This window comes from Dunckerocampus dactyliophorus, chromosome 3 (assembly GCF_027744805.1).
Source record: "Dunckerocampus dactyliophorus isolate RoL2022-P2 chromosome 3, RoL_Ddac_1.1, whole genome shotgun sequence".
NCBI lineage: Eukaryota > Metazoa > Chordata > Actinopteri > Syngnathiformes > Syngnathidae > Dunckerocampus > Dunckerocampus dactyliophorus.
In genome coordinates this window covers 37,850,642-37,922,730 of record NC_072821.1, presented here as the reverse complement: position 1 = coordinate 37,922,730, position 72,089 = coordinate 37,850,642, and the positions used below count along the sequence as shown (strand labels likewise).

The 72,089-nt window shown below is 40.3% G+C and overlaps 4 protein-coding genes across 10 annotated transcripts in view; 1 reads left to right on the top strand and 3 right to left on the bottom strand.

Annotated features, from left to right (window-relative positions):
- slc7a6 (solute carrier family 7 member 6) overlaps positions 1–942 on the bottom strand; it is a 25,248-nt gene extending 24,306 nt beyond the window's left edge. For 2 of the 3 annotated variants that reach the window (XM_054770561.1, XM_054770563.1), the window contains exon 1: positions 848–942. The gene's annotated coding sequence lies outside the window, so the exon portion shown is untranslated. The remainder of the gene's footprint in view (positions 1–847) is intronic. The other variant, XM_054770564.1, reaches the window with a different exon arrangement.
- Positions 943–2,664: 1,722 nt separating this feature from the next.
- On the bottom strand, positions 2,665–27,528 carry adgrg1 (adhesion G protein-coupled receptor G1). Of its 2 annotated transcripts, XM_054770548.1 has the most exons (16): positions 27,418–27,528; positions 27,157–27,288; positions 17,228–17,303; positions 16,900–17,159; positions 13,377–13,563; positions 13,257–13,302; positions 12,926–13,037; positions 10,870–10,992; positions 10,688–10,804; positions 10,545–10,587; positions 9,346–9,452; positions 8,382–8,497; positions 8,032–8,291; positions 7,860–7,959; positions 6,246–6,520; positions 2,665–5,106 (listed from the first exon to the last, which is right to left on the bottom strand). In XM_054770548.1, the coding sequence occupies exons 3-16, from the start codon at positions 17,292–17,294 to the stop codon at positions 4,955–4,957; spliced, it is 1,965 nt and encodes a 654-aa protein (XP_054626523.1). In that variant the 5' UTR covers positions 17,295–17,303; positions 27,157–27,288; positions 27,418–27,528; the 3' UTR covers positions 2,665–4,954. The 2 variants fall into 2 exon arrangements, with proteins under 2 accessions (XP_054626523.1, XP_054626522.1); XM_054770547.1 differs by having other exon boundaries at positions 27,157–27,522.
- Positions 27,529–39,046: 11,518 nt separating this feature from the next.
- Positions 39,047–45,378, bottom strand: syap1 (synapse associated protein 1). 2 transcript variants are annotated; one of them, XM_054770566.1, is made up of 9 exons: positions 45,059–45,378; positions 42,865–42,983; positions 42,698–42,764; positions 42,560–42,630; positions 42,202–42,341; positions 41,961–42,112; positions 41,837–41,886; positions 40,263–40,410; positions 39,047–40,179 (listed from the first exon to the last, which is right to left on the bottom strand). In XM_054770566.1, exons 1-9 carry the CDS (start codon positions 45,249–45,251, stop codon positions 40,049–40,051), a joined length of 1,071 nt encoding a protein of 356 aa, XP_054626541.1. In that variant the 5' UTR covers positions 45,252–45,378; the 3' UTR covers positions 39,047–40,048. The 2 variants fall into 2 exon arrangements, with proteins under 2 accessions (XP_054626541.1, XP_054626540.1); XM_054770565.1 differs by having other exon boundaries at positions 42,560–42,633; positions 45,059–45,375.
- Positions 45,379–45,705: 327 nt separating this feature from the next.
- phospho2 (phosphatase, orphan 2) lies at positions 45,706–50,819 on the top strand. Of its 3 annotated transcripts, none has more exons than XM_054770568.1 (4): positions 45,706–45,890; positions 46,272–46,349; positions 46,556–46,650; positions 47,459–50,819. In XM_054770568.1, coding segments are annotated over exons 1-4 (729 nt in total). In that variant the 5' UTR covers positions 45,706–45,888; the 3' UTR covers positions 48,013–50,819. The 3 variants fall into 3 exon arrangements, with proteins under 3 accessions (XP_054626543.1, XP_054626545.1, XP_054626544.1); XM_054770570.1 differs by lacking the exon at positions 45,706–45,890 and adding an exon at positions 45,928–46,179; XM_054770569.1 differs by lacking the exon at positions 45,706–45,890 and having other exon boundaries at positions 45,928–46,349.
- Positions 50,820–72,089: the final 21,270 nt, after the last annotated feature.

Genomic DNA, 72,089 nt, shown 5'->3' with positions numbered 1-72,089 from the left:
GGTCTGCGACTGCCAAGATACATTTGTTTTGGAACGTTTTACACATTTTCTATCCATAATCATATTTAAATAATCATACTGAATGTGAGAGTGATGATGCTGCTTTAAATAAATTGCTTGGCATTCTACGCCATTTACCAACAACCATATCACTTTTTGACGTTTAAATCCAATACTTCCTGGCGTCCACATCTTGCCACACAAGAATAAAAGACGATGCCAGGAAAGCATCTGTAACAAAAGCCGGCGTCTTGCTCTCTCTCCGTTTGACGAGGAAGCGCCAAGCTACTTTCAATCACAGCTCAACTTCCGCATGACTTCCAAAATATAACCACCCAGATACCACTCACAAGTACAACTCGGTCACTTTTAATCGTTTCACAACACCGTCTAAACATTTATTTCACCAAAAAAGCACGGCTTTGTGGCAGACATGGGTTTTACTTTAACAACGTGGATGGTTGGCGTACAATAGAAAACAGATGAAGTGATGAACAGATGATTTAGCTGATACATCTTTGCTAGTCTTTATTTTGACATGAGTTGCGAGCTTTACTCAACCTTAACTTTTTAAATTAATATTAACTAAAACAGTTTGTGAGCTTGTCTAGACAGATTTAACGAAGCGCTTAAATAAGTTTGCCTTTCTTTAGGGCGCGACCCAAACAACCGTCCTGTGTCACGCCGGCTCGCCTCGGCTAGCTTGACGCAAAAGCCCTCCCCCAGCTTTGTCCCGAGGATGCCTGATTAAAAAGCCGAACAGCTGCGTGTCATTAAAAACTAACAAACGATGCCATTACGTGTTCAAAAAAATAAGACTCAACCAACAAGTGTGTCTCGGTGGTACCTGAGCTGAACTCTTCTTCCGCCCGCTGGTGAGGATGTGGCGGCCAACAGAGACACGAGCATCAGCAGCACCTGGGAACAACTGCCGCTGGTAGCTACTCAGTAACGTCATGACGTGACGTCAAGCTCATTTACGGTACACAAAACGACAAATAACACAACTGTCCTGTTCTTTTTTTAATCTCATATGTGGATCCTCTGGCAGATAGCGCCGTTTTGATTTATTTTGTAATTCATATTTAATTTAATTATTTCAGAAACTTGCTTCAATCAATTTTGCCTCTGAAAGCGCCAAGTGGGTGTGGCTAGCATACAAATTTTTAACGATAGGGCAATTATGACAGAGCCGTGCGAAATCTGCCTGGCAACAAGTGGCAAATTCTGTTGCTGTTGCGGTGCTTCACAATTGATCACCAGCTATTTCGATTAGTTGAATATAATAATTATTCGCTCAGTACAATATAACACTATACACATGAGATAATACTATTTGTGATAAAATAAGGCATAATAATGTCAAATGAAATATAGTTTTTAATGTTTTGCTCCACATGTGGACGAAACGTGAAGCATTTCCGCAGAGATAAGATCTCATAAAGTGGACCTGCTGCTTCGGTCCTGGATTCCGTATGGATTGCGTAACGTGGAAGCGCTGCCGCTGGCGCGTGAAGAAAAGGTATGCAATTAGAATCATGCCACGAGGGCCGGGGGTCACGTCTGATGGGCCCCTGAGCGGTCACTGTAATTATCATGCTGGTGGAAATGTCACAAGTGGTACAAAGGATTGTGTCATCAAGTCCAGGAGGGCGGTATCGGGTCTCTTCAGGACACCTCAAAGCCCCGCAGAGGATGTTTTGTGTTTTGTTTTGGCTGCGGTGAATGAATGTACCGGTGGCTAAAACATTTCCAAAGTGTAATTTCTGGCAAAGTGACACAAAAAAGTGACACGTTTGCACACTTCAGAAAAAAATAATGAAAATAAATGCTTGTTGCTTCTAATCATTGCGTCATCTCCAGGGCCTAAAAGGAATGATAAATAAAACTAATTGAAGAGTATTTCATTGAAATAATTTTGTTGTTTTTTCTATTAAAAAAAAAACAAAGTGGCTGTTTTAAAATATTTGGAGGTTTTTAAATGTGTGTGTGTGTGGGGGGGGAGAGACACCAACACTGTATAAATTGTAAAAAAAAAATAAAAAAAAATAAATAAAATACTATACTGTAATATATTAATAAAAATAATAATAACTCCTTGAAATGTATTTTATAAAAAAAAACATTTTATTTTAAAAATTACAGATTTTTTAAAAATAAAAAAAACTGTGTCAAAAAGAAAACAAACTGGCCTTTTAAGGGTTCAAATCCTTGAGTATTAGTTTTTATTAAAAAGTTAAAACTCCCACAGTTTAACAAATACTTCATAAGTGTATTTCAGTACGGTAATTTCAAAGATTGACTTGTTTAAAAAATAAAATGAATACTGACATATATGTATATTTTTACCGCAGTTTTTGGGTAGCTGACGTTTTTGGTCATCAGGGATAAATGAGGGAGTACATTTTAAGGGTTAAAAATCCTAGAAGGTTTGCAATCTCACGGAAATGCTAACGCTGGAAGCGAGAGAAGTAAAACACAAATGGAACACACACACACACACACACACACACACACACACACACGCACACACACACACGCACGACGCAGAGCAGAAGGGGGAAAGAAGCTGATTGGCCGTCACGGAAGGGGGGCGGGCTAACGGGAGCAGATGATGACTTACACCTCCAATGAAACACGGACAAAAGTGTGTTTTTCATCCAGATGTTTATTTACAATCAACAAGCAGAACGACAACAGAAGACACACAAGTAGTGCAAATGTCACAGTTTCTAACAATTCACATTCACTCTTACGGGGAAAGAAACAAAAACACATAATGTGACAAAGTACTACTTCCAAAGTACACCATGTTGGCCAAATGATACCAGCTAAATGTATCTTTTCTCCAAAACAGATCAGATGACTTCCAACGCCCTGCGTCGTTGCGTAACATGAAATGTGAAACGCCCTTTTGGAACAAGCTGTGCTTTCAAAATAAATGCCTTTGTTCCCTTTTTGGGACACGTGTTGTGCTCTCGTTACGGTGACCGCAATCGTCAGGGCGTCCGAATGCAACAAAAATAATTCCACCCTCATAAACGTCCCTTTCTTTATGTGCTTAGCGTATTTCCTCAAATAGTGGCCTCCGCTCTAATAAACGCCGGGCCTCCAAAATACCGCCACATATCACACGGGACACCTGAGGAGCCGACATCCGGCCTCCGCTCCAATTCAATTAATCGCCGGGTGCATCCGTCAATTACATAAATGCTGCACCTCAGATCGGTGCCGCTAGGGGGCGGTAATTAGCTCAAAACGTGGCATCTGTAAAGCTGAACTTCGTAAAAGCTGCTAAACATAATATCCCAAAAATTGTACAAAGTGTGGCGTTTGGAGGTGCCGCTTTATTATGATATGTGACACCATCACGTGTCGTGGTAGACGTCACCCCACACCGAGGTGGCATCTGTAAAGCTGAAGTTGATGAGGAGAGGGAAAAGTGCAGCGCAAACATTTCAGGAAAAGTGATGAATGCCTAGCGCTCTCTGCACTTGAGTGAAAAATCCTGCCACTAAATCAGGAAATAACGGTACTTTTTTTCTTTCAAACCGACACAGATAACTTTCTGCTTCTCAAGACCGATGTGATACCGATAACTGCTAACTTTTCCCATCTTCTTTTTAAAAATGTACATTTAAGTGTAGTTTGTGCAAAAAAAAAACATACGGGTAATCTCGCCTCATTGGAGCGTGTTTTTAAAAAATGATCGGTTATCGCTTATGACAGAGTGTTAGGGCCACATTGAAAAAAAAAAAAAAATCTGAGATTTCGAGAATAACATTGTAAATTTACGAGAAAAAAGTCGTAAAAGTCGTACACTTATGAGAATGAAGTCATAAATTTCAGAGAATAAAGTCGTACATTTCTGAAAAAAAGTCATAAATTTACTTGAAAAAAATCATAAATTTATGAGAGTAAAGACGTAAATTTATGGGGGAAAAAAGTAAATTTACAAGAATAAAGTTGTAAATTTACGAGAAAAAAATTGTGCAATTACGAGAATAAAGTCATACATTTATGGGGAAAAAAGTTGTAATATTGGCCACCCCCTTTCATAGCTGTCTCAGGCGATGCCTGTTACAACATATTAAAGTATTAAAATAATGGGAGCTTTTGAGAGTAAAGTTGTACATTTGCAACAATAAAGTCACACATTTATGAGAAAAAACCTGCAGCATTCGGAGAATAAAGTCGTGAATTTAGGAGCAAAAACTGCTAACTTTATGCTCCAGGCATTGCCTGAGACAGCTATGAAAAAGGGGGGCTTATGTGATGACCCCCGGTCTTGGGCATGTGGGCGGGTCAGTGTGCAGAAGACGGAAGTGAGCAGGGCTAGCTAGCCACATGCTAATCTAAACGCTACATGCTGTGTTTTGCTGCCACGTTCTACACAAAAGCTTCCGACACTTAAGACGTCTAATATCACCACTTTGTTCTCCTAATCTTACGACTTTTTTCCTCATAAATTTACCACTTTATTCTCCAAATCTCAGATATGAATATATTTTTCAACGTGGCCCCAATAATAATAATACAATCGGAGCTATTTTTAATGTTATCGGATTTATCGGTATGATATCATAATTCCCTCACATCGGTCCAATAATGATCGTAGTATTTATTTACATAATTCGTTTTGGACAAGTTGTCAGACAACGGATCCAAACAGCATCATAGAACACGCCCTCCCCAGACATGAACACATAGAAAATCTAAAGTGCTAAAACCGTACACAACCCAAATCCAAAGATTAGCTGAGGTCCAAACAGCAAAGAGGAAATATCAGTGCAGGGACTGTCTGCAAATAAAGCTTCATTTTGCTCTGATTAAAAAAAAAAAAGATTCCCTTGGACAACTAGAGCCAGTCTAGGTGTTGTAGATCTTGACAGACATGCAGGCTCCAGGCCCGCGTGAAGGCTTTACCTGAGTGACGCCGGTCAGGCGGGAAGGGTCAAGAACTGGAGCAAAGCGGCTCCAGGGGTTCCTGGCTGATGGTGGACGGCGACGCGGGCACGTGGCGAACCTTGGCGGGCGACTCTTTCATCCTCACCTGGTGTTTGCGCATCCAGTCCAGCACGCAGAACCGCAGCATCAGCAGGAAGCCTGACCACATGATACGCAGCACAGCCATGTGACGCTAAAGTGCTAACACTGAATGCCTATTATTTGCATTTCACTTCGTTTAGACATTTCTTGTTTACGAACTTGTAAATACGTTTTTTAAGATGATTCGAGCCCTCTAGATATGAAATAACACCCCTATAATCACCTTTATACTCCTGTTACACAGCATAGCAGACATGACGAGAAAATAAGACATAAATAAGACTTGTGTGTTGCTATAAGTGTGGTCCAAGGCCAAGGGAGCCTAGCGCGGGGTTGGACAGGAAGTGATGTCGAGGGTTCAGAGTTGAGTTTTAGCTAGGCGTGGGGTACAGCCGCATCAGTAGCCCGTGTTAGGGATTATTGTACCTGTTGTGAGTCTGGTGTTTGCGCGTCTCAGTCAATATTACAGTAGCTTTACTGACACCTAGTGGCCAGTGTAGAGTACTACATATCATCATAACGTCTTGAATGCCTTATATTATATTACAGCCATTTTCATGCTTGACAATGCTTCATTTAGGCAAAAAATACATAACAGTTTAGGCAAAAACAGGTGATGACACAACAGAACACTAATGGATGGCACTTTTAGGGCAGTTTTAAGCCATAAAAACGGCCACAAGGTGGCAGACGTGCATTTAAGAAGAGCTTGGCTTGTGAATTTGAATGGAAAAAAACATACATGACAGCAAGGAGCAAGTGGAAGAACGTGGAGGACTGTAGCGTGCACGCATTGTAGGGACATTTTAACGCATGCGCACGCGTGCACACACGTGCACACACATGCGCACACACAGTTCAGTCCCAAATGTGAAAATTGTAAATAGTTCCCTCTGGCATAATGAGGGACCTTTAAATTGAAGAATGCTACATTTTCAGAGCCCTGTCGGGCCACCATGCAGCAGAGCACGTAAGAGAAGTACGTAGCGTGTAGTAGTAGCAGTAGTAGTAGTGGTAGTAGTAGTAGTAGTAGTAGTAGTCGTAGTACAGTAGCAGTCGCCACTTCCACATGGACACAATGGACACAACAAACCACACAAGCCTGTCTCATGACTGCTGCACAGCACGCTGACTAAATATAGCACAACCTTGGATCAGAACATCTGGGCATGTGACCAACATCTGCTGACAAATACCTTGGAAAGAGTTGAGGATGCAGGACAGGAAGAGAATAAAGTCCGAGAAGGGTCCAAAGTCCAGGAAGGTGAGACCCCAGGTGGTCCCGTAGAGACAGCTGAGGCCCCAGATGCTGAAGAAGGCCACGCGGTTCTTCCGCCACTCGTCCCTGGGCCGGATCTCCCTGTAGACCAGGAAGAGCATCACCAGGCCCGCAGACACCAGGATGGCCAGGAAGGTGAGGTTGGTGAAGTAGTGAGCCAGCAAAGCCGCGTCATTCTTCTTCATCCAGCACCTGCAAACACGCACACGCACGCATGCACGCACACTCATAAGAACTTTGGTGAAATGTTCCTCTGAATGTGTGCTTTGTATGCTGGCCCTGGGTGACCAGACAGCAAACACATAAGTAATGTGTAGCGTGACAATTATTATGATTATTATCTAATTATTATTAACAATAATGCTGATGTTGATTTATATTGCTATTATTATTACAAGCATGATCACATCCATCCATCCATCCATCCATGTTCTATACCGCTTCTCCTGTCTATTATTATTGCTGTTAATATTGTAAATAATATGTAAGCCTATTATCACCAATATAAATAATAATAATATTCAAATGTCATTATTAGTATGTATGGATTATTATTATTATTATTAATAATACTGTTATTACTTAGAGGAATAATTAGATTGATAATAATACTTAATATTATTATAAATAACAGAAATAATAATAATTATTATTATTATGATGATTACTATGCTTCTCATAATAGTATTAACAAAAATGATCATCAACATTATTTTAAATTATTAGATATAGTATTAATGATAACACTGATACCATTATTATTACTATATATTATATATATATCACAATATAATTATTATATTATTGCTTAAGAATAACAATAATAGCAACAACAACAATAATAATAATAATAATAATAATAATACTTATTGTTATTTATGGTAATAATAATATCTACTATTTTCATAATAATATTTCTTATTATTATTCAGACAATTTTAACAAATATATACAATATTAACAAATAATGATAATTATTATTATTATTGTGCTTCTCATAGTAATTATTAGGTGATAGTATTAACGATACAGATCATTATTATTATTATGTATATCTTAATGTATATCTTAATAATGTAATAACAAAAAATAAGGTTATTAAAATAACAATAATAACATTCTTCTTATTATTCTTATTTTTATGTCTCTGAATTTATTTCTTAGTTAATAATAATTGTAATATTGACATTACTACTACTAACATATTACTTCATATTGTTGTGATTGCCATGACTGCATAATATTAACATTATTAACAATGCTGTCATTGTTAGAATAACAACAATATTCTTATTATTATGTAATACTGCAAACATGATCAACAAACTGTACTATCAATAAATAACTAATAACACCAACATTCATAATAATAATGATTATGATTGATATTATTGTAAAAGTATCCTAATTGAAATATACTCGAGTAAAAGTTACTCGGGTGTTGAAAGACAAAGAAGAAACTGTCCAACCTCACCCACGTGTGAAATGAAGGTGACGTTTGCCGTGATGATATCGGTCAACTAATGCTTACATCAGAAAGGGATCGTCTTCGTCCTCGCTGGACGCCACCTCCCTCAGGCCGTAAACGTCTCCTACCGCAGCCAGGACCACGATGGGCACCGCGGGGAGGACTGAAAGGCCATTTTCAAGCCTGGTTAGTAACAAACACTCGTTCTAAAGCACCCGCCAGCTGACTCGCTCACCAAAGCCCAGCAGGTTCCACACACAGAGGTTTGGCGAGGGTCTGAAGACCACGTAGACCAGCCAGAAGGTGTGGAAAACTTCTATCCCCATCCAGGAGAAGGAGCTGAGCAGGGCGTAGTGGAGGCCCGCCGCCGCCAGGACGCACAGATCGTGGCCGCCCACGTTCGCCAGGACCCCCGTGAAGAAGAAGAGCAGGTTGAGGAAGGTGAGGGACACGGCCAAGCCCAGGTGGATGGGTGTGGACGGGTCCTTCGCTCGCCTGTTGGGGGGGGGGGGGGGGGGGCAAGGAAAAGGCTGGCTGAAGAATTCTTTCTTTGGGGTAAAAATACAAAATAAAAGAAAAGAAAACCTTCTCCTGCAGAGGAAGACGATGAGAGCGATGCAGCTGATGACCGACACGGCGCAGCCAAGAGATGTGATGGCAGTCAAAGCCAGGAGGTGGCGCACCGGGCCAGGCTTCACTTGCTGGTGTGGAACACACACACACCACAATGGTAACATACAAAATACTCTATGTAACCTATGTACTGCATGTACCGTATACATACAGTGTGTGCAGTGCGTGTAGTTTGTGTAGTGCGTGTCGTGCGTGTAGTTTGTGTAGTTTGTGTAGTTTGTGTAGTGCGTGTAGTGTGTGTAGTGCGTGTAGAGTATGTAGTGCGTGTAGATTGTGTAGTGTGTCTAGTGTTTGTAGTTTGTGTAGTGCGTCTAGTGTGTGTAGTGCGTGTAGTGTGTGTAGTGCGTGTAGTTTGTGTAGTGCGTATAGTGTGTGTAGTGCGTGTAGTTTGTGTAGTGCGTGTAGTGTGTGTAGTGCGTGTAGTGTGTGTAGTGCGTGTAGTTTGTGTAGTGCGTGTAGTGCGTGTAGTGCGTGTAGTGTGTGTAGTGCGTGTAGTTTGTGTAGTGCGTGTAGTGTGTGTAGTGCGTGTAGAGTATGTAGTGCGTGTAGATTGTGTAGTGTGTGTAGTGTTTGTAGTTTGTGTAGTGCGTGTAGTTTGTGTAGTGCATGTAGTGTGTGTAGTTTGTGTAGTGCGTGTAGTTTGTGTAGTGCGTGTACTGTGTGTAGTTTGTGTAGTGCGTGTACTGTGTGTAGTTTGTGTACTGTGTGTAGTTTGTGTAGTGCGTGTACTGTGTGTAGTTTGTGTAGTGCGTGTAGTTTGTGTAGTGCGTGTAGTGTGTGTAGTTTGTGTAGTGTTTGTAGTTTGTGCAGTGCGTGTAGTTTGTGTAGTGCGTGTACTGCATGTAGTGTGTGTAGTGTGTGTAGTACGTGTAGTGTGTGTAGTGTGTGTAGTGCGTGTAGTGTTAGCACGTCTCACCACCAGCACTGTGAAGTAGGTCAGATGGTCACACAGACACTCCGTGTGTTTGGATCCTCTCTGCTGCGTCTTACATCCCGCCACCGACCACTTCACCTTCATCGGATCTACGCTCACAATATCGCAACACACACACGCACACACACACACACACACACACACACACACACACACACACAGTCATGAGATACAGAAAACATGCAAATACTGCCTACAGAATCCTAAATACATTTCATTCATTCATTCATTCATTGATTGGGTGAATGACACTTAAATACAGTATCATTCCTATCGTGTATTAGAATGAGGAATGTGTGGCATCAAATAAATAGAAATCATATTTAACAGTAGGCTGATATACAGCATGCATAGAAAATAGAACATAATAGCTTTCACCTTTTATTTTACAAACATACTGTAGATATCATAAAATATTTAATGCAAAAATATAGAAATCAAATATGGAAATTATATCAATAAAAATATTTAACAAAATCCAATGTAATGTGAAATAATGGATAGAGAATATCTGGCTGGCCCTTTTCTTCTAAAGAAATACTGTAAATAGATGAAAACACACACGCATCCAGTAGGCAGCATTAAAACACCATTATGTTCATTTTCATGTTCATAAGGTTTCACAAAATACACTTAAATATAAAATAAAACATATCTTTACATGAGAAAAACGACTGTAAATACATCTTCTAAGAAAAAGCCCTCACGAACAGGTGAGGTTAAAAGAACGTGCTAATTTGGTCAATATGTTACAGAAAGATACAACACACTAGCTTGAAAAATATCCTAAATAAAGAGGATATTTTAGAAAACACAACATAATGTCAAACAATACACATCAAACATACTTGAAATACATTTGGTAAAAGAAACAATTAAATAGGCAAGCTTAAAAGGCCATTATGTTCATTTGGTAATGATGTTATACTGTCGAAGAACTTTATAGAACATACATGATAATAGCTTATTGAAAAATATCCTGAATAAATGATACTGTAGAAAATACTACATGAAGTCCAACTATACAGCATATATTAGAAACATCGGGCACTTCTCTTATAGTGAATCTCTTATTATTACGTCATGACAGTTAATGAAGAATGAATCATTAGTAATACTATTAGTGACTACATGAGAGAAACGGAGCATGCAGGCGTGTGGAGTAAGAAAGATTGTCAGACCTCTCCTGGCGTCCCACGAGACACACGTCCGTGAATGTGTTTTCTGGAAAGGAGACGGGAAAGAACGAGCACGGTTTGTGTTGTGACTAAAGCGCTACCAAATATAACACGTCTGTTATTCTGCACCTCAACAATGAACTTACAGGGACGACGTGATGATGGAAGCCAATCCTGATTGGCTCGGGCAGGTCCCTGATGACCTCGTTGCCGATGGAGATTTCCACCACGTCGTCCAGGATCCTCGCCTCCTCGAGGCCCTCCTGAAATGCAAGAATCGGTACGTGTTAAGAAAGGCGTCGAGTGGGACTCCTCGTGTGGGGCCCACCTGGAACAGAGAGTTGTTTTTGAAGAAGGTGTAGACGACTTTGCTGTTGGTTTTTGCGGCCTGCTTCAAGGCCGGGGGGAGGTGGATGGAGGTCACCAGCTCCGGGGGCTCGCCTTCCGCCAGCTGGAAAATAATATACAACATTTTATGAAGTACAATAACAAAAAAAGGACAAATATACAACAAAAATATTGATAAAAGATTAATTATTGTTATAAAAAAAAATCAAAATTCATTAAAACTAATTTTAAAATACAATAGAAATATGTCAAACATAAAAAAAATGCAAAGATGAACATGGCATTCAACTGATTCTAGAACACAACAGAAATACGTCCAAATACTTGGATGAAATTCAAATATGAGGATTATGAACTTAAACATTACTATATCATATGATAACTTACACATTATTAACCAACCAAATAGTACAATATAATAGGAATATATCCACATATTTTGAAAATATCCAAATATGAAGTTGACATTTTTAATGAATTGTTTAATAAAAAAAAAATCCAAATAGAAAGACATTAACTAACCAAATTGTAGTATATAATAGTAATATATCAAACTATAAAAGCAAAAGCAAAAGAGAGCGCAGACCTCCGCTAGTCGCTATCGTTCCCCACATACTGTGATTTACACCATAAATGTTAGTGGTATATTTATTTTATCTACATATTTAGATTCCTTGACCATGAAAACATATCATGGAAGGTTTGAATGAATGCTAACATGTTAACACCTAGCATGATAGCGGTAAGTGTCTGCTTAAGTTCATATTCATGAAAATTACAAAAAATAATTGTATACCTAACATTAACGCATGCAAACACCTACCATAATAGTGTCTACCTATGAAAATGGCTAAAAATACTAATATGCTAATGTAGCATGCTTGCAATGCTAACATGCTAATGTTACACTGTATGCGTCTACCCTTCAAAATTGCAAAAAAATGCTAGTATGCTAATGTTAGCATGTTAGCTTTGCTACCATGTTAACGCCTAGTATGAAAATACCCATAAAAATGGCTAAAAGTGCTGAATCTTAGTTTGCTAATGTCTGCATGCTAGCCATGTTAACATGCTAACGTTAGCATGATAGTGCAACGTATCGCGAAGGCTAAATGTCCCAAACAAGTGCTCTGACCATTTATATACTGTACGCACAAATGCTGAAAATGGTCCTATCTCGCAATCTTAAAGAATCCTTGAAAAAACTCCTGGATCCAGACGGTGACCTGGATCAGCCCCGAAATTCAATCAGTTCTTCCATATCCCATTTCTCACAATTCCTGACAATGTCATCACTTGGTGAAGGTAACTATTGTAAATACTTGACAAATTCATGACATTCATGAATAGAATAAACACACTGTATGGTAAAACAATCATTTCAATAAATAAATCAATCAATATTACATTAAATAACCAAATTGGAGAACACAATACAAAATACAACTAAATATTTCAAAAATATCGAATTAGGAAGATGACTTTATTGATTATTGTGGAACACAATAAAAGTAAAAAAAATATTTTAAACTATCCAAATATGTACTTGACATGTTTAATTAATTATATGCCTTGTAGAATAAAAATGTTAAAATATTCAAATGTAAAAAATCCAAATATGAAGATGACAGTATTAATGAATTGTCACGTACATAAAAGCACATTGACTCTCTCCTTGCTTATTTACACATTGGGGGAACATTCTCTGGATTGGAAGCGCCGTGTTGAGAACATGAAAACGTTTCCACCTAAAATAGCAGAGTGGAAGCCTGCTGTGGTCTACGTGCCACTTAAGGCTGCATGCAGATACCAGTGACTCAATAAAACCCTGCTTTTCGTCCACTTTTAGAACAAAGCCCCTGTTGATCATTTTAACGAGCAGGTGGGAGGCCCCCACTGAAGCACAGAGGCCATGTCATACCTACTCAGGCCACGAGAGGGCAGTGAGCTCATGCTCTGCCTTTTTTGCATTTTCTCATCAGGGCTGCTGACTTAAAAAGCAGTCGATGCGTCACACGCACGACAGATTAACTCACAGGCGAGCTGATGTCCGCACCGCCAAAGTCCTCCTCCATCTCCACCTCAGAGCTGAGGGCCGCACAGGGAGCCCCCGCATTCCCAACAGAACCCATCGCAGCCGGGTCGGTCCTACACACACGCACGCACGCGCGCACACACACACACGCACACACACGCACACACAGCGCTGTCATTTAGGCTGCAAACAGTGATTTCCTCCATCTCTTATTATTTTGTGGGTGAAATTTAGCGTCTCGTGTTGCTATTTTTGCCAGGCACAGCTCTTAAAGCCAAGCATGTGCCACTGTTGTGTCAACGTGAAGGAAAGCAAATTAAAAAGGAAATTACACGTTGACTTGAGCGGATCCGCGGCTCCCCCCAGGACAGAAGGTTGCTATGAAAAGGAAACAAAAAACGGGCGATCAGACTGGAATAACGCAACATGAGAAGGTTGGAGGCGTCTCCCACCGCACTGGACCGAGCTTCCGGCGAAACTGTAGGCAGCCAGCGTTTTGTGCGTGATGATGTCATCCCCGATGGTCCCGTGGGCGACGCCGTAGGCGGTCTCGGGTGCGTTGGAGCCGTGGGACAGGTACGTGCAGCAGGACTCCGGCATGCCGGTGGGCCAGCAGAGAGGGAAGGTCTTCCCTCCCACCTGAGCAACAACACAGTCGGTACAAATAACAGTGACATTAGCAGCTGTGGCTGTAGGCGACCTCCCGATGTCATATTTTTAAAATTTGAAATCCACTCGATGGTTGCAGGGGCATCTGAAGTATCACGAGTAGTCAGCTTTATCTACCTCTGCACGTGCTGTAAAATGTGCGTGAATGTGTTACACCCATGACAACATTGGTTCTGTTGCTGCTGTGTTCTGTAACGCTAAATAACTATGTGGTATGAATTGTTAATATGTTTGATTGAACTGAAGTTAGTTATAATGATGCACTATTTATTTCTGCACATTGACATCACAGTGACTTAGAGCCTAGAGGCCTAGCTTGTCTCCACATGCTTATCATCTGATTCAAATAGACTCAGGCGTCAAAGCATGCGAGTCTGCCATCCACCGGAGGAGCAGAGCAAGCCCAGCCCTCTTATATGTGTTTTCCTATGTTCATCTAACACAGGGCTGTCCAATGTGCGGCCCCGTGGCGTCTACGACACATTCTAAAAACATAATTGAACATAAAACAGCAAAAACAGAAAAATCAGCAGTAATCTTACAAGACTAAAGTCAAAATATGAACAGAAAAGTTCTCAAATGATGTCATATTAGCAGCATAAAGTTGAAATATTAAAGAAGAAAATTGTCATTTTGGGCAAAATAGGCTGCAAAAAAAGATGAATATTTACAAAAAAAAAAAGTATGTTTTGACAAAAATAATTTAACTCATCCGATACCAAAGACGTCTTTTACATATTTTGAGTCAAAAAGAGGTGATGTGACGCAAGTGCGCGCGAAAAGATGCCACCGCTAGAGCAGTTTTAAGCCATAAAAATGGCCACAAGGTGGCAGAAGTGCATTTGACGAGAGCTCGGCATGGAAAAACACACTCGACAGCGAGGAGGAAGTGGGAGAGTGTGGAGGAGTGTAGCGCGCAGGAGGTTACGCATTGTAGGGAAATTATAATGCACGTGCACGCACGCACTTTAGTTCTAAATGTGAAAAGTGTGAATAGTTGACGGTGTGATACAGTATTTGTAAATTATTTTATTTGGATGTCTGTGTTGTTTATGTTGTGGTGCAGTTGTGTAGATATTTGAGCTGCCAAAAACAGCAAAAAATATTTGTGTCAAAGTGATTACTTTTCTCCCTTTTTTAGTTGGGAACTGATATTTTCCTGAAACTTACCTATGTTATGATTACTAAAGAACACAAAAAGGTAAAAACAAACTTTTTGTTTCGAAAGAAAGATGGGAGTCTCGTCTTTCTTTTTGTGGGTTCCATGTTTATATTTATGTTATATTCCATGTCAAAATTGTCTAAAATGGGATTGAATGAGTTCATGAAAAAAAAACGTCTAGAAACCAACAAAACAATGGATAAAGTTGACATTTTTGGGAAATGAGGTTGTGAAAAAGATGAATATAAGAATAATTTACAGAAATAAAATGTTTTGACAAAGATTATTTAAGAAGAAAGCTAAAATATTTGGAAAATTTGAAAAAAAAAACCACCCCCAAAAAACAGCAAAAATCGGGAAAAATATATTTGTCACTTTTTGGGAAATTAAGTTGCAGGAAAAGCATAATACAAGAATAAAGTCAAAGTATTATGGGAATAAGTCATAATTACAAGAATGGAAAAAAATGAAAAAAAAAATAGCGAGAATAAACTCCAAATGTTAAGAAAAAAAGGTGCAATTTTAGGAGAATAAACTAGTCATATTCTGAGTAAATATGATATTTTGGTAGAATAGACTTCAAATATTAAAGGAAAAATATATTTTTTAAAGGTTGTAATATTACGAGAAACACTAAAAACAAAATAAAGTTGTACTTTTTGGGGGGGAAATGATGTTTTGATGAGTTGAAATATTTGGGAAATGAAAAGAAAAAACCCAAAGCAGCAAGAATGGGTAAAAAAGAGCAAAGAGTGAAGTTGATGTGAATCATCTGCTTGGTCGGCTGCTGTTCATCGCAAAGCCGAGATGAACTTGGACTCTGAAAGCCCAGCAAAGAGTCCAGTTTGGTGTGGGACCACAGTGGGCACAGGTTAGGTGACGGTGAATGGAGTGAGGTTCCCCAGGCTGGTAAAGTTAGCACAAGTTGGGCCCCTCATTCATTTGAATGTCACCAAGTTAGCTGGGAGCCTCGGTGGTGCTTCGGTTATTGCCGCTGCCTTTTTTGTGTTTCTACAAAAGGCAGCTCACCTTAAATTGTTTCTTCTTGGGGAGAAACGTGCTCGACATTTTCGACATTCCGGCTCAGATGATATTTTTCAATCTCCGTTAGTCCGGCATGGAAGGGAACTCCATTTGTTAGATTTCCTTTTAAAAGCCCAGCAGTTATTTGTTTTGTATGTCCATCCTGAACCGTGACTTTAAAACGCAGGTACCCCCATTAAGGCGCACCAACACCCCTACACCAATTTCACTTGCATGCGATTCCACACCAACGAGTCCCGACTGGAAACACGCTGGAGCTCATCTTTCAGTGGCTTGGCAACTGAGAGGACCGGGACGGCTGCTGCTGATTGGCTAAGCAGCGCTTCAAAGATGCTGAAGATGTTTTCATGAGCTTAGAATGCGTGCGGCGCTCAACAAGCTCTCATGACGCCGCTTCAGTTTGAGCCATCGCGGACTTACTATTCATGTTTTGAGTGCGGATGCCAGCAATAACGTAGCTGAATGTAGTTGGGGGGGAAGAAACAGTAAAAATGGGGAAAAAATAGCCGTAATTTTACAAAAATTAAGTCAAAATATGAAGAGAAAAAAAGTCCCATTTTTCAAAAATAAACGTGTAATATTATAAGGAAAAATATCATTTTAGTTGCATAGAGTTGAAATACTCTCTTCAATACTAGAAAACATGTTATTATTTGGTTTTCATTTCTAATATTAGGATAAACAAGCAAAACAAAACAAAGTTGCCATTTTTGGTAAATTTGGATTGAGGAAAAAGTTCTAATATTATAGGAATAAAGACTAAATATTGCGAAAAAAAAAGTTGACAAAGAATATTTATGAAGGAAGCAGAAGTATTTTGAAAATTAAAAAAAAAAACAGCAAAAATGTGAAAAAAAGAGCAAAGAGACACCGATGCTGATAACAGGCTTGTTCACTTCACCGATACGACAAAGCGGAGTTGCACTTTTTTCTTCTTCATATATAAATAGAGTATCTATATAACCTTTCATGTTTCAGTTTCAGGCCTAGCTGGTTGCTGGATGAATGGACTAAGAAAGTAAGTGTTATGCAAGCCACCATGACAAAGGAGAGAAGAAGAAGTGGGAGCTGTCCCGTCATGGTGTCTTCATCGACTGTACCTGCAGCTTCAGCTGGTCCTGCAGCGGCTCCCAGTGCAGGCAGAAGCGACTCTCCTCTCGGGTGTCGAACGCCTCCTGACTGAGTTGATGCACACCGGAGCGTCTGCACTGAGCCGCCATGTGCCCGTGGACGGCCAGAGACCTCTCGTCGGCCGATATGGAGACGCCGTCGCAGCCGGGGGTGATGTTGAACCTCAGGCTCAGCGGGTGTTTGCCGTGGCGCCAGGTCCCGCAGAAGTTCAGGTCCCGGTCGCTTGAAGCTAGTGGATGATGAAACGGTATGATGCGTATCCGAACGTGACTACTAGCTCCCGCGGGGTGATCTTACCTGTGGAGCGGAGGATGATGAAGATAGTAAACACAGCCCGCAGACGCCCTGCAAGTGGGGCTTCCATCTTTGTCACCTGCAACGCAAAAGAAGAACAACTCTTCAAGCATGATTTCAGCAAAATACCACAGCAGCTAGCATACAGTACATCCTACTGTATATCTCAAGCAGCATGTCCTTATCTGCGCGCTGCACAGCTTTGACACAATAACGTTTTCTTAATGATACAACTGTTATCCACAGGACTCCGTCCTAGCTTCATGTTGCTATCAAGGAATACAAACACACACTGGGACGCTTCTGCACTCTTATCAGTGGAAACAGTCTTCCACTTCAACACACACACACCAACGATTTCCCCTTTTTTTTTTTTTTAACCCTCTGGCAGTTTGATATCATTCATTCCAACAAAGACTGTGAAGATGCTGACATGGACTTCTGTCACAACTAGCTAGACCTCCTACAAGACCCTCCTTGATCGTCGTTAATTGTGATAGCGTAGGATTCCTTAAGTAGGATTCCTTATTTAGAAATTGCATATTTTCCTAGTCAGAGCACAGAAAATCTTTTCATGGCCTTATAAACTAGAAAAGCACTTGGAGAGTGCAGACCTCCGCCAAGCGCCGTAGTTCCCCCCTTATCGTGATTTCCACCATAAATATTAGGCCTACATTTATTTTATTTACATATTTAGATTCCTTGACCATGAAAACATACAATGGAAGGGTTTGAATGGCATAAAAAATGTTAACATGCTAATGTTATGCTAACACCTAGCATGATAGCGCAAAGTGTCTGGTAAGTTCATATTCATGAACGTTATCGTTCATGTTATCGTACTAGCAATGCTAACCTGCTAAAGTTAATATGCTAACACCTAGCATAAGAGTGCATAAGAGTGTCTACCTACCTTTGAAATGGCTAAAAATGCTACTATGCTAACGTTAGCATGCTAAGACCTACCATGACAGTGTAAGTGTTCATATAAGTGTCTACCAATAATAATGGCTAAAAAAGCATTAGCATGCTGGAAACGCTAACATGCTAATGTTAACATGCTAGCACCGAGCATGATAGTGCTAAGTGTTCATATAAGTGTTTACCCATGAAAACGGCTGAAAATGCTACTATGCTAATATTAGCATGCTAGCAAACGCACGTTAGCATGCTAAACACAGGGGGCAGGAAGTTCAGCGTCACGTTTGATTTAGCTCGGCGTAGGTTACGGCTGCAATAGTCGTGTTTATCACCCGCTGCCAGCGGGTTTTCCAGCGTCAGGTGTGCGTGGTCAACCCGTCTGAGTGTGGATTCACCACTTCCTGTCTCACACGCTGACTCACTGCATTCCACTTTGACATTTTGCGTGTGACTCGATGAACCGCGAGCCAGTGTGGCCGTCTGTCTAAGAACGCTCACATGACGTTAAAGCTGCTTTACTTGAAATATTAAAGAATAAAAACATCATTGATTCAAGGTTGCAATATTATGACAAGCAAAAACAAAGTTGTCATTTTTGGAAACATTTTTAAAAGTTGTAATATTTTAAGAAACAAACAATTTTTTGTAAGGATAGGTTGGGGGAAAGTACTAATATTATGGGAATAAGGTCAGAAATATCACAGTAATAAAGTCATAATATTACCAGAAGAAAATACAAGAGAAAATGGAAAAAAGCAGCGGCAATTTCATGAGAATCAAGTCAAAATATTACGAATAAAAAGTCACAATTTTACGTGAATAAACTCGTAATATTAGGAGGAAAAATAATGTCATTTTAGTAGCATAAAGTTGAAATATTAAAGAAAAAAAAAATTATTTTTGAAATTGTAATATTATGAGAAAGAAAACAAAACAAAGTTGTCATTTTTGGAAAATTAGTTAAAAAATAATGGGAATAAAGTCAGAATATTACAAGTGGAAAATGTCCCAAGATTTAAGAAAAATGTTGAACTATATGAAAAAAAAAAAAAAAACAACAAATCCTGCCTGAGGTGTTCGCACGGCGCTTGTGGCCGCAGGCCAGCAAACAAAGCGACGCTGAAGTGACACGCCTGCTTTGTGGAGCTCATTAGGGATCCACGCACACTCGCCAGCCGTCACACAACACTTCATTCTGTGACGAAATCCTCCTCCGTGAGCCCGACCGTAGGCGGCGTATTGATGGCCAGGACGCACGTACAGGAGTGGCACCGGCAGATACAACACAACACTCTTCTTCTGCACGCAATCAGCACTACTGACACACACACACTACACAGGGAGAAGGGTGTGTGTCAGAGGACAACAAAAAACAAACACACACACACACACACACACACACACGTTTTCTCAGCTCTGTGACAGAAAGTCTGGCAGCAGTCATTCTGAAACAGCGCAGCATGGCCACATAACCACAGCACACGCAGGTGTCTGTGGCCCCCACGCCTGCTATGAACGAGCTTTGCCAGTAACTTGCTTTTCATGCCCTTGGCACCCCCGCGTCATCATCATCCTGGCGTATGAGTCACATCATCATCACCATCATCTCCATCTCCATGCATACACAGGGAACACTGAGGGCAGCGAGTGGACGGGTGGATTTGTAAGATGACTGATTGAACAAGTAAGTCATTGACGGCAAAACGGGGGGGAGGGGCGGCGGCGGATGGTCCAAGGTGCGGCCCATGGTGTGCATATGATTATAATGAAATGAAATCAAATAAAAACAGGAAAAAATGAATAATACATCAACAACGGGGGGTGGGGATCAGTGATTTGGTAGCAGTGATTCTGCTATTAAATTGTAAAATAACAACAAAAAAACAATAATACATCAAAGTTGTTTAAAAATAATTAAACAACAGCAACACTGGAAAAAAGAGCAGTAATCAGGTGAGCCATGGCTTGTTTTATTGGCCCTTTGCACACTCAGGGAAAAATAATTCATTAAAAAAACATGAAACATTTATAAAACAGCAAAAATTGAAAAAAAAAAACAGTAATTTGGTGACCAAGGGCATTTTTTTGCCATCATCACATTGTAAAATAAATAAATAAATAAATAAATAAAAACCTTTAAAAAAAAGACAAATTAATGAAACATCATAAATGGAAAAAAAGAGCAGTAATTTGGTGGTCTCTGCCATTTTTTATATTGCCTCTCAGCACATTCTAAAAAAAAAATTCTATATAATAAAAAAAAGATAAGTGAGTAAAAACCACAGCAAAATGGAAAGAGAGCAGTGATTTGGTGAGCCACGGGATTTCTTCAAGTTGGACCTCAGCACATTCTACAAAAAATGTAATACAAAAATAGAACAATAAATTTGAAAAAAACAACAAAAATTGAAAAAAAAATTGGTGGCCTGTGGCACTCAAAACATTCTAAAAAAACAACAACAACAAAAAAAACAAGAACAATCGATAAGACAGCAAAAATGATGGAGCAGTAACAACAATAATAATAAGAATTATTATTATTATTATTATATTAATAGTAATTTCTGGCCCTCAGCATATTCCAAAAAATAATTTAAAACCACCAAGATAACAAAATAAAACAGCAAAAATGGAAAAAGAAACAGTAAATTTACAAGCATAACGTCATAATATTACGAGAAAAAAAGTTGCAATCTGATGAGAAAAAAGTCGCAATATTATTAGGAAAAAAGTGTACATTTAAAAGCATAAAGTTGAATATTAAAAAAAAGTTCAAAAATTGTAATATAATGACAATCAAGAAAATTGGGCTTGGGAAAAAATGAAAATATTCTGAGAGTAAAGTGAAAATATGGGAATATTATCAGAATATTCAAACTACGAGAAGAAAGTTGAAAAAGTTTGGACGCCCCTGTGCCCGGGTGTCATCCAAATATGCTTTGTTATTGTGCTCCTAAAATGTCTCGTGTCCATTATTCTATTTGGTTTCACTCATACTCATACACATCAATGACTGCTCGAGGCTGAATGCCTCTTTGTCTCCAGAACAAGTCCTCCACATGCTTATCACCTCATTGAAATAGCCTTGGGCGTCTCGGCATGCACGTCTGCCCTTCATCGTCTCTGCCCCTCACAGGAGGAGGAGATCGCCCCAATGCTGGCGTAATTCACATATCGGAAGTTGTCCATTTGCAATCCACGAGCCACGTTTGTGCTTCAACGTCGTCAGCAAACGTAGCTGGAAGACGCCTGGTGCATTCACAGCCACACAAAAGAGTGGGACATCACAACTGTGACTGGCGAAAATACCGTGCTTGCCTTGAGAGGAGTTTGTTCCAGCCTCACGGAAAATACAACAACAGTGTGTTGCTTTCCACTCAAGTCATCGCCTGAGAATTTCCTCATGGAATCACTCGGGCCTCGGCTTCCTGCGCAAATGAGTTGCGGCTCGCACGGAGCAAATCAGGCGCGCACGCGTGGCGAGGGACGCTCCCGTCACGGCTCGGTCCGTCCTTTCAGCGTGACTGCACACGAGCAGGGAATGTCCCCGTAGTAGCGGATCCGGAGACAATAGCAGCTCTTTGTTGTCTCGTTGCGCTGACAGCTCGCGTCAATGAGGGTTAAAGGTCAGCGGGAGCTTCTGACTGTTTAAGGCCGGAGTGAAAAGACACACGGGCGCACACACACACGCACTCACAACATGGAGCTGACAACAATGCAAAGAAAAACGGTGCTACTTACCCGAAGTATACAAGTACATTGTCTGCAAACCACGATGCTTCTGCAGCTAAAAAAGAAATCAACTTTTCAATGTATTTTGCTTTTTCTGAAAGCGTAGCAGTGAGAGCAAAGAGGAAAAGTGTGATGATAACCATAGAGCCTAACTTGGAATTTCATAGCACTCACCTCCCGCCTACACCCAGCCACCTCTCACATTCATCAAGGGTCAATTTCATGGTTGAAACTTTTAATATACAGCGGCTAACTTGTTTTTACACTTTTAAGGCAGTAAAGACGCTAAATAGCGTGTGTGAGCAGTTTTACTTTGCTTTTATTTCGTTTGATCATACAGTTAACGCAGGTGTTAAATGGCAAGTGCACAATTTAGTGCTTTTAACTATTAATATACAACGAGTAACTCCTTTTTACACCAGTATGGCAGTAAACAACATTAAATAGCAATTGGGAGTACTTTTACATTAATTTTATTTAGCTTTATCGTACAGTAATAGGGGTTAAATGGCAGGTGCGCAATGTATTGTTTTTAACTTTTAACATACAATGGGTCACTTGCTTTTACACTTTCTGACAGTATACAAGGTTAGATAGCATGTGTGAGTAGTTGTACGTTACTTTTATTTAGTTGGATCATACATTTGTACAAAGTTTGAACATACAGACAAGCACAAAATATATTGTTTTTAATTTGGAATACACAGCAGCTAACTCCCTTTTACACTTTTATGGCAGTAAACAACATTAAATACAGTAGCATGTGTGAGTAGTTTTACTTTACTTTTATTTAGTTTCATCACACAGTTACACAGGAGGTTAAATGGCAGGTGCAAAATGTATTGTTTTTGACCTACAATACACAGCTGCTAACTTGTGTTTACATTTTTATGGCAGTCTACGACATTAAATAGCTTTTAACTCATTCAATCCCAGGATTTTTTTCAAAAGTCAACTCCTTTAATGCTGACCATTTTAGACAAATTTGGCTGATCTTTCAAGGCACACAGGATGTTGTGTTCTATGGCTATAGAAACATGGAACCTACCAAAAGAAACATTAGACTCCCGTCTTTCATCAGTTTGTTTCTACCTTTTTCTGTTCTTTAGTAATCAGCAGTAGAACATAGGTAAGTTTCAGAAAAATATCAGTTCCAAACTAAAACAGGGGAAAAAAACAGCGTTTTGTGAAAAGATACATTTCAAGCATAACTTTCACTTTGACACAAATATTTTTGCTTTTGTGAAAGCTGAAATATCTAAACAACTACTGTATAGCGTCATCACCTCTTTTTGCCTCTCGCGCAAAAAAAACACAAAACACATATAAATACGTCTTTGGTATTGAATGAGTTAATTAGTTTTATGGTACGGCTATGCAACGGTTAAATGGAAGATGCACAATGTATTGTTTTTACCTTTTACCATACACTGGGTGGCTCCTTTTTACACCATTATGGCAACAAACAACGTTACATAGCACGCGTGAGTAGTTTTACTTTACTTTTATTGACTGCATATGGCAAGTAATCACTTTATTGGCTTTTCACTGCCTTTATTTAGAGTTTAATAAAGGTTACCAGCAAATCCACAATGTATTCTTATTTTTTAAAACTCTGACAACAAAGCATTTAACTTCTTAGTAGTAGTTTTACTTTGTTTTTATTAAGTTTTATCATACAGTTACACAGAGAATAAATGGCAGGGACACAATTTATTGTTTTTAACTTTGAATACACAGCGGTTAAACTTAATTTTTACACTTGCGTGGCAGCAAACAATGTTAGATAGCAGGTGTGAGTAGTTTTACTTTACTTTTATTTAGTTTTATCTCATATAGTTGTACAGAGAATAAACAGCAGGGACACAATTTCTTGTTTTTAACTTTGAATACACAGCGGTTAAAGAATGTTAGATAGCAGGTGAGAGTAGGTTTACTTTATTTGAGGTTAATTCCCTTCTCTACACGCGTATGAGACACGTATGAGAACGTTAAGTCAAAACATGAGCTGTAGGCTTGATAAAGGATTTATGATGGAAGGCCACAGTTTGACCCTGGAACAGATCATTTCTATTTTCATTAGATGCTTGCCATTTATTTCTGGTTGTTATCTAGACTCTTGGCAGCGACAAGCTTTTACCCACAATGAGACGACATACAGTTAGTCATGAAATGACATGCATTTTGTGCAAAAACAAAAGGCCACAGAGAGCGTTACGCCGTCTGGGAACTTCTTTTATCGCTTGCACAAGGTCCCGCCGTGAGGTATGTGCACTGTGCAACAATGTCGTGCGCAGCTGCCAGCGCCGCTGTGCAAGATAAGATGTGGGGTTTGTTTCCCTCGCATGATACAACAAGCACACTGTGGCTTCCCCCCCACGTGTGTAGATTTACAGCTCCGGACTACAGTACTTGCGTCGTGGAAATGCCAGCTCGCAGCCATATCCTGAGCAGATCCTCTGGAGGGGGGGGGGCTTACACGCTTGAAAGAGTTCGTAGGAAGTGAAATGTGCTGCAGCAGGTACGAGCACAGACATAAAGCTCAAGTTGAAGTGGACGACCCCCAGAAAAGATGGCTTGGAATGCTCCCTGGGCTACGCATTCTTGCTGTCACCATGGAGATGCTGCCAGCATGTGCATCTGCGTGTGTGTGTGTGTGTGTGCGTGTGTGTGTGAGACAGTTATCTGTTCCTTGATGTAAGGAAATTGGAGGAGCAGGTGGAATGCTAGTAACGTTTCCTTCACGGCTGGGAATAAATCAATAAGACAACACACACGGCCAGCAAAAAGGCCAGCATGTTATGATCACCCCCCCCACCCTTTTGGTGTGATCCAAGGTGAGGGTCAGGCGGTTCGATTTGCCACCCGGGGGGCTTTCTATTCCTTATTATGCAGAATTAAGTCAACACTTAGGGCGGGGAGGCCCACACCCACAGCAAATGTTTGTGTAACGGATGCCAGCCTGTGAGGCTGTGCGAGTACTGTATACGTTGGTACACCTGTGTTCGAGCCCTGGTGCGGGCGGTGTGAAACAGGGCGGGTTACATTTGCACTTCACAAGGTAAAAGTGCCTAAATGCGACTTGGAAAAGGGGAAACGGCGACAAAAAGCGCACATCATTCACCAAGCACACAGCCAACAGCAGCACTTGCATGTCACTTCATGTTGTTTATGGGGAACAAACAGCAAAAGATTGAATTTTGTCTGTCTGGGACTTTTTCAAACAGCTAAAATCATGCAATAATCCCCAATCATGTTTTTTTTTTTTTTAATTATTGGCCCACGATACATGCTCAAAATATAATTTCATTAAAAAAACAAAACAAAAAAACAGCAAAAATGGGAAAAAAAAATCAGCTGTAATTTTACGAGAATAAAGTCATGAAAACATGAAGAGAAAAGAAGTCACATTCTATCAGAAAAAGTTGCAATTTTACATGAATAAACTTGGAATATTATGTTATATTATTTTAGTAGCATAGAAAAAAAAATTCTACTAAAATGACATTATTTTTGCTCTTAACAGTACTTGTTTATTCTCATAAAATTGTGACTTTTTCCTCTTAATATTTTGACTTTATTCTCCTAAAAATCCAACGGATTTTTCCCATTTTTGCTGTTGTTTTTTTTCATCTTACAAATAATCTTCTCATAAAGACTTTATTCCTATAATATTATACATTTTGCCTTTACCTACAGTAAGTTCTGAAAAGTTACAACTTTAGTTTGTTTTGTTTGTTTCTACAAAAATAATTTTTTCTTTAATATTTCAACTCTATGCTACTAAAACGACATCATATTTTCTCATAATATTACAAGTTCATTCTCGTAAAATTGCTAATTTTGTTCTCATTAGAATGACTTTTTTCTCTTAATATTTTGACTTTATTCCCATAAAATTACAGCAGATTTTTCCCCTTTTGTAGTTGTTGTTTTTTTATTATTATTTTCCAAATATTTCAATTTTTTGTCAATTTTCTTCTCGTAATATTCAGGCTTTATTCCCATAATATTGTACCTTTTTCACTTAAATAATTTGTCAAAAGTTACAACTTCATTTTGGTCAGTTTTTTCTTATAATATTACAACTTTGGCAAAAAAAAATTATTATAACGAACAAATATTTAAATTCTCATAATATTATGACTTAAAAAACTTATTTAAAGTCGTAATATTATGAGAATATTTGGGAAAACAAAAAAAAAACTGAAAATGAAAAAATCAGCTCCAATTTTACAAGAATAAAGTCATATTCTAAGGGGAAAAAAGTTATGAGGAAAAATTATGTCATTTTAGTAGCACATTTCAAAGTTGGACTATTATAGGAATTAAACAGAACAAAATAAAGTTGCTTTTTTTTTACAAATTAGGTAAGGGGAAAAAAGTACAATATTATGGAAATAAAGTTATAATATTACTAAAGAAAAAATACCTTTTTTCCAAAGTTGTAATATTATAAGAAATAAACGGAACAAAACTAAGTTGTAGTTTTGGGGAAATTAGGTTGGGGAAGAAGTTATAATATTATGGCAATAAAGTCATAATATTACAAGAAGAAAGTTGAAATATTTGGAAAATTAAAATAAAAGAGACAGCAGGAAAAAAAAGGAAATATCGGATGTAATTTGATGGGAATAAAGTCAAAATATTAAGACTCATAAATCATATTCTAACAATAAAATACTAACAATTTTACAAGAACAAACTTTAAATATAATGAGGAATAAGAAGAAAGAACATAAGAAGAAAATTTACACAAAAGAAAGTTGAAATATTTGGAAGATTTAAAGCAAAAATGGGGGGGGGCAAGAAAACACTAAGCTGGATGATGTTAAACACAGCAAGCGACCAAACTAGCAAACCAGCAGGAGCGGCCGTTTGAAACCAACGATACCAATACAAGACCATCTTTGTGTGCGTCTCCACCTGCATCACTTAGTGACAATCTTTGATTGTGCCCTTTGTGTCACAGGGCGGAAAACCACAAGATGGCTTCTGTTACATGAAAGACAAGTACCTCCTTTTCATGTTTTAACCTTTAAAATCAACCCACATCCATTTAACTACAACAACAACAACAACAAAAACCCCAATGTGTGAAAATTGGGGGGAAAACGTCACTTCAATGAGACACAATTCACTTGTTTAGCACAAGAAAACCACACAAAATCTACGTAAATTACCGTAAATTCTACACTAGAAGTAGACAAAAATTGGCGTCAGAGCCTAGCTTGTTTGGAGCTATTAGTTTACGATAAATACTTTCAAAAATGTCTTACCTGGGGCACTTTTACACACCCGCAGACCGCCACAAACGTGAGGATGTGTACAATATCCCAAAAAAGCACAAACTGGTCCCGTCAAAGGGAGCAAAAGTAGCCCGAAGAGGTGAGACTGTCGCCGTGAATGTGCTGATGATTCAGTCCATCAAACAAGCCGGAGCAGGTTGCATGGAATTGGAAGGAAGGAGAAAAAAACACACACAAGTCGCGTTCACCTGTTGTTCTGTTTTTATATTAGAAACTCTATTTTAAAAATACCGATAGTGAACTTTTACAGCATTGAAGGCGTGAGGAGTGTCCGTCGGAGAGTGCCCGCTCACACTGAGCCTTTGTCCGGTGACGCTCTGGTCGGCAACCGCCGGGTGGATGCCTGGAAGGTGGAGCTGCTGTTTCGGCTTGACGTTCCAACAGTAGTTTCCGGTATGGACTTTCACAACAAACCCCTCAAAAGCGCATGCAGTCACATTATTTAAATTATGCAATATGTGTGCAATTTGGCCTTCACGCTCAATGTCTGTTGCATTATACATATAAATAGGTTCAACATGACACACATGACACATATTTAACCACACAATATATATAATCGAAACCAAAACTTAATGGTTCACTTGTTTTGAAGACAATCCCCACTGCCGGTTTCGTTCTGTGTCTGTCTGGAGCTTGACTAAAGTATATTGGATTGTATTGATTATAATGCCTCAAGGGGAAATTCAGTTCAATTCAAATGATTCACAAGTTATTTTGTCAAAGTTTGAATTTGAGGAATTAACAAAAAGCTGTTCAGTGATTTTCTTTGTTTTAAATTTGACGTAATCCATCTTCTGCTGGGCAGCTGCAGCTTTTTTTCCGGTGTGAACTTTGACCAGAGGTGTCCAAAGTGCGGCGTGGGGGCCCATGTGTGGTTCTAGGCACATTCTAAAAATACAATTAAACAGGAAAACTAAAAAAATAAAAAATAAAAAAAAACAGCAAAAATGGAAGAAAGGAGAGGTAACTTTTTTAAGAATAGTGAAAATATTAGGAGAATAAAGTTATTTAATTAAGAATAAAGTGGTAATCTTTCAACAATAAAGTCGTAATATTATAAAATATATAAAATAGTATAACGTTAAAATACTCAAGGAAAAAAGGATGTTTATTTTTAATATAATGAGAAACAAAAGAAAGAATAAAAATGCAACTTTTGGAAAATTAGGTTAGAAAAAGTAGAGAATGAAAAAGAAAATGAAATAAAAAATATTTATGATTGGAATAAAGTCATACTATCAGGAGAACTACACTTACAAGATGAAATTTGAAATATTTGTAAAATAAATTTTTAAAAACCCAGCAAAAATCAGTTGTAATTTTACGAAAATAAAGTCAAAATATAAGGAGAAAAAAGTAATATTATGAGGAAAAATAATGTCATTTAGTAGGATAGAGTTGAAACATTAAAGGAAATTTTAAAGTCATAATATGAGAGGAAAATAAATATTAAAAAAACAGCAAAAATGGGAAAAAATCAGCTGTAATTTTAGGAGAATAAAGTCAAAATATTAAGAGAAAAAAAGGCATGCTGTAATATTTATATATTATATATTTATCATGTAAAAAAAATAAATCAATGAGAAAAACAAGTAAATAAAAATAATTTTAAAAAACGAATGATGTTACATACAGTACATAGAAATAAGCAAATAAAGCAATTGTACGACTTATCTTTGATGAAATTGTTAATTATTCATGAAATAGAATGAATGAATCATTCATCGTAGCCTGTGTGTTTTTTGAAAGAGAATAAAAATGGTGCACGGATGGAAGCTTGGAGCCGGCGCAGTGCTCATTTCAAACCCTGCAAACGTTTTTGTTTTGTCACGCACACGCTCGTAGCGGCGTGTCTTCCTGGTCCAGGGAGCCAATAATACCTCATCAAGTGTTTGTGGGCGCAACGAGCACGTATTTGTCAGCGGACGAGCGTGCAGGCTTTGCAAAACTTATTGTTTGTCCTCCTCGACGGCTGGTGGAAAACTACAGGCTTCTTCAACCAGCAACACTGATTTGGACTTCCTGTTAGTCTCCATGGCAACCATGTGATCAACCACATACGCTATTGTCTTTGTCTGAGGCAGACAGACGGCATGTGGGCCACATTTACACACAGCCTGAGCTGATCCTAAGCCAGGAGAGCACGTACGGTATATGGAAATAAAATCATCAGAAAATAGGGAATTACTGAAAATGCTCGAATAGGAGAGTGGCCCATTCCATTCTATATGACAAATGATTTTTTTCTCTTGAATAATGAGAAAGCGGAAAGGAAAATGTTGGTCTTTTTATGAACAAGTGCAGTCGAACCCCCAATTTCGTAGGAACCTGTTTTTTGTATCATTTTTCATCACACATTTTTGCTAACATTTTCCCTCGAATTAGTCTGTTTGCCCTCTACTGTACAGTTCCCTGAAATGGAGTGCCCAAACAAAGCACCCTACATGCTGCCGAATCATCGTTCGTGCATTTTTTATTGAGCGCAGTTGCTAAATAACTCCAAAGAAAGTTGTGAGTGCGTGGAATTTGATTAAGAAGGTGAGAAACGCGATTGAAGTCCATCTCGAAAACCGGCCAAAACCGAGGTGCCACTGTATATTGTACAGCACAGCAGCAACAGAACCAATGTTGTAATAGCAGAGCTGTGACTTGCTACGGGAAAAATTGCCTCGGTTTTCGTCTGACATTTTGGATCATATAAATGGCAAAAACCAAGGTGGCACTGTATATTGTACAGCACAGCAACAACAGAACCAATGTTGTAATAGCAGAGCTTTGATTTCCCACGGGAAAAATTGCCTCGGTTTTCGTATGTTTCGGTTTTTGTGTGACATTTTGGAACAAATTAATGGCGAAAACCAAGGTGCCGCTGTATGTTGTACAACACAGCACCACAGAACCAATGTTGTAACAGTAATTTTAACAACAACAGTAATAAATAACACCCCAGTGGTCCCGTTTACACTCCTATTAGCCAATATAGTAGACATAAGAAGAGAAACTATGAGATAGCAAAGCTGTTTACCACCTTCTAAATAGACTTTTTACCATGATTAGAGCCCTCATGTCATCAAATAACACCCCTATAGTCCCCTTGACACTCATATTAGCAAATATAGTAGACCTATCTGGGTGGAGGCTGAACAGGAGGTGAAGGTGAAACCTGAGAAGGTGTTTTTAGTGTGTGCAGTGATTGTGATGAGGGCATGGCTGGTCCAAGTCACAGCTCAGTGCCCTGCCGCACCTCGCCTTGTTGATGGCTCATCTATTAACGTCTGCTGCGGCTGTAGATGATAAGATTAGTGGGCCACAAAGTCTGGCGCCGACTCCTTTTGCTTTCTCTTCCTCCTACTCCTCTCTTTCTCACGCCTCGGCCCTGTTGCTTGTATTTGCGTGCGTGTGTGCGCGTGATAACAAATCCCTGCTTTATCACCCAGACAGGGGGCCCTTCATTGGCCGACAGATCCCCTGCCCCGGCAGATGATGCCACGCCCACAAAAGCACACAAGGCGACAAGAAGCCAGGTGTTCTTGAGTGGAGCAACCTGATATCAAACATATTCAAGTACGTTTCCACAATGAAAGGCCTGGCTGGAAAATGCTGAGAGCACGATGACGTCAGATGACACCGCCACGCCGTTCGTGAGCTACTTGAACCCACACAAGTTTCACCATCACCTTTTGTTGTTCAGTCAAAGAGTGAGCAAGTAAACAGAACGCTAATTCACTCTGGGGCCTGCAAGGCAGCAAGGCAGCAAGGCCATGAAGTCAACTGTAAGACTGTCTAGTCGGCTGCTCCTGTCTAAGCCAGGGGTGTCCAAACTTTTTCCAACGAGGGTCACATGCTTGAAAATGAAAGCATACAAGGGACGCTTTCATATTTGACATTTTCTAAGCCAACCAGTGTTGTATGCTGTCTATCACATTTAAATGAAACAGGTTTGTGCTCTACGTGACAAAGTCTGTTATTATTAATATGCACTTTTTTTCCTTATTCCTTACTGCCATTTTTTGCTCATTTTTGCATTTAAAAATGTTTTTTTTAATTTGTCTTTTTACAAATATGATCAACCATATCCTTGGAATATTTTTTGTCATAAAATTATGACTTTATGTTGTTTATTTCTCTTAATATAACTTAAAAAACAAAAATAACACACAAAAATAAAATAATTAAAATAAAAATACATGAAATGAATGAAATAAAATAAAAAGTTTCTTCTTTACAATATTACACATTTATGGTCACAAAATTGCAACTTTTTTCTCACCGCAACACACTCAAACGCAAAAAGAACGCAAAAAATAAAATAAAATCCATGTATTTTTTTTTTAATATTTCAACTATTTTTCCTCACAGTATCACACATTTATGCTCCTAAAATTGCGACTTTTTTCTCGTTGCAACACACTCAAGGGCAAAAAAACAAACACAAAAAATTCAATAAATTATAAAATGAATATAATAAAATAAAAACATTTTAAAATATATATTTCGACAATTTTTCCTCATATCACACATTTAAGCTCATAAAATTGCCACTTTTTCTTGTTGCAACAAATTCAAAGGCAAAAAACTAAAAGAACACAAAAAATAAAATAAAGTTAAATAAAAAAAAATGAATAAAATAACAAAAAACATCTGTAAAAATTATTTTAACCATTTTTCCTCATCATATTATACATTTATGCTTGTAAAATTGTTACTTTTTCCTCGGTACAACGCACTCAAAAGCAACAGAATACACGCGCCCGTGGACAACCAAGGAATTCAGGATGCATTCATGATTTAAAAAAGACGCCTGTTTTCTTCAATGAATTGTGATCTCATTTCAACACTTGATGATTGTAATGGTTTACTTTCATGGAGTTCTTTTTCTGCTGCCTTTTGTGCGTTTGTGCAGAACACCTCTAACACTTCCTAATCTAAACCCACAGCAGCACTTCTTCTGTCGCCTGAAGTGTCAAAAAAGAGGAAACGGCAAAACCCCAGAGCGACAAAGTCATTTTATTGTATGAGAAAGATGCAAAGGATGCAGGTTTCGTGCGATTCCCAGGCACTGAAAGTGAGACCGCCGCTGTTTCTCAAGGTTTTTACAGTGCATTGATCTTTGTTTTCTGGGCTGGAGACGTACCCTTCAATACACTCGAATCTTCATTTCTGCTTCTGTCATTTGGAATGTCAGCACCATTTCAGCAAATATTACGTCTTAAAGGAACAGCGCACTTTCTTTGGAACCTTGCACATCATCCCCGATCCTTCCGTGAGACATGAACACACGTCTTTCTCGTTTCTGTGCCTTCTAAAGATAGAAAAACAGCTGAAAAGAATGCAGGTCATTGGACACACCTGTTCCGCTTCTGTCTATAAAGCTGTCGGGCGCCGTTGCGGAATAAATGAATCCTCACTTTGTTACGTAAAGGACGAGGATAATAAATAACAATATGTTTTAACAAGGATCCAAAAACGCTACAGCCGAACGACGCCGGGACGATGAGGCACGGCCAGAGGAGTGAAATGCGCACGAGTCACTTAATAATTACGGTAACACTTTACAAAAAGGTTCATGAGGAACAAACGTACCTAACCACTACTCATTAGTGCCTCAGTAACTACTTTCAATTTATGTGCCTTAGTTCCTTAGTAACTACAGTACTCTACTCATTAGTTCCTCATGAGTTCTTCATTAGTTCCTCTGTAACTAGTATAAATTTATGTGCCTTAGTCCTTAGTTCCTCATTAGTTCTTGATTAGTTCCTCTGTAACTAGTATAAATTTATGTACCTTAGTCATTAGTTCCTCATGAGTTCATTAGTTCCTCTGTAACTAGTATAAATTTATGTACGTTAGTCATTAGTTCCTTATTAGTTCTTCATTAGTTCCTCTGTAACTAGTATAAATGTATGTACATTAGTCATTAGTTACTCATGAGTTCTTCATTAGTTCCTCTGTAACTAGTATACATTTATGTACCTTAGTCATTAGTTCCTCAGTAACTAGTATAAATTTATGTGCCTTAGTCATTAGTTCCTCATGAGTTCTTCATTTAGTTCCTCAGTAACTAGTATAAATGTATGTACATTAGTCATTAGTTACTCATGAGTTCTTCATTAGTTCCTCTGTAACTAGTATACATTTATGTACTTTAGTCATTAGTTCCTCAGTAACTAGTATAAATTTATGTGCCTTAGTCATTAGTTCCTCATGAGTTCTTCATTTAGTTCCTCAGTAACTAGTATAAATTCATGTGCCTTAGTCATTAATTCCTCATTAGTTCCTCAGTAACTATTCTAAATGTATCTACCTTATTCATGAGTTCCTTATTAGTTCCTCAGTAACTAGTATAAATTTATGTACCTTAGTCATTAATTCCTCATTAGTTAATTAGTTCCACAGTAACTAGTATAAATGTATGTGTCTTAGTCAGTGCCTAGTCATTAGTTCCTCATTAGTTCCTCAGTCACTAATCTAAATTGATGTGCCTTAGCTATTAGTTCCTCAGTAACTACTGTATTTTTTTGTACCTTATTGTAAAGTGTGGCCATAATTACTTTTGTCCAACCTCAAAGGTTCGGCATTAAAATTCAAACGACATTTGAACTTTGAGTGTTTAAACGAGAGAAATGTGAGAAATTGTGAGTGCCCGTCTGAGATATACTGTATGTATATACTGTATGTATACCCGGTGAATGGTGGGGGTTTCACAGCCTTAAAACATATCTAATCATGATGAAATTAATGGATACTTGGCGGATTTCACTTATGGCGGGCTATTTTCCTCCAGGAAAAATGAGGAAACACTGAACCTGCCTCTTTTTATATCTTTAGAAGGCCCGGGAAAGACGAAGGCGTGTGTTCACGTGTCACATCAGGATTGTGGCCGATGGCCATAATTCCAAAAAAAGTGGACTTTTTCTTGAACTTTCTGGGTTCAGACTATTTTAGCTGTCCTTGTGCGTATTTCCCAGACTTCAGCTCTTTAAAAAAGGAATACCGGAAACACTTCTGGCCGATTGAGACACTTTCAAATGAGGGGTGTCCAAACTTTTTTCGTCGAGGGCCGCATACTGAAAAGTCAAAGGACGCGGGCGTCACTTTTACAATTCTGTTTTTCCATTTGAATTTTTTATAGAATCCCATTTTTTACCTTTCACGCTTATTTTAGCAGCATAGTTTTTTCCCGTCTGTCTCCCTTTGAGAGTAGCTAGTATTTGATGTACCACATAACTCAGTTTCTTCTTCAGTCGGATTCGTGTGCAGTCAGCGTTGTCTTGGCGCCTTCTCTCTTTTCTCACCTTCGCCATCACACCCTTTCTGCCCACACCCATTTCTCATTCTTGGTGGTTTCCCAAGGGCGTAGTGTTGCTATTGACACATATACTGACATATATATATATATATATATATATATATATATTTCTATTTACATACAGATATATAAACACAGTATGCTGCGTATATATTTATGTGATGTCTCATCCCTTTGTCTGGAACTCACACGTGCATGCATGCATTATTAAAAGGTAGCTTAAGCAATAAATGGTCCACATGGGGCAGGTGGCTTTGTCGCCATGGTTACGGGCGAGAGCAGCTGAGGCACGGTGATAAACGGACAAAGACACAACAGGAAGGAGAATTGATCGTCTGCCCTGAACGTTGGAGCCTCCTCCTAATGACACATTTGTCAATCAAGAGGGAGGCGAGACCCCGCCCACGTTACGTTCCGACAGCGTCATTGATTTATAGCTTCATCCATCCATCCAGCTAACGCAGGCGTGTCCAAAGAGTGGCCCGGGGGCCATTTTTGGCCCACAGTTTTTTGGTTTGTTTTTTGGTCCGTGGTACGTTCTAAAAATATAACAAAAAAACAAATTATAAATTATTATATGATTATACTTTAAAAAAAAACAGCAGCAAAAATGGAAAAATCTGCAATAATTTTATAAGAATAAGGCAAAAATATGAAGAGGAAAAAACCTAACAAGAAAAAGTTGTAATTTTATGAGGATGACGTCATAATATTATGAGGAAAAATTGTCATTTTGTCGCACTGGAAAAAAAAAAAAGAGCAAAAATAGAAAAAAAACAGCTGTAATTTTACAAGAGTAAAGTCAAAATATTAGGAGAAAAAAATGGCATTCTAAGGAGGGAAAAAGACGCAATATTCCGAGTTTATTATCATAACATTGAGAAAAAGTTGTATTTTTACAAGAATAACATCGTAATATTAGGAGAAAAATTATACCAAAATAAAGTTAGAATATTGTGGGAATAAAGTCATAATATCATGAGAAGAAAATGCATGAAAATCATTTAAGGAGAAAGTTGAAGTATTTGGAAAAAAAAAACAAACATCAAAAATAAAGTTGTAAATTTATGAGAAAAAAGTTGTGAATTTATGAGAATAAAAGTCCTAACATTACAAAAATAAAGTCGCAACTTTACGAGAAAAAAAGTCGTAACATTACAAGAAAAAAAGTTGTACATTCATGAGAAAAAAGTTGTACATTTACAAGAATAAAGTTATACATTTATGAGAAGAAAAGTTGTACATTTACGAGATAAATAGTAAATTTATGAGAATAAAATTGTAATATAGTTGAAAAAGTTGTAATATAGTCATAACTTTACAAGAAAAAAAGTCGTAACATTACAGGAAAAAAGTAGCAAATGGGAAAAAAGTCCTAAATTTACAAGAACAAAGCCATGACTTTAGAGAAACAAAGTTGTAAATTTACAAGAACAAAAGTCGTAATTTTACGAGAAAAAAGTCGTAACTTCATGAGAAGCAAAGTTGTAAATTTACAAGACAAAAGTCATAATATTACAAGAATAAAATCATAAAGATTTTTTTTTTAATATTACGAGAATAAAGTTGTAATAATATGACAAAAAGTCATACATTTCTGAGAAAAAAGTCATAACTTTACGAGAAAAAAGTTGTAAATTTAGGAGAAAAAAAGTTGTAAATTTTCCAGGAAAGAAGTCGTAATATATGCATATTCATGCATCCATCTATCACTGATATACAGTATCCATGCATCCATCTATAATGTATCATCTATCACTGATATACAGTATCCATGCATCCATCTATAATGTATCATCTATCACTGATATACAGTATCCATGCATCCATCTATAATGTATCATCTATCACTGATATACAGTATCCATGCATCCATCTATAATGTATCATCTATCACTGATATACAGTATCCATGCATCCATCTATAATGTATCATCTTTCACTGATATACAGTATCCATCCATCCATCTATAATGTATCATCTATCACTGATATACAGTATCCATGCATCCATCTATAATGTATCATGTATCACTGATATACAGTATCCATGCATCCATCTATAATGTATCATCTTTCACTGATATACAGTATCCATGCATCCATCTATAATGTATCATCTATCACTGATATACAGTATCCATGCATCCATCTATAATGTATCATCTATCACTGATATACAGTATCCATCCATCCATCTATAATGTATCATCTATCACTGATATACAGTATCCATGCATCCATCTATAATGTATCATCTATCACTGATATACAGTATCCATCCATCCATCTATAATGTATCATCTATCACTGATATACAGTATCCATGCATCCATCTATAATGTATCATCTTTCACTGATATACAGTATCCATGCATTCATCTATAATGTATCATCTATCACTGATATACAGTATCCATGCATCCATCTATAATGTATCATCTTTCACTGATATACAGTATCCATGCATCCATCTATAATGTATCATCTTTCACTGATATACAGTATCCATGCATCCATCTATAATGTATCATGTATCACTGATATACAGTATCCATGCATCCATCTATCACTGATATACAGTATCCACATGCATCCATCCATCAAGAAGCCTATTTGTTTTAAAATCACCCCACTCTTCGTGCTGAAGGCAGGTGGGGTCAAAGTTCACAGACACGCCCCATTTGACCAACTGTTGTGTTGTGTGTGTGCTGTCTGTGCCAGCAAGAAGACTGTTGATGTTGCTACACGGCATCTGCTACATCGGACAACAGATAGACAGTAAAAAGACTTGCTGGGAGGCGGGGCTTTGGGGGTGTCGAGCGTTTGCTTGTACGTGCACGAACACGTCTGCGTGTCTGCCCGCAGTTATGCCGCTACGTGATTACAGACTTTCTACCAAACAAAACATCCATCCCATTCCTTCCTTTGCCATCGTTCCAACGCCGCCTAGTCACCAGCCCTCGTGGACTTTCCCCCTTCCTGGACCACCAGCTGCAGTCAAAACACCCGCTTCACTTGGTATGACATTGAACGCATCATTTCAGCAGCCACCATGCATACTGATAACACACCTGCACCATCTAATGAGAGGAAAACACTGCGTTTATAAAGACACACCCCAACACAAGTATTCATTGCATCATGCTGGCATGTTTCTATTACACCTTCCAGTACATTTTATGTACAAGGCTGTGCTTTTATACCACGCAGTATCACTATACATTCAATATAAAATCATCTGACATTCCCAAGAGAAAGTCGGAAATTGACTTTATTCTCATAAATTTGCGACTTTTTTTCTCGTATAAAGTTGTAAATTTCCGAGAATAAAAGTCATACATTTATGAGAATAAAGTGCTATTTTAATACTACAAGAATAAAGCTGCAAATATACGAGAATAAAGTGGTAATATTACGTGTCACGGTGTCATATGGGTCAGAGGGAGGAAAAAAAGTTGTCAATTTACATGAAAACACTTGTAAATCTACGTGGATAAAAGTCGTAAATTCATGTGAATAAAGTAGTATAAATTTACGAGAATAAAGACGTAAATTTACCACAAGAAAAAAAGGTCATACATATACAAGAATTAAGTTGCACATTTACGAGAATAAAGTCGTACATTTACGAGAAAAACGTCATATTTATGAGAAAAACGTACATTTCTGAGAAAGAAGAAGAAAAGTCGTACTGTTAGGAGAATAAAGTTGTATTATTACGTGTCATGGTGTCATACATGAGGGAAAAGCCGTAAATTTACAAGAATAAGTCGTACATTTACGAGAAAAAAAAAACACATTAAGAGAATAACGATTGAGAAAAAAGTCGTAAAGTTACGTGAAGGTCATAACATTTACGAGAATAAAAGTGCTACTGTAAGATTTCCAGTTGTAAAAATGGCCTCGTACTAGCCCAGGATAGCCGTAGCATCTGAAGTATACGCCAGAAGCTGAGGTTGCGAGCTCATCATATTTATTCCAGGTACCACAAGACAGTCCGACAGCATTCTCCCGCCCCTGCATAGTTAACCCTCCCCTCCTCCAGGCGAAACTTGGGAGAGTCCAATCAGGGTGATGACATGCACCTGGCCGCGCTGCCATGCTTGTGCCCCAACCAATCCCCTCAAAGAAAGGAGAAACTGATGAGACATTCGAAACAACCAATAACTTCGATGTGAAAAACTAACTAATTAAGGATCCAATCATTAGCCGTTAAAGATGAATTGGCAAATAGATACAATATAAATAAAGGACTAACCAAAATGTCATAAGAAACTAGATACATTGTACACTAATAGAAAAGAGTGTGTGGGCGGGGCATACACCTGATCAGTGAGGGAGGGTTGGCAGCTCCCTCACAGGTATATATTATAGATCCCCTTATATTTGTATTTAGTCCATTGAACCATTTTTATGCTTGAAAATGCTTAGTCTAGGCAAAGAAATACACGAACATGCTACTACTAGGCCTTATTCAACCCATTTATTCAAATATTTCTGCAAAAACTCCAATCGTTTAAGGACAGAGAAGCCTTGCTAAGTAAGTTCTTTCCAATACTGTACTGTCTTTATTTACATCATTCAACTTACTTTACATTTGACTTCTGTTAGATAATCAAGTAGTAGTAAAAGATTTACTGTACAAGCCAGCACAAAGCAAAGTGGAAACAAAGTCTTCAGAATAAAGAATTTCAACGAGATCTGTGACGTCATACAGGCCTTACGGTTAGTTTTTGTAACTGTGGCGCCCTCTAGCGCAAAATGTCCGCTATCACTAAGTAACGACGTCAAGAGAAGGCCAGAATGTTCCAGCAGAGGTGAAACAGTAAAAAGAAAAAAAAAAAAAAGAGGTGAAACAGTAGATCTGTGCCCATTCACGGTTTCTTTTCTCTGCATTGAAGGGGCACCATCCTGCTCATTTTAGGGAATGATATTACATCCCAGTGGGGAACTATGTATAGAAAATGTTTTTAATAAACTAGCCCGTACATGTTAAGGTTGAGTGCGGGGTAAATCTGCATTCCTCTCCTCTTGGCCGATTCCGCAGGACACTGGAGAATCCGACAAAGAAGTAGATCTTTAGCTCCCCAGAAAACCAAAAAATGGTAGATTAACACAGCAACCTCATGATAACTAGTAAATAATGATGTCGTTTTTATGCTAGAAAGTGGTTTGAAGGCGCTACACCCACGGGGGAAAAACGACTGCCGCAGCTAGAAATCCAGCAGAAGGCGCTGTCTCGCAAGTCAATTTGATCAACATTTTCCAGCAGTAAGATTTTGTTGTCCTTAATGCATAAAACAGACTTTAAAATGCATTGAATAAACGGTGAGAGGCAAATTATTTGGGTTTAGAGTATCAAAAATTGGCAAGTCGCCGTTTGTGCGGGGCATGGAACGTAACCCCCGCAAACAGCGGCGATCTACTCTACTCACTTGCTATGATCTCATCAGGAAAGTTTACAAGTTTCCACTTCTTCCAGTATGCTAGGAAGTTGTGGAGAAGAAGAATTTTTAGGAAAATGTACATCTTCATCAACGTATCCATCTAGCTGTCGTCAGCCTGCAGCATCTGCTCAATCTCTTGATCCCACTGGTCGTCTTTGTTGTCCGACTCGGTCACCACCTCGTACTCCTGCAGCTCCTGCTGAAGCTCCTTCTCCCAGTCTGACTGCTCCTCTGGAGGAAGGAGAAGAGGGATGAGGACTTCCTGCGCTCATACGAGCCGCTAAACAATAGCTGGACTGATGCTGAATGCTGACCGTCAGGAGTGCTGTCCTTATCCAGCACCAGCTGCTCCATCTCCTTCCTCAGGTCCTCACGGTCGATGGCCGCCGAGTCGAACGCGTCGCTCACAAACTCGGAGACGCCGGGACTCGTCGATATCTCCTCCTCTTCTTCATGAGGCGGCTGAGGGGGGGTGCAGGGACAGCAGGTTTTATTTTGGTCGCATACAACAAGTGAAATGGAAGGATTGGTAGCTGTAATGCTAATTTAGCCATCTTAAGTCACACTCGTTTATGCCAACTCAGGTTCCGCTGCCCGTCACAACAGAGTACATGGAGAAGCCTGAAGCCGTGGGAGAGAAAGACCTCACAGTCGTGGACCAATAGTAGCATCGCTTTAAGTGACAGCCGCTAGTTTTGTCTCTGTGGAGCCAAGTCCTGGGAGCGCTGGGTTGCAGAACCGCTCTACGTGGGAATGCAAGCCTGATTGGCTGGTAGAGCCGCGCGGGGCGCCGTGCCGGATCAAAGCAGAGGGGTGCCCTGCTTTAATGCTGCCCAGAAGATAAGATGACACACAAAAACCCGTTTGCATTTGCTCAAAAGGCAGGGAGGAAAAATGCTTTTCCAGGATAATCTAACTGTTTGCAGGACATTTGACCTTTTTAGTCATTTTGCAAAACTGGAAAATTCCTCAACCATTTCTCAGATGTTCTTGGTTGTCCGCACGTTAAACACACTTTATTCAAACACCTTGGCAACTTAAACTAATAATGGTATCCTACCTGCAATAAAGCGTGGTGCTGGAAGTGTGCATGAGTGCTGCTGGCACTGGGGAGCTGTGGACACCCCTGCTTTGGGGTCAAAACCAATCCCACTAAAAGCCACGCATTTACTCTGCATTCCAAACTTTCATGCAAAAAGGATTTTTAGTGTTAAATATGCCTTTTTTACGATACGTTTTGAACAAAACGATAAAGGACAATGTCATATATTTGCATGTATTATCAGCTCCAAATGAGCTGACTATTTCAATCACGCTAAAAACAACAGCACACGTCTGAAAATCCAGTCTAATAGTAGCAGAACATTTGAACCTCACTTTTACCAACTTACTACGAACCGTGAGGTGTTGCGTTCAAAGACACCACTGCCTGGCGTGTAGCTGTGTTCCCTGGGATTTCCGAGCACACTGCAATGCAGCAAACTGTCCTTCCGCAGTAAGACTTACGCTAGTCAGTGACAAGAATATCCACTTCCTGGTTTTCTATTTCCACCAAACACGCACGCATAATGAAGACTTTGATGTGATGTTTGGTGTGCCCCTAAATGCACCTCGCTGTAGTCGAGTGACGGACTAGAGATGTGTTTGAGTTGGAGATACATCCACGTTGTTGGAATCGGACTGCTGTTGTGTTCGGTTCAGAATAACGTTATGAAAGAGTGTCCGACGCTGTGTGGAGACGCGATGGTTCCTCCGTCACTACAGAGGGGTGCACGTGTGTTAGTTACGCTACCAATTTTAACCTAATTCATTAAATAAATGAGTGAACACCGTTCATGACAGCCCCAGTAATAATACGCGTGTGTGTGTGTGTGTGTGTGTGTGTTACCTTCTGCATGTCTCCGATGGAAACGGGTGGAGTTTTTGGCCTGACGTTGTCTGCCGGGACAGCAAAGAGAGTTCTGAAGCTGCCCACGTGCCAGTCCTGTACTTAACAAATAGGCATATCCCACCTGTTAAGACCACGTCATCAGGAGACACGCTGACCCCCCTGTCCTCGCCGTCCTTTTGTTGCTGCTGGGCCGCCAGCGCCGTCAGCTGTGCCGACTGCTTGATCAGCGACACGCGGTAGAAGTAGTTCCTCCAGAACACATCCTCCTTCACGCTGTCAAAGACAACCGAGGTGACACACACACACACACACTCTCGGGGGTTGCAAAAAACACATGACGGGTGTCTGCCGATTCCACTGACTGCTTGGGCACCAGGTCGAAGCGCATGCGGTTGAGGAGCTGGTCTTCCTCCAGCATGACAGCAGCCAGCGGGTACATCTGCTCCATGTCAAAGTGGAATTGGACGCCAGCCGGGGGGTCACGCAGGAAGTTCCGCTTGTCCTAACACGGAATATGACACTTTCAGGGGCTTCACAGGTGACACCTTCTAAGGCGCACGGTGCCAGGGATGATACGCTGTGGTTTTCTGTGATTAAGTGACACTGGCTGTCTAATTAGAGAGAAAAGAATGGAAAATGTGCAGCAGTGGACATCTCCACACCTCACCATGACCCCAAACCTTTGAAATAGCAATCAAATACATCAAGTACGTTGCTTACAGCCGACAGAGCGAGGATCTGCTGCTGGATGGTCTCCTCTTCGTTGTAGCCCACCCAGGGAGGCACCGCCGCTTCTGGACAAAACAGCAAATTAAACGGGGGCTTCCTCCTCATCAAATGCTTCCTGTGAGTCCATACCTGATCTTTTTGCCTTCTTTTCCAGGACAAACTTCTCCTGCTCCTTGTGGAAGTCTCCCAAAAAGGTCTGCAAGCCAAGCGAAACCCTCAAATCACACACACACACACACACACACACAACAGAAACCGACGTCATTTTGTTGTTGTTGCCAAGCAAGTCGACGCACCTTGTCGATGATGCCGTCGATCTTTCCCTCTTCCACGCTCTTCTTGATCGTCTGAGAGGTCTCCACCACCGAGTCTGAGATCTTCTTGGTCACGCTGGATGCAAAACTGAAAATGTAGTCTGGAAGAAGGGGGGAGGAGACTGCATTTGTCCTCAAAAGACGTTTCTCAAAGTACATAACAATGTCTCCACTCAATTAACCACAGTCTCCAAGATCAAAAAACATTGGCATTAGCAACTGTGGCTGTGGGTAACCTCCTGATTGACGTTATTTTATTGATCCCTTTGAAATATCATGAGTGGTCAGCATCCAAAAGCTCTGTCAAGCTCTGCGTGCGCTTTGAAATGTCGCTACTCATCTGACGTACACTTGCCGTACTGACGTTTACCATGAACACATCAGCACTGGTCACGCTGACTAAGCAGTTTGCTCCTTAAGATTCAAGATTGAAGAGTTTACTGTCATATGCATAGTAAAACAGCAGTTATACCATGCAATGAAATTCTTATTCTGTTCATTCTCCCAAGAGAAGAAAGAAAACACAAGAAAAAGAATAAGAACATAAGAAACATAAACATATATACCAATAAATTAAGCAACAACAACAGAAGAGACATTAATACAAATAAATAATACAAATAAATAAATCAATAATAAAGTGCTATGAGTGTGTGCGTGTGTTGCATGCGGCGTGTGTGAGTGCTTGGTTGAGAAGCCTGATGGCCTGTGGGTAAAAGCTGTTTGCCAGCGTTCTGGTCCTGGACTTCAAACTCCTGTAGCGTCTGCCTGACGGTAGGAGTGTGAATAATGAGTGTTGTGGATGTGTGCTGTCCTTGATGAGGTTGTGTGTTCTTCGTAGGACTCTAGTTTTATAAATGTCTTGCAGTGAGGGGAGGGCTGCCCCAACAATGTTCTGTGAGGTCTTGATCACCCGCTGGAGTGCCTTCCTATCACGTGTTGTACAGTTACCGTACCAAACAGTGATGGAGGCGGTAAGGACACTTTCCATAGTGCATCTGTAGGAGCAACTAAGGATTGTGGTGGACATGCCAAATTTCCTCAGTCTTCTCAGGAAGTACAGTCTCCTTTGGGACTTCTTCATAATTTGTTGGGTGTTGTGAGACCAGGTGAGGTCCTCGCTGATGTGTGTGCCAAGGAACTTGAAGGTTTTCACCCTCTCCACCTCAGTCTCATCAATAAACAGGGGTCTATGTGGCTCCTTTTCCCTTGTTCTTGGGTCGATGATCATCTCTTTAGTCTTATCTGTATTGAGAAGGAGATTGTTATCACGACACCAAGCTATGAGGTCCGCCACCTCTCTTCTGTATGATGTTTCAACACCATCAGTGATCAGTCCGATGACTGTAGTGTCATCCGCAAATTTAATGATGCTGGTGTTGTTCTGGGAGGCCACGCAATCGTAGGTGAAGAGCGTGTAGAGGAGCGGACTCAGCACATACCCCTGGGGGGTCCCAGTGCTCACAATTCTTGAGCTGGATGTGCGATTGGGGACTCTGACTGACTGGGGCCTGCCTGTTAGAAAGTTAAACACCCAGTTACAGAGGGAGGGTGACAGGCCAAGTGTGAGGAGCTTATTTGTGAGTTTGTGGGGGCTGACTGTGTTAAAAGCAGAGCTATAGTCTATAAATAGCATTCTGACATATGTGTCCTGGCCCTGTAGGTGAGAAAGGGCACTATGATGGTGGACTTAAAGCAGGTCGGTACAGATGCTTGTGCAAGCGACAGGTTAAATATGTCAGCAAGCACATCAGCTAGCTCTGATGAGCAAACCCGAAGTGCACGTCCTGAGATGTTGTCTGGGCCTGCTGCTTTTCGTGGGTTTGTTTTGTTCAGAACCCTGCGCACATCAGCTGATGTCACCATGAGAGGTGAGTCCTGTGTGCTCCCCAAGTCCAGACACCCTCTCTGCTCATCAGGAGTTTGGGTGTCAAAGCGGGCACGACAAAATGCTTGTTTATAAATACATGGCCATATGAGAGCTGTTTTACTCTGCTTTCGTTTATCTCACAGATTTCGAACGGTATGACGTGGATGACGTCAGTCCAGAAACAAACACATGCTTTGAGTTGTTGAGCAAACAAGTTCTTGAAAGCCACAGTACATAAAAATTGCGATTTAAACGGCTATAATCCGTGATTTAAATGGATAGGCTCAGATAATGAGAATTGCTCACCGCCCAGTCCCTGGTTGTTTTCCTGTCTTTGGATGCTTTCATGCTCTTCTTCACCATCTTGGCCAGCTGCTGACTGCGGTTTGTTTACCTCATTTTGGGCTTCCACCACCTTTTCCTCCCACTGCTCCGAGCTCGGCTTCTGTGCCGGCGTCGGGTTCTCTAAACCCAACCACGACCCTAAACCTCGCAGCATTTTAAACCGTGATAAAAACAAAACCAAACAAACAGCGATTGGGGGGAGGGGGCGTTAGCTAGAGTTGCAGATTACGTTGTACGCGACCAGGAAGTAGTAAAGGAAAAGGCAAGATTTCTTCTTCGCTTGTTTAAATCAGTGTGTGTGTGTGTGTGTGTGTGTGTGTGTGCGTATATACGTATGTGCGTTTTACCGCCATCTAGAGACCATACAGCGGTAAGACATCTTAAGTTTGCGAGTTTTAGGGTTTCCAGCAGTGACCAGAATGAGGAATACATCAGAATAAAACTGAATACATCTAAAATTGTTACTTTGACAAAACGAATCCACGCACAAATTGTCAAAGAGCTCAGTGAGTGTAACGCAAACAATAGGCGTGCACTGCGGTTATCTTGCCAGCGGGTGGCAGCAACGAGTGAGCACGTCTTGAGGCAAATCCACGACGAGAGGAAGACGTCATACCGGAAGAGGTCAATTTGTTTTCGTCTCGACGACGTTGGGGTTTGCTCTGACGACACGATGGTTATTCTCCAAAACATGATCCGAATGTCGTAATTATAGAGGAAGCGGAAGCTGAACATCTTAATTTAACAATCACTTGTACACCAAACTCAGTTTAAAGAACGCTGAATTTAAAATGTAAGTCTCGTGTAATCTCGCTTACTCTGCTATAAGGTGGAATACATAAATACAGAGATGTTGAGGGTAATTTATACTTCTGACTTTGAGCACAGCTGTCAGCGTTTGCATGAGAAAATAAGGCAAACGTAAAAATGTAATTTCCTGGCGTGCTGCTTTTATTTTGAAGGCCCGACTTTCCCGGCAACAGGATGTGAAACGCCGGTGTTGCCGGGGATGTTTCTCCCCCCCATGAAAGTTCAAATACGGGAGAAAAAACAAATACAACGGGAAACGGGGGAGTTGTCTGGTGTGTCGTGTAGTATGACAACATTTAGGGGGCTCATTAGACGCTTTCTTATTATTTTAGAGGTTGCCGTTGAATTTCTGTTGTTGTTGTAGGGGAACTATGAAGACTCTGATGGTGCTGGATTTCGACCACACCGTGGTCGATGACAACAGCGACACGTGGGTGATCAGGTAAAATATGGATTATTTAATAGCGTACTGCCTCTGTAGGATATATCCCGCAGATGTGCTCACGGGGCATAACATTAGCTACAATAACTGGAGCTAAAATGGTGCATTTACAAAGATAATGCCCAGGTTGGACATGATTTGAGTATTATTTTGTACATAGAAATCGTCACCCTGGTGAATTTACACAAGTTTTTTTTATTTTTTAGATGCCTTCCTGATCAGACCTTGCCTGAGACCGTGAGGAACTCTTACAGGAAAGGCCACTGGACTGAATTCATGGGAAGAGTCATGAACTACATCGGTAAGTATAACCTCATCACAGCAGTCCCTCGTGATCGCCGTTAAAACCGGTTACGGGGCCGCCCGTGATAAGTGAATTTCCGCAAAGTAGGATTCCTTATTTAGAAATGGAATATTTTCATAGTTGGAGCATAGGAAACGGTAGCTCTTTGTTGGGCAGGAGCCAATCACGAGCTAGCAGCTTGTCAACCCACTGGACGTAGTGTGAACACCAGTATAACGCTATCAAGAACACTTTACTAACAGCACTAAATTCATCACACGGTAACTTTATGCTCCAAAGGGGTATGTACAAATATACAAACATGTCCCAATATGATTAAAATTACAAAAAACATTTTAAAGCTGTCCCATAAGGCATCGAGTCTGAGCAACGCATTCATTGCATTGCTGCAATTACCTTTTTGCTTCGGCCACCGGATCCTCCCTCTGGTGGACAAAAGCAGCCATTTTCTATGCTTTCTATGCTCTCCTCCAATGAAATGGTTTTCTCAAATGAAATGGAACATTTTAAAATGTTTTTTTTTCATGTTAAAGGCGTATTGGTACACGTTTGTTCATTTCTGAGGTGTAACGTTTGAGTGTTAAGTTGCCGTATGATGAGTTTCATGTGAGTTTCCAAAGAGTCGACAAGCTCGTGAGTTTTTTCACAGCTGATGATTGGCTCCTGTCAAATAAAGAGCCGACCGGTCTTCATGGCGTCGCGGCGCCACAATGTGCCACTTTATGACGTATCTGCGTGACATGTATGCTGGCGGAGGAAATAAGGAAGAAGGTAGCCGGCCTAACTTGACCTTGTGTCCGTCCAGGAGAGCAGGAAGTGGGTCCTGACAGGATCCGCAGCGTGATGGAGAGCATTCCCTTCACGGCGGGAATGACGGACTTGCTGACGTTCATATCGGAGAACAAAAATGCCATCGACTGCATCGTCATCTCCGACGCCAACACCCTCTTCATCGACTGGATCCTCGGCGCCGCGGGCCTCCTGGCGGCGGTGGACCACGTGTTCACCAACCCGGCCAGGTTCAACGAGCGGGGCCGCATGGAGGTGCGGCGCCACCACGCCCACGACTGCGGCCGCTGCCCCGACAACCTGTGCAAGCGACGGGTCCTGGAGGTCTACCTGGCCGAGCGCTCCGAGTACCGCTGCGTCTTCTACGTGGGGGACGGCGGCAACGACCTCTGCCCCGCTTCCTGCCTGAGGGGGCGTGACGCGGTGATGCCAAGGAAGGGGTACGCCCTGGAGAAACTGCTGGCCAGGCTGGACGGGACAGACGAAAAGGACGCGCTGAAGGCTCGGGTCATTTCCTGGAGCAGCGGCATGGAAGTCCTGGAGGAGCTGAAAGCGGCTTTGAGGTCGTAACCCATCCCCGCTCACTTTGGACCCCGCCTGTGGACAGAATGCACTCCTGTTCAAAACGGCTGCCAAGTCAGGATTCATTGAGGCAGTATTGGACATTTTACTTGGATTCATTGAGGCAGTATTGGACATTTTAGTTTCACATGTTTTAACTTGTGTGTCGTGAGACATCCTGGAATCAAGGCTGTGAGTCAGTGAACCGTGAGGGTGGGATGTGTTGAAGCGCTGAGCTAACCAAGACAGCTAACAAAATAAAAACTAGAACCTCCGCCAAACGCCATACTTGCCCCCATATTGTGATTTACACCATAAATATTAGTCCTACATTTGTTTTATCTACATATTTACATTCCTTGCCCATAAAAAACACAACATAGAAGGTTTTGAATGATTGAAAGAATGCCAACATTCTAACTTTAGCATGATAACACCTAGCATAATAGTGTCCGCTTAAGTTAATATTCATAAAGATCACAAAAAATGCTATTATGCTAATGTTAACATGCTAGCACCTAGCATGATAGTGCTAAGTGTTCATATAAGTGCCTACCATGAAAATGGATAAAAATGCTACTATGCTAATATTAGCATGGTAGCAATACTAGCATGCTTAAAAAAATTCCTGAATCCAGATGGTGATCCGGATCAGCCACAAAATGTAATCAGTTCTTCCATATCCCATTTCCGACAATTCCTTAAAGTTTTATCCAAATCCATTCAGAGCTTTTCAAGTTATTTTCAACACAAACAGACAAACAAAAACATAACCTCTGTGCTGCGCTTACGATCCTGCCCGACTACAATTGTTTTTCTCCAGAAATATTAGCAAGTTAGCAAGCAAGGGTATCAATAAAACGGTGCAAAGTGTTGATGCGCTAATTTCACCAGCCCATTCGCTCCAACCTAGCAGTCTTTTGTCACATGAATCAGGGGTGTCCAAACAGTGAAAAATGAAAGGATGCAACTTTGCCACGTGGATATTTTGTAACGATGCAAAGAAGTTATATATTTGACAAAAGGCTGCATCTCAGCTTTGTGATATTGGTGAAAAAGGCCATTATTAATATCAACTTTGCTCCCCCCCCCCAGGAAGGGTGTTAATTGTAAGCAGGCGATAGTCGGCAGGAGACTGCTATTTCTGTGAAAACTAACGCACACTGCACAACACAGGCTTGTCCCAAGCTAGCATAGAAGAGGTTGAAGGGCACCTTGGCTGTGGCCTAGAAAGCACATGAGTACGTTTTCCTACTTTAAGTCGGCGTGTTTGGCGTAGTTTGGTTGGGAGATTTAGCAAAGGATTTTGTGAAAGCGGCGCAGCTTAACACCTAGCCTGGCATCGCAGCGCGGCGCCAGGCGGGCTTTTGTTGACTCCCTCAAATCGCTCTTCTGTTCGCGGCTCTCGCCGCCGCGTTGAAGGAAGTTTGCGCGGCCAACGGCGAGGCTGCCCAGCTGGCGCGCACAGTCTGAACCTTAAACAGAAACAACTGGCGCCACTCCGCGGGGACTTTTGCTAAATCGTCTGAAATGTTTACCGCCGCGCCGCCTGGGCTCGTCTGTCGCTTCCAAAGTCTGCGGTGCCAAGTGTCACTTTTTGTGTTTTGTACTCGGGAGAGGAGGTCACACTTTAGTTCAGTACCAAGGGCACCACATGTTTACAGTTACACAACTCAACATGTCCGAAAAATACAGTCGTCCCTCGCAATATGGCGGTTTGGCCCGTTCTCAATCAAGAAATCACTTAAATAGGACCTGCCTGACAAAGTGAAGTAGATCCTCAAAAGCCACACATCACGCTGAGATGTAAAGACAATCAGGAACAAATGGAAAAATAAGAAAGTCATTCAGAAAGTGTGCAAAAGGTTATAGAGGCATTTCTAAAGCTTTGGGACTCCAGCAAACCACAGTGAGAGCCATTATCCACAAATGGGGAAAACATGGAACAGTGGTGAACCTTCCCAAGAGTGGCCGGCCGACCGAAATGACCCCAAGAGCACAGCGACAGACGACTCATCCGAGAGGTCACTGGGAAAGATACCGGGCAAAAATGGCCTAAGGCCAAAACCACTGCTGAACAAAAAAAACGTCTTGATGATCCCAAAGACCTTTTGGGAAAATACAAAAGTTTAACTTTTTGGAAGGTGTGTGTCCCATTACATCGTAACAACAGTAAAACGTGGTGGTGGTAGTGTGATGGTCTTCAGGACATTGCTATTATTATCATTATTAGCATTGTTACGCCCAAGAACTACGTTAGTGGCGTCGCGACACCTCGCCACACCACAGCAGCTAGCTACTAGCCTGCTAGCTTCACCACACGCTCGCTCACAACGCCTCAGGCCACCAGCCAAAGGTAACGCTACGTATCGGAGCTGTGTTTGTGTGTTTGACGCGAGGTGTAGCGTTCCTTTCTATGTTGCTGTGTGAAATCACTGCGAAATGAGCAACTGTGTGGTGAAAGTGCCTGCTGCTGCGTGCTCGCAGCATGAATGGAAAACATTCAACCTTGTTGGACCACTTTTATTTCTACAATGTGCCAATTGGCATATTTTTAGTGGCCCTTAAGGGGCCCCCATGCCGCACTTTGGCCCCCCCACCCCCAACGTGGCACAGTCTGCTCCGTTACGCAGCTTGTCACGTGTGCTGCCATCGCCTCGAAGCCCACATTGTTGTTTAAATGTTAATTGCCGCGTTTGAGCGGGAATAACGACCAAGATGGCGAATGCAATTACTGTCAAAAAAACTTTCCTCCGACTTTGCCAGCGAGCTTGAACGCCCTCATTTGATCTCATTGCGTGCCAATTGATTTTCAAATCCTCCACCGAGCGCCGTCATGGCGTCTCCAGCGAGCCTCCAGTCTCATTTTCAACAGCAGCACGAGCGTCTGCTCGCCCTTTTGTGTGCGTGTTTGTCTGAGCGCCGCTGAGAGGCGCCGACTTGGACATCAGCGTCACGATTGAACGCTTGCTGGCGGCTCATCGATCTGCTGAGTCAGGAGCAATTTGCCGCAGGGCGGTCGGACACGTAAATGTAAACGCCGGTGTTACCATCAACAGAAGGGACCTACAAGAAGATGGAAACGCAAAGAGAGTCCATGTTTGGTACGGATGGTCTGGTCCACCATTCCTGCTACCTCCGCTTTAAAGCGCTGCGGCTCACAAGTGCCTGCTTTTCGTTGGTAGATGTTTGGTCCACAGGAACGCCTTGCCGGTGGAGGACACCGAGCGCACGGAATGCCTGAAAAGTGGACGTCTCGGTCCCTCGTCGGCCATGTGGGCAAACATCTGGCGAGCCATACGCTCCGGTTCCTATACGGCAGCTCCGGGGGGGGGGGGCGTTCTCCTTCACACCCTGAACTCTGACCTCCTCCCGTCGCTTTATTTCTAAATAATTGGAAATGAACATGATGTCGTTTTTCGCACACGTGGGGGCCACGCAATTACCCTCGCATCCTCTGTCAGAGCTCCACCCACACGGACACAGCATTAGGTACAGCCAACACACGGAATTATGGTTTGGATGGTGTTCCACCCCAGGCCTGCAGGTGGCGGTAATCCACGTCATTTTAGTAGCATCAAGTTGAAATTTTAAAGGGAAAAAAAGACGTTTTCGTTGAACTTCGTGACATCGTGACGAACAACAAATAAAGTTGGAAGTTTTGGAAAATTAGGTTGGGGAAAATGTTCTAACATTATGGGAATAAAGCCATAACAGAACCAATAAAAATAACATAAAATAAATAAAACAAAAACAAATAACACGATCAAATCAAAATATCAAGAAAAGAAATTCTATTGTAACGTACAAGAATAAACTTGTCCTATTAGGAAGATAATGTCAGCATTGAGCAGCACAGTTGAAATATCCAAAACAATATAAGACATATGAAGAAGAACAAATAAAGAATTAAGCCACAATATGGGGTACACATCTTTAAAGATTATTTAAGAAGAAAGTTCAAATATCTGGAAAATAAAACAACAGCAAAAATGGGGGGAAAAAGAGCAAAGGCTAAAGTTCATAGAATATTATTTATAATATTATGAGGAACAAACAAACAAAGCAAAGTTGTAATTTTTGGAAAATTAGGTTGGGGAAATAGTGATACTGTTCCGGTAATGAGGTCCAAATATGATGGGGACAACCTCATAAGATCACCAGAAGGACATTTACAAGAAGGAAGTGGACATTAAAGTTGGAAAATTAAAGAGAAAACACACCACAACAGCAGAAAAAGGAAAAAAAAACAGCTGTAGTTTGACGAGGATAAAGTCAAAATATTAAGACAAAAAAGGCAATTTTTATGTGAATAAACGTGAAATATTGTGAGGAAAAAAAAGGTCATTTTAGTAGCACAGAGTTGAGATATGTTATTTTATATACGGTGGTAATATTATGATAAACAAACAACAAAATAAAGCTGTAATTTTTGGAAAATTATGTTGGGGGAAAAAGTTATGCCATTATGGAAATAAGGTCCAAACATCACGGGAATAAAAGCAGAACATTAGCAGAAGAGCATTTACAAGAGCAAAGAGGAAAATGGAAAAATGCTGTAATTTACTGAGAATAAAGTCAAAATATTAAAAAAAGTCACAATTTTATGTGAATAAGCTCATAATATTATTTTAGTATCAATGTTGAAATAATAAAGACAAAATGTGTTATTTTTGAAAAAGTTGTAATATTGTGAGGAACTAACAAAACGAAACGTCGTCATTTGTCAAAAAGTTGTTGTTTTTGGAAAGTTAGCTTGGGGAAAAAGTTCTAACATTAATGGAATAAAGTCATAATACTACGAGTATTTGCCAAGATCATTTAAAAAAAACTGCAAAAATGGGGAAAAAAAAAACAAAATTCTTGTCGTCAGTGGATATCAAGTCTTTTCTGTCATGCCCCCCCCCCAAGGGAACAGCTGTTTTTATGAGTATTTTATTGTTCTTGCAAAGCTGTAATATTTCTTTCTTTGTACAAACCACTGTATGAGTTGCTGGCACCAGCATCGTTCAAGCATGAATCATGACACGAACAGGCCTGCCAATCATGCAGACAACCTCCCCTCACTAGCGCCCCCCCAATAATTGAGAAGCACTGTTTTAGGTCATTTGTTAAAAAAAACCCACATTATATACAAAAATAAACATGAATTATAATTAAATTATACTTTAAATATGTTTTTTATATACTGTATGTAGTTTTTTAACATGATGCCCCGTCCTGTAGGTGGCGGTAAAGTGCATCTAAAAATCCCCCCAAAAATGAGGTTTAAAAAAAGCGCGACGTTTTATAATAAAGTATTTTTTTGGTGTATAGATGCAAAAAAGATCCAAACACGCCACAGGCAAGGAAATGGCGGCCAAATCTTCAGCTGAGTGCTAATTAGTCTAACCCGCCACCTCGTCATGGTCCACTAATTAATGACTGTCCAAGTGATGGGAGCACTTCCTGTCCTTCCCTGCAGGCTGCCAGCGGTGGATGGCAAGGTCTCATCCGCCCCGGGTCCTCCTACATCTATTGCTCCGTGCTCTACATAACACCTTGGTTCTGACCCGCTCCAGTGTGCCGACGGGCAGCGGGCCCGCTAGACCACTGCCTTGCTTGGCACGATGCTGGCGCATTCTCAGCTGCGCACCTGGCCTGGCCTGGCCTGGCCTGGCCGGAGAGGAGCCTGCAGGATGCTTGCAGGCAGGTGAAAGGTCAGCCGTCTGCTTTGCGAGCTCGCTTAACTTCTGCACGCAGGAACTTGGTGAGTGGAGGCAAAGTCGTCCACCAGGAACGCACACCGAATCCTGTGGCATCCTATTTCAAACATAACTTAAACAGCCAATCATGACTTTTTTCCTACCTCTCATCTCATTGACAAGAACGTCACACCAGCATGTAGTGACCTGCTTCGACCAGCGGGTGGCACTGTTGCTCCACGCCGAGCTAGCTACAACAGGCCAACAAGTACCGACAGTAAAGCTCGCTCACTTTGAGTTTTTGTTGTTGTTGTTTTTCCATACTTTTTAAACTGAAAGCGAGCGCAGCTTTGTTCCTGACAAGCAAGGGCACGCGCAGTCATAAAAGCAACAAAGAGAATATTTGGTAATTGTGTTTAGCTGGCTGCCGCCCAGAATAAAAGCGGCTTTCAACCTTCATTGTGGAGCTGTGCTGCATTCGAGGATGCTGGGAAGTATCGCACTTATATAGTTGACGAGGTCTGACCTCGAAACGTCCCGATAAACAAAACGCATGACTAAGCAAGTAAACGTGGATTCATTGTGTCTGACGAGCTCATTTGATAAAGCTCATCTGCTGTTAGAAATACATTTTAGTTAATGGGACAACGTCCGAGTGTACTTGAACGCAACAGCCTTTTAAAGAGCCAATAATAGACATTGGACAGTGACTCTCACGTCGATAGCAGCGGGAGGCAACCTGTAGCATCTATTGAGTCCTTTTAAGGTGACACCCTCTTGCAGCTGTATAAAATACGATTAAAAGTCATATTATAGTATTTTTCATCAATTTGAAATGTGTCAGAGGATGTCTGTTGCCCAAACTCTGGCCTTGATGCCGGAATGAAAGTGTAAACCACAGCGTTTTGCGTGTGTTAGCCTTTATGCTAATGAGCTGTGTTTGGCCACGCCTGCCTCAGACAGGCCGTGTGTCTCCACGAAGCGCTGTTGTGTACTTTTATCTACTTTCCAGCAACTTTATGCTCGGTTATTTGCTGAAGAAACACTAAATGATCAATCTTACAGCTCTCACATCTATAGCTGAATGACGGATAGTTGGCAGAGCTCCAGACTGCCAGGCCAGTTTTAAGATGTGTAGTGAAGCCTAAGATTGTGTGGGCTTTTTTTTACGCTCATAAACAGACTCTAGGGCCACGTCAGTGTTAGAACATCATTTAAAAAGTAATTTTACAAAATTGGCGACACTTGGCGTAGTGCCGGGTTTTATCTGAAGACGTGTAGCGAAGCCTCTTTAAGATTTTTTTTTTTGGTGCTCATCAACAGACTAAGGACACATATCACTGTGAGAACATTATTAAAAGCTACCGTAATTTGCTTAAGTGGTGACATTTGGCTTAATGCCAGGAGTTATTTTAAGACGTGTAGTGAAGCCTGGTTAAAATGATTTTTTTTGGTGTTCATAAACAGACTCTAAACAGACTCTAGGGACGCATACGAGTGTTTGAACATCATTAAAAAGTTATTCATCATAATTGGTGATAATTGACATAGTGCCAGGCTTTATTTTAAGATGTTTAGTGAAGCCTGGTTAAGATTTTGTTTTTTTGTGTGTTCATAAACAGACTCTAGAGACATATATCACTGTTAGAACATCATTAAAAACTTATTTAGCATAATTGGTGATAATTGGCATAGTGCCAAGCTTTATTTTAAGATGTGTAGCGAAGCATGGTTAAGATTTTTTTGTTTTTGTGTTCATAAACAGACTCCAGAGACACATACCACCATTGAAAGCTAATTTTGCTTAATTGCTGATATTTGGCATATTGTTGGGTTTTATTTTAAGATATGTAGCGAAGCTTCTTTTAAAAATGTTTTTTTTTTACAAAGCTGTCCTCTGTCAAGTGGCGAGTATATACACGGGGCGCGTACATCAGGCTGGGGCGGGTCAGGGGCGGTATCATGTCCATGAGGCAGGAGGTTGTTGGTTTTGAGTGCAACCTGCAACCTGGTAGTTGAGACACAACCTCTGGTTGAAGACAAGACGCGATGTTCTTTGAAGGGTTTTCACTCACAGTCGAAGGGCTCTTAAGAGAGAGTGGTTGTTTTCTCAACAGCAAGCCTGGGGTTTTTTTTTTTGATAACAGGAAGATTGCAGCTTTACACGAAGGTCACGACTCAAATAATCACGCAGTTGCCTTTCAGTGAGATTCTTCTGGTCTCTAGTGGCCGCATCATTCTGTGTGAATGCTTTTAATATGCATCACTACACACTTGACTGGCTACATCTGCACAATCTAATGAGATCCAACACGAGCGCAACAATTGCGTCTTTACAAAGACCGTAACGCTCACTTTCGATTGGCATCGTGTGTTTGCCGCTGTGGTCCGACTACATCATCAATGAACGGCTTTCTATTTCCTTAGGGATCACTAAGTATCGCACGCATGTCTATTTCACCATGCTTATTCAATTCCAAACATTCATACCAGCGGTAGTATCAGTGTTGCATCCGTAGTACTGTGGTGAGATTGATATTTCTCAGTTCTCGTCAATGTTTGCATTCACAAATATCATTTTTGTTGTTGTTCTTCATATTCTTTATTATTTTTGCACTGCTGACTTTATAATATGTTGGCCTCACAATCAGGAAGTCGAGGGTTGGAATCCCTAATGGCCTTGGGTCCTTCAATATGTATCTGGAGATCTTCTACCAGTCTGTGGTAGCCAGTGCCCTGATCCGGAAAGCCGAACAAGTTATCGGCACTCAGTTGGAGGCGTTCATAACAGTGAGAGACAGGAGGACACTGGACAAACTGCTGTCCATGATGGACAACCCCACCCACACACTCCATCGGACAATAGAGGGGCAGCGGAGCTCACTCTCCAACAGACTCCTCCAGTTCCGTTCCCACCGTGAATGCTACCGGACTTCATTCGTTCCACCCGCCATCCAACTCATTTTATCCGTATTGCACGGCATTTTTTCTTTTCTTTTTCTTCTGCAATTGAGTTACTGTAACCAAACAATTTCCCTTGTGGATCAATAAAGTCTTACAGTAATCCCTTGTTTATCATGATTCCTTATTTATAAATGGAATATTTGGGTATTTACAGCATAGAAAACCAGTTAATGACTTTGTAAATATGGTTTGTAGCATGATTAGAGCCCTCTAGACATGAAATAACACCCCTATAGTCACCTTTACACTCCTATCAGCCAATATAGAGAAAATAAGACATAAATAAGACATAGCATATGCTCACACTTGTTAGCATTGGGAGAGTTACTTGTTTTTGTTCATTTTACCTCCTTTTTCTGTACAATACTTCCTGCAGTGGCTATATTGTAATGGGATCGATACCACAATTTGCAGTATGGTCCACACCGAGTTATTCCAACACAACACGCCCTCATTACGCCAAGAAATGCGTCAAATTTACTTAAGTATGCACATTTTTTGACTAACAATAGGCCGTATCTAACCACGAAACAGCATGATTTATTAATATATGTTACAAAAATCGTGATAGACTGAAGATGCTAAATTTGAAGTGCGAAGTGGCTTATCACAACTGTGAAGTGGGATTCTGGAAGTTAGAGCATAGAAAACCCATTAATGACCTTCTAAATGGGCTTTTTAAAAACATTATTAGAGCCCTCTAAACATGAAATAACACCCCTACAGTCACCTTGACACTCCTATCAGCCAATATAGTAGACATAAGAGAAAATAAGACATAGACAAGACATAACATATACTCACACTTGCTTGAAGTTTTCATTGATGACTCGATGAATGGATGAATGAATGAATGAGCGAATGGATGGACATTCATGCTCGGTCTCTACAATACCTTTGGATTTTCTCTTTCCGCAAAAAAAAAAAGACCTCATTAAATTCCCCAAAATGACATTTCCTTCTCCTTCACGCTTCCACCCCTGTGGGTGATGTGCAAATCATTCATTTTATATATACCGTATATTTATATATATTTATATATTCTGATGAATGCTTCTGTGACACATTTACACAGGGACATTTTTGTCTGGAGAACCATAAATTCAAAAGCTACATTTTACTTTTACTTTGGACTTTATGGCCCTGCAGTCATTTTCCTCACCAGCTTGCATACTGAGGCGAAGGATGAAGAGATGATATGATCCATAAGCTCGTCTCCACCGTATACTGCATAGAAGTGAATGCCGTAAAGCAGCGGTGTCCAAGCGTTCTCCAGCCACATGGTGAACAATGTCATACTTTGCATGTGGACATTGTAAGAAGTTCGACACACACAAGAAAAAAGCGCATCTCAGCTTTGTCACGTCGGTGAAAAAGCCCATTATTAGTATCAATGTCTCTCTTTGCGCTTTTTTCCTCCGTTTTTGCTGTTGTTGTTTTTTTTGTTTTCCAAATATTCCAACTTTTTCTGAAATAATCTTCATAACTTTTCTTCTCGTCATATTATGGCTTTATTCCCATCATATTTTGACTTTATTCGCATAATATTACAAATTTTGCCCCCTACCCAATTTTCCAAACATTATTATTTTTTGGTTTTGTTTCGCATCTTACAATTTAAAAAAAATAAATACAAATTCTTAAATATTTCAACTCTATGCTACTAAAATGACATTTTTCCTCATTAGAATACGACTTTTTTTATTGTAATATTTTGACTTTATTCTGATCAAATTACTGATTTTTTTCATTTTAGCTGTTTTTTAAAATTTTTTAATCCAATTATCTCAACTTTCTTCTGGTATTTTTTCTCCTTGTAATATTAGAACTTTATTCAAATAATATTTTGGCTTCATTGTAATAATATTACGACTTTTTTCCCCAACCTAATTTTCCAAAACTTATAAAATTCTTTTGTTTTGTTTCACATATTACAACTTTTAAAAAGTAATATTTTTTTCTGAAATAGTTCAAGTGTATGCGACTAAAATGAAATTATTTTTCCTCATATTACGAGTTGAATCTCGTAAAATTACAACTTTTTTCTCATTAGAATACAACTTTTTTCTTTTATTATTTTGACTTTATTCTGATAAAATTATTTAATTACAGATTTTTTTTTTAATTTTCCATTTATGTCAACTTTCTTCTGGTAAATTTTCTCCTCATAATATTTTGACTTTATTCTCCTAATATGATCTTTTTTTCCTCCAAACCTAATTTTCCAAAAGTGCTAAATTTATTTCATTTATTTCTGTTTGTGTCATATAATATTATGACTTTAAAAAATAATCCTTAATGTTATCCTTGATGTTATTTTTCCTCACATCACAAGCTTATTGTCACAAAATTGCAACTTTTTTTCATTAAAATACGACTTTCTTCTCTTAATATTTGTTTTCTTTATTCTTGTAAAATGACAACTGTTTTTTCCATTTGTGTGTTTTTTTTTTTTAATGTTTTAACTGTTTCAACTTTCTTCTGGTAAATGTTTTGTCATATTATGACTTTATTGCAATAATATTTGGACTTTATTTCCATAATATTATAACTTTTTCCCAAACCTAATTTGCTAAAAACATTGGTATTAAGAGCTGTGGCTGTAGGTAACGTCCTGACGTAGTTTTGATGGTATAAATGATGAAAGGAAATAACAGCGTTTGGCCAAGGATGGGATTGTAGATATTCACATAGAAGTGTGAAAACCAGAACCGGGACTGCTGACGCACTGACTGCGAGTGAGTGGCGGAGACAAGATGGCTTGTGACGCGCCCGGACATTTGGAGCGCCGCTAATTAATTGTAATAAGGTTTGGCCGCCGCACGCGTTGGCAGCCACGCCTGGCTCGGGGGTTTGGAGACCAGGGCTGAGCTTTCTCCCGCTAAAGCCGCGGTGGCGTTTTGATCCGGCCGCCGCCGCCGCCGCGTCCACGGCGCGCGACGTGCTGGCACTCGTCGGCGTGCACATCTGCTGTGATTAATCACCTGCTTCGCCTCACGCATACATTTCATTATCGGCCTTAAGTGGGCGAAAACAAGGCTTTGAGGCTGTGACGAAGGGGAGGAGGAAAGGCAATTTATCAGAAATAGATGAGTGACCTCCATCCTTGTTTTCCTCTGATGGGCCCAAAACCCCATTTGACCTCTGGTGACAAAAACATGCAAGATGTCACAACGCATTTGATGCCATAAACGCAGCCAAGGTCCGCTATTACGCAAAAGTGACTTTTTAACTCATTCAATCCCAGCCATTGTTTGAAAGACAACCCCTTCACGCTGATCTTTCAAGGCACACAGATGATTGTGTTCTATGGTTATAGAAACATGGAAGCTGAAAAAAGAAACATTAGACTCCCGTCTTTCATCAGAAAAAAAGTGTGTTTGTACCTTTTCCCGTTCTTGAGTAATCAGCAGTAGAACATACAGTAGGTACGTTTCAGGGAAATATCGGTTCCTGACTAAATCCTGACTGGTCCGTCAACACCCACGCCCTCTACAAGAAGGGCCAGAGTCGCCTCCACCTGCTGAGGAGACTGAGGTCCTTTGGTGTGTGCAGGACTCTTTTACGGACCTTCTATGACTCTGTGGTGGCCTCAGCCATCTTCTATGCTGTGGGCTGCTGGAGAGGAGGCAGCACGGACAGGGACAGGAGCAGGATCAATAGACTGATCAGGAGAGCGAGCTCCATCCTGGACGGTCCTTTGGACTCCGTGGAGGAAGTGGGGGAGAGAAGGATGTTGGCTAAGCTGACATCCATCATGGACAACACCTCTCACCCGCTACATGACACTGTGGGTTCCCTTAGCAGCTCCTTCAGCAGCAGACTGTTACACCCACGGTGTAAGAAGGAGAGGTTCCGCAGGTCCTTCATACCGACCGCTGTCAGGCTCCACAACACCTGCACCACCTGAACCATGTTGTAGTCACTATGTATTCTTTACTTGCGTATCTTGCTTGCTGCTGTAACAAGTGGATTTCCCTGCTGTGGGATAAATAAAGTACAAATACAATACAAAAGAAAACAGCTTTTTGTGAAAAGATACATACAAGCATAGCTTTCACTTTGACACAAATATATTTTGCTTTTGTGACAGCTCAAATATCTCAACAACTATGCCAACATAAACAACACAAAAAGGGGTTGTTTTACACCAAAATGACAATTTAAGACTTGTCTTCTTTCTGCTCCCTTTCATTCAGGTTTGAAGAGTGTTTGTTTTAATGTCATATTGTTTTAATACTGTTTGTTTTCTTCTTTCTTGAATGAAATATATGTTTTGAAATCAAATCAAAAATGTACAAATATAACACCATCAGCTATTTACAACTTTCACATTTGTGAGTGCTTGTGTGTGTACGCGTGTGCATGTGTTCAACTTTCTGCGTGCGACACTCCTCCGCGCTCTCTCACTTCCTCCTTCCTGTCATGTGTGATTCTTCAGTTCACATGATCCCTGCTAGGCCTGTCACCATAACGCATTTTGCTGGTTGACAATTGTGCTACAAATTATCGTCGATAATCAATTTTATCGGCACATTTGAGACAGTGTGTTCCCTTTTTCAACTTTCACCTTTGTCATTCTGTTTAAAAGCAAAATATTCCCACACTGTGGCTGTCGGGTTCACCTTAGAAACCATCGCTTCTGTGCCATCATTCATGTTAGCAGATGCTTTCTCATGAAGCTAATTTGTTGCTAGCACTCCCTGGTTGCCCCGCCTCCACAAAGAGGCTGAATGAGAGGACAGGAGGGTTCACTCCTCAATAGAAGCAATGCGCACAGATGCACAGATCGATGCTGAGTGACGCCTCTTGTCCTCCAGCCTGTGTGGAACAGAGAAGTAAGCAGATGAAGCACACCCATGATAATTATCTAATTATCTACCTGTTTTTTTTTTATAGTTCGATTTATCTATTTATCTATTATCGTGACAGGCCGACAGCCACCTTTGCCACCAGGTGGCCGTTTTTATGGCTTAAAATTGCTCCGAACTGGAAGTGCCGTCGCTGTTTCTATGCTGTTGTTGCTGACGGAAGTAGCGTTAGCTATATGGGCTATGTCAAATCAATACGCCCGGGAAACAAGTGTGAAATCATGAAAATACGGCAAGATACTGTAAGTACTACACAATGTCATCCATGCACTTGTTAATGCACGGTCACAGCGTGCACATAAAACGGTTTTTAGAGGGCTTCATAGTCGGAATAGGTACCTCCCGTGACGTGCATTGCTAGCTGGCTCATACTTTTCTCTCGTTAGAGCGCACAGAAAAGGGAAGGAAATATGCGTTCATGTTTCATATGACGATTGTGGATGACACACACACACACACACACACACACACACACACACACATACACAGTAGGGCTTACTCAAAGCATTTTGAATCAGTGTAAATTCCAGCATCAAGGCTAACACGCTTCCAATACACTATTGTGGTACCTTGAAAATAATAAACATTTGGAGGTTTGATGTACCAACATGGTTGCCAGAGTGCTGAAGCCTAATAACAACACTGAAAAGCCCACTTGACCTCCAGCAGAACAAACCACTGGACCAAAGTACTCTACCACCTGGGACAAACTCAATAAAACCTAAAAACCCCCACACAGATTTAGGACTTGGAGCAATTTAGCTCGTTGCTTTGACCTTCTCTTCTTTCAGTCCTTTAATCAGCTCAGATTTAGAGTTGAACGACTCAAAGAAATAAAAATAAATGCCGATACGCTGAACAAAATGCCAGCGTAACACAACGTGCTAGCCAGTCGGAGGTTAGCATGCTGCTAAACCTTAGCATGATGCGTAAAAGTCTCCGCTTAAAAGGACGGCTGCACCTCTAGAGGCCGCAGGAAGAAAAGCTCTGACTTGCTTGAAGTTGTTTTGATTTTTTTCCAAGAAGAAAAATGCTATGATGTAACGTCACGGTGTGGTACGTACCTTTGGTTTAAGGTGGCGGTTTTACCAAATCAAAGCTAAGCCGAGCAGCGCTAGCCTGTTAGCCTAGCTGCCAAGCGCAGCTCTCATGGTGTCGGGGAGTGGAGTTTACGCAATGTACGATGGCGCAGCCACACTTGCTTTCACAATTTTTAAAATGAAACATAAAAACGCGCAAACCAGCAGGCAACAAATAAAATCTTGTGAAATGACAACTTTGCATAATATTACCATTTCCAGCTGTGAAATTACAACTTTTTTGTAGTAAAATTCAGACTTTTGTCATAATACGACTGGATTTGTGTAGTTTGCCTCGTAAAATTTGGATTTCAGCTATTTGACTGAAAATGCACTGAGCCAATAGACTGACTCTAAAAGTGTAATAATAATAATAATAATAATAATAATAATAATAATAATAATAATAATAATAATAATAATAATATCTAACATAATATGACTTTATTCTCATAATATGACAACTTTCGTCTCACAAAAATTGCAATTTTTTTTTGTCATTTTTCTCATAAAATTGCAGTATTTTCTCATAAAAATGGCTTTTCCCCTCAAAGAATTACAACATTTTTCTCGTAAAACCGCGACTTTCATCTCGCGCCAACGTCTCGTAAATTTGCAGTCATGGAAAAAAATAATTCGACCGCCCTCGTTTCTTCAGTTTCTCGTTGATTTTAATGCCCGATGCAACAAAAGGTACCTTTTGTTTGGACAAATACAACAACGACAACAAAAATAGCTCAGAAGAGTTGAATGTTTAGGCAGTGCAGTGCGAGAGCTATTCATGCATGTGATTGTGGCTATTATCAAGAAAAGCATGGAAGTTGCCAGATATCAGCTCTTAAATGAAACTCTTTTGAGCTATTTTTGTTATCTCGATTATATTTGTCGAAAACAAATGCATCTTTAAGTTGTACCGATCAATAAACTGACGAAACAACGGTGCTCTCATAATTTTTTCCATGATCGTAAGACATTTTCTTACTTTACAGCTTTTGAAAATGTTTTTTTATCTTTTTGTAAGCTTTTTTGTCAAATTCCAAATAAAATAATTTACTTTTCTTAGAAATAAATAATAAAAATAAGTAAATAAATTAATAACATGAAATTAAATAAATAAAAAAAGATAAAAAAAATACACAAATAAAACACCAAATATAAGAATTCAGTGAAACGGTAATAAAAAGCCGACCTTTCGATCTCAATAATAAGACCACTACACTGCAAACTCATTACTGTCAGGGACCTGGCAGTTGTGTGTACTGTAGTGTTAAAGGGTTTTGTGATTTCCCACTGTCTGTGAACGTGACGTGACTCACGCTACAAGGACTCAGCCGGTTAGCCTCGAATTCATTTCTTCTAAACTTAAGAAAGTGAGAGGGGAAGAAGGGCCGAGTAAGAAGCCACAAACTTACCGCTTCCACACGGAATGGGAGGAGAACCTTTTTTCACTCTGCACCCATGGCTGGCTCCGTGGAGTGCAAGGTAGCGCGACATAAGGATGGATGTTTCATACATGTGACTTTGCTGCTGCCTAGTGGCCAGAATACTACATATCCCGTGCATTTTCACCAATAATACTAATGATGTACTATGTACTGGATATTTACGAAAAAACGCAGTTTCACTTCCTGTCCCTCGTGAATGTTTTTCGTACAGAATGTTCGGTACTGAAAAAGTCGGATTGTGAAAACGTGCTGTTATCTTTTTTGGGAGGGAAGAATCCGTGTCCGAATGTTCTGACCTCCTGTTTCCATGCCGGTGCGGGATAAAGCCGCCCTGGAGAGGTCGAGCTACTTCGGAAGCGCAGCCTCGTTTACCCAACAGCGCCTCTGCTGGTCGCAGCCGCGTTGTGACAGTCCGGCACGTGCGCGTTTCCAAGCGCTTTCGGCTGAAATGTGCTGGCGGAGAACAAAGCCTCATTGGCTGACGGGACGTGACGGGACGTGACGGGCCGTAAAGCCGCCAGCGCTTTAATGCGTCATGAAATTGATGCGGCGCGCCGTTGCCGACCTTGAATCATTTACTTAACACAATCTCTCAGCCTCCTCCTCCTCCTCCTCCTCCTCCCTTCATTACTGCACATCATGAAAATGAGGGGCTGAAAAACACCCCCCGCTCAAAGAACACCCCCGGTGACATTCAGGCTGCCGCGAGGAAAAGGGCCTGGGCGAGTTGAGGGGAGATGATGTGAGGGAGGGAGTGTGTAAGCGATGGCCTACATGGGCGCACCCCTCACCTCCTCTGTCGTCTTACAGGACAGGCTTACCTGCAAGGCCCTGCTTAACAGTGAAAGGTGCACACAATCCCATTTGAAGCCCGCTCTGTGGATTTATCCACTTTGTAAATTCAAATCAGTCTCCCCGCAGTGTCAGAACAAGGGGGGTTGGCGGTTGGGGGGGGTACTTAATATAAAACCCAAATCCCATTAGAGATGGACGTGAAGGAAATGAGGGGCTGGCACTGTGTCGCCTCAGCGCTCCGTGTGAAGAGAGGAACTCTTTGATGGGGGTCAGAGATGACGTCCCACTCTTCCCTGTCCCCCACCCCCCCTGCAGCCATCAAAGTGAAAACGGCCAGAAGTGAAATGTATCATTGCAGGATCTGTGTCCACAGAGGAGCCAGGCTAGGAGAGCAGGTGACTTATCTGCCTCTGACAAGGCTCTGCTGGGTAATCAGACATGCATGAGAAGCTGTTCCCGTCCTCTCCATGGCCGAGCCGCGTCCGCCGGTCCCCACGTAGCCTGAAGACTCTCTCAAGCGCTCGACTTGGCCTGGCCCGCTTGAATAATTAGTCCTCAAGCATGTAGGAGGCCTTTCTGGAGCTTTCCTTGCCTCCTCTCACTTTTCATCCCTGATATTCAAACCAGTCCTGGTATCAACTCGCTCCCTGGTATTAGCTTGCTATAGTTCATACTACACATTATTAACATTGGATGAGGTATTAGCTTGGGTTCTGGAAAAGTCTAGTTATGGGTACTGACTACAAGAGTCCAGGTGTTTACACGAGTTCTGCTATTAACCTTGGATGAACATTGTTCCTGATATTATCGCAAGCTTCTAATATCAATCAACACCGATATTGGTAATTAATACTAATTACAGTATTGACACAATTCCTTGGTACTCAAAAGCCTCCCGGTATTAGCTGAGGTTCCGGACGAGTCCTCATATCGTATTAGCATTGGCCCTGGCATTAGCATTGGTCCAAGTATTAGCATGGGTTCTGCCAAAGTCTAGTTATGGGTGCTGGTAATTCAAACAAATGCTGGTATTAATAAGAGTTCTGGGATTAACAAGAGTCCAAGGCCCGTATTCACAAAGCATCCTATGGCTAAAAATAGCTCTTAAGGACGTCACTCTTGGAAAATCTTACAATTCCCCGGACTGCAAGATTTTTCTTAGAATTTGTATTTGTTAAGATAAAAGTTATTCACAAAGCGTCTGAGGCCTTAAGAGAGCTCCTAAGTTGGCAAAATGTTAGGAGTGGTGACGAGGACTTTTAAGAACCGTAAGAGTCAGCAGTCACAGGAATGGCTGACAGCCGAGTCTGCGCCCACCACTAATATCAAATACATTAAGCATGGGCACGTGAATAAGGTACGTTCAAACATTTTGAAGGTGAGTCATAGTTAATTTCATTTTGCTGAGTTTCATCATCATGACATAAAATTAATGTCATGATTAATATGTCAATTAATAATGTCAATTAATTAATAAAGATTAGAATTGCTAGCAATGTTGACATGCTAACGTTAGCAGGATAACACTTAGCATAATAGTGGTGTTTATATAAGTGTCTGGCTATGAAAAGTGTTTAGCTATGAAACTGGCTAAAAATGATACTGTGCTAATGTTAACATGCTAACATGCTAACGTGTAGCATAATAATACTAAATGTTTAAATATGTGTCTTGCTGTGAAAATGGCTAAAAATCCTCCTATGATAATGTTAGCATGCTAGCAATGATAATGTGCTAACGTTAGCATGTTAACACCTCGCATGATAGTGCTAAGTCTTCACATAAATGTCTACCTATGAAAATGGCTAAAAATGCTACTATGTTAATGTTAACACTCTAGCAATGCTAACATGCCAACATCTAGCATGATAGTGCAAAGTGCTTATATATGTGTACCAATGAAAATAGCTAAAAATGTTAGTATGCTAACATTATCGATCCGCACATCACTACTCGGTATTAGCAGGGGAGGAGCTATTGTAGTTTTTGCTGTTGACTATTTTGGATAAATCTCACACTGACCTTTGTACTCATTTTTGTTTCCTCAGAGATTCTTCCGTCTTTTCCTTTGTGTCTTAGCAGCTTTTGTGCAGCTCAACGCTAAATCAAGTGCAGCCGTATCCTAAACGTGCCTCAAACAAGAAGAAAAAAACCCACAAACCCAAAAGACGTTTGGGCCCCGCACGACTTTTTAAGAAAAGTTTTGTTGGCCTTTGAACGTGAGGACACCTCTTGGCCTCGGCGTTGCTGTTGCCATGACGAGGAAGACAAGCGCAGTGGGCAAGTTCAAATGCGCTTTATCATGCGAGAGCACGCTGGGAGTACAACACGCAACCACGCGTTGCCAAAGTCACGGGCGCTTTGCCAGCATCAGTGAAAGACAGTGGAGGAGGTTTTTACTTCCTGCCAGCGCCGGCTAGCATTTACTCTTTAAACCTGGGGTGTCCAAACTTTATCCATCACAAAACCTAAAGGATGCGGGGGCCACTTTCATATTCTTCACGTTTGTTTTTACAGAACACGCTCCTTAAACACATCCAGCGTCCTCAGTTTGACTGCTGTTGCTGGCAAGTATTCGTGGCGAGTACTCATGATTCTGCTGATTTGATTCACTGGCTTGACTTGAGACAGGGACAATGACTCACAGGGTAAGGGGTAGTGGTGGGCGGACTGACGCCATCGATAATGGTATCCATTCTCTTATTACACCACTACTACAACATTTTGACATATTTGGGCGAGATGTGTGTTTAAGAGAATCAGTTGGAATTAGAGCTGAGTCACTTCCTGAAACACTGGGGTTCCTGGTCCGACTCTTAGTACTGAATCATGAATCACAGGTCTAGGGTCTATGAGTCCTTAGGCTGCTTCTGCTGAGCACACACGAGTTAGCCGACACACCGTCTGCGGCAGAAGGTGGTGTCACTCGTTCCTGAGTCACACTGGCTTCATGATCCGAATCTTTGTACTGAATCAAGAATCATGAATCTGAGGTCTATGAGTCCTCAGGCTGATGCTGTTCAGCACACGAGGCGGTTGAGCCGACACAGCGCCTGTGGCAGAAGGTTGAATCAGTTGGAATGTACCACTTTGTTTTCCTCGTAAAGGTAAGGACTATTCTCTTCAATGTACAACTTTATTCTCTCAAATTTAGGACTTCATTCTCATAAACTTACAACTATATTCTCTTTGTTCTTGACTTTGTTCTTGTCAATTTAGGACTTTTTCCTCCTAAATGTATGAATTTGTTTCTCGTAAAAGTACGACTTTATTCTCTGAAATGTATGACTTTTTTCTCGTAAATTTAGGACTTTTTTCTCTTAAATGTATGAGTTATTTTCTCAGAAATGTACTACTTTATTCTCGTAAATTTATGATTTATTTTCGTAAATGTGCGACTTTTTTCTTGTAAATTTACGACTTTATTCACTGAATTTTATGGCTTCTGTTCTCGTAAATTTATGGCTTTATTCTTGTAAATTTACGACCTTTTTTCTCGTAAATGCACAACTTTTTTTCGTGCAAATTTACAACTTTATTCTTGCAAATGTACGACTTCTGTCGTAAATGTGTGACTTTATTGTCATCAATTTACGTCTTCTCTTGTAAATTTACAACTTGATTGTTGTAAATATACGACTTCATTCTCGTAATTTCACAATTTTTTTCTCGCAAATGTCCGACTTTTTTTTGCGTAAATTTACAACTTTTTTCATAACTTTTCGACTTTATTCTTGGAACTTTACGACCTTATTCTCGAAATCTCAGATGGATTTTTCGTACGTTAAAGCGGGACAAACACGCACAGGGAATCATTTCATACACGGTGTTTATGTTGCACGTGCACATTCATCGTCGTCATGGGCACATCACATGACCATCCAGCGGCGGAGCGAAGCGGCGTGTTAAACGTTCCCTCTGCTGGCATCCTGTCATGTCTTTAAAGCATCAAATTCCATCTCGGCGCTTTCATTCACCCCATCAATCACCAATCATTATGAATAACATTTAAACCACGCCCCCTGCCCATCTGCATGCTTGTAATCACCACAGTCAATCTTTGGTGTCAGCCTTGATTGCCAATCCACGTCCTTCTCTAATTGACCTTGCCCAGCTGGGCAAGAGCACACAATGTTGTGTGGGCTTTTGGGTTTTTGTCTTTCAGTTTGTGGAGCAAATTGTTTCATGGTGAAAACAGCGGACATGCATGAATGATGGTGAACGTTGCCATCTGTCCGTCACAGGAGTTCAAATATACGTTCTCTCGCTCTCTCGCTCCCTCTGCAAGCTTTTAGAACATCACACAGCGCAAATGTTGCTTATTGTTCCAAAGTCACGCTGGCTCACGTAACAAAACTGCCTTTGAGCATTTCAGTGATGACAAAATACATTTACTGTATGACCTCCAATTCTTTTATTAGTATTTGGAATTTCCTTCCGTTTGCAGCTGATATTAGAATCACGTTCAGTATTTTAACATTTTTTTTATTTAATTGGATTTTTTTCTATTTCTCTGGATTTTTTAAAATATATGTTCGATCTTTTCAAAATGGCTATTTTCCTTACATTCATTTGATCATTATCTCCTTTGATTTGGGTTATTTAGGATTGATAGTTATTTTTTGGTTCAACATTTTAATATACAAAACGTAATTTAATTTACAAAATTATAAAATGAATAAATAATACATACATGAATAAAAATAATATATGTATTTTCTTTTCAAAGTGACTATTTAAAAAAATGTCATTCATTTTCATTCATTTAAATTCATTTGCCATATACATTTTTTTGGATTTCTATTCAATTCAATTTAACATTTTATGTCTATATTGTATAGATACAAATGATAAATATTATATATATATATACACATATTACAGATATAAATACATGTCTATTATTTGCTATTACTCTGAATGTATTATCTTTTCAAAACAGCTATTTAAAAAATACATTGATTTTGTTATTGTCACTTAAGGTTTTGTCACTTTTTAAAAATAATTTATATATATTTTTGGATTAAATAAACGTTTTAATTGATTACATTATTAAACAAATAAATAATACCTGAAGAAATAGCATGAATAAAGGTGGAATCTTTCAAAAAAGGATTTAATAATCAGCATACAATTAGTACACGATATTGGTAAGTTATCACACTAAAGTAAGATATTATGATATGTATTCATGATAAATCAGGCCATTTTATTATATTTCAATAACATTTATTTTAAAGAATTACAATAATATTCTGTTTTTAAAAAAAATAATACCATAGAAAAATGATATGAAAAAGGCATTAGTAAGTATAAAGGTCTTTCTTTAATAAACACCGTACCTCTTATAAATGCCTGTTAAGAAAATCAAATAAAATAAAGCGCTATTTCAAGAACTACGCAAGACCCCTGTTGATTTTTGACCGGTGGTGTGTGTGTGTTAAAGAAGGTTTTGTGGTCGCCATGTTGACACGCTGGAGTCTATTTTGGAGAGCGGCTTGACGCATGAATATGCAAATGGGTGTCAAGGCTTTGTTCCTAAAAATGAACACAGGTGGCGCCTCTCCAGCGGCGCCGCTGATTGCCGTCGTGTCTTTTTTAAGAGCGGCGGACGCTCGCTGAGGTGATTGATAATGACAGCAATTAAACACAAGTTAGGTGAGAGGAACCTGCGGGGACCGTATTTACTCTTGATTGTTCCATTTCATAAACACACACACGCACACGCACGCACGCACACACAAGAAGCACCATAAACAAACTCCTCTCAAACCACCCGGTCACACACACAGGCACACACCCTGATGATTTATTTTAGGACTGTAAGAATTCCATTTAGTGGAGCTGGCAGCGGGTAATAAATCCTCATCACGTCTGGTTCATCCTGTTAGCGTCGTCTCTGCCAGTGACAACTTTTTAATAAGGCGTGTGCGCCCCCGCATGCTCCTGCATGCTCCTGTATGTGTACTTGACATTTACTAGCCGACCCTCCCCGTCCGTCAGCGTGCGTGTTTTGCCAGCGATCCCTCAGCCAAGAATGGTAATTAGGTGTGTAACGGTACATGTACTTGTCATCCCATTTTTTCAGTACGGTACAGAAACGTACCGAGTTCCCGCACGGTACACATAAAGTGACGGACAGGAAGTGGAACTGCCAACAAACACACTGCAGATCAGCCTTTGGCTAGCGGGAGGCTAGTGGTAGCACCAAATTGAATCCATTCTCCTTCCATCTTACACTACCGCTTTACAAGCTCGAAGTATGACAGAGTATTAGGGCCACACGGAATGAAAAAAATCAGCGATTTTGAGAATAAAGTCGTAAATTTGAGAAAAAATTTGTAAATGTACGAGAAAAAAAGTTGTAATAATATGGAAATAAAGTCGTAAATTTACAAGAAAAAATGTCCTAAATTTACATGAAAAAAGTCGTAATATTACGAGAATAAAGTCGTAAATTTCCGTGAATAAAGTCATAATATTACATTATTACTTTCTCTTTAAAAAAACGATGGCTGTTTGGTGGTAGACTATGGCCTGTTATTACTCCAAAATATTGTAAGACAAGTTCTATATAGGGCCGCACGCTGGTCTAGTGGCTAGCATGTTGGCCACACAGTCACCGTCTGGAGATCAGGAAGACCTGAGTTTGAATCTCCGTTGGACATTTCTGTGTGGAGTTTGCCTGTTCTCCCCGTGCGTGGGTTTTCTCCGGGTACTCCCGGACACCAGTGCTGTCGCCTGGTATAGAAAATGGATGGATGGAAGTTCTGTGTGGTACTGTGGTCACTAGGCATCAGTAATGCTATGAGACATGATGTTGGATGACATTATTTTTGGCACTGCATGGAGACTGGCCACCGAGCCAGCAGAGCCCAGCCGACATGCCATGGCTGGGACGGAGTGGGAAAAAATGTTCTCTCATTTCGTGTGGACGTGGTAAGTTTTTGGCTTCTTTGTTGGTCTTCCCCACGAAACGTTTGAAACACTTTAAGTTTAGTGTAAGTAAACTGGAGAAGCTAACTAGTTAGCTTGCTAGCTTGCTATCCTAGCGGCAGCCGCCTGTTGTGTCCCTGCAGTGATCCTGTAGCCTGCGCAATGTGATGTAAACAAAGAATAACAGGAGTGTAAAAGTGACTATGGGCGTGTTATTTCATGTCTAGAAGGCTCTAATCATGTTAGAACTCGTATTTAGAAAGTCATAAACAGGTTTTCAATGCTCTAACTACAAAAATATTCCATTTATTA

Coding starts and splice junctions, on each gene's coding strand:
- phospho2 (XM_054770568.1), top strand. Junction 46,350..46,555: donor AGCGACACGTGGGTGATCAG/GTAAAATATGGA, acceptor TTTATTTTTTAG/ATGCCTTCCTGATCAGACCT. Junction 46,651..47,458: donor AAGAGTCATGAACTACATCG/GTAAGTATAACC, acceptor GTGTCCGTCCAG/GAGAGCAGGAAGTGGGTCCT.
- syap1 (XM_054770565.1), bottom strand. CDS start 45,251: ATGCTGCGAGGTTTAGGGTCGTGGTTGGGTTTAGAGAACCCGACGCCG. Junction 42,984..45,058: donor AAACAACCAGGGACTGGGCG/GTGAGCAATTCT, acceptor CCCTTCTTCCAG/ACTACATTTTCAGTTTTGCA. Junction 42,113..42,201: donor TTCGACCTGGTGCCCAAGCA/GTCAGTGGAATC, acceptor TGTCTTTGACAG/CGTGAAGGAGGATGTGTTCT.
- adgrg1 (XM_054770548.1), bottom strand. CDS start 17,294: ATGGAAGCCCCACTTGCAGGGCGTCTGCGGGCTGTGTTTACTATCTTC. Junction 13,303..13,376: donor CGGAAGCTCGGTCCAGTGCG/GTGGGAGACGCC, acceptor TCCTTTTCATAG/CAACCTTCTGTCCTGGGGGG. Junction 10,805..10,869: donor AAAACAACTCTCTGTTCCAG/GTGGGCCCCACA, acceptor CTTGCATTTCAG/GAGGGCCTCGAGGAGGCGAG.